The sequence below is a fragment of the Halichoerus grypus genome, chromosome 8 (assembly GCF_964656455.1).
Source record: "Halichoerus grypus chromosome 8, mHalGry1.hap1.1, whole genome shotgun sequence".
NCBI classification, from domain to species: Eukaryota; Metazoa; Chordata; class Mammalia; order Carnivora; family Phocidae; genus Halichoerus; species Halichoerus grypus.
The window spans coordinates 132352906-132424994 of record NC_135719.1 but is presented as its reverse complement, the minus strand read 5'-3'; positions in this window follow the sequence as shown (position 1 = coordinate 132424994).

The following is a 72089-nucleotide window of genomic DNA, read 5'->3' as shown; positions in this document are numbered from 1 at the left end:
TGAGACTAGGCCAATTGAGCTCAAGGAACTCAAGGAGGCAAGTGAGCAGGCATGAGTGAAGGAAGGGATGAATAACAGGCCATGTGACCCTAAAGGTAATAACTGTCCCAATAGTGACAGAGAGATAAACACAATGCCGACGCCATTAAACATATGACTTGACTAACTTCCTTTGTTTTGATTCCGTTACCTAACATTTTTTTCTTGTTATTAAAATGTTTTAATATTTTCTACTATTTTGAAAAGTATCCAATAGGAAAGAAAAGGAGTTTCCTTCCCCACTGACTTTGCTACTAATCCCCAATCCCAGGAAAACTCTATCGTTAACTCTTTCTTCACATGGTTGCCACCAGTATATTACTAAATGATATCCTTAAGCCATTACTGAATAATTTAACAACTTTAGAATATTAACCCTTGACTTATTGCTACATTAGATGACATTTAGTGTACTTTTTTCTGTTCCCACTTCATTTCCCCTCAAATAGACACCTTTCATTTACACCTTTTATAATCATATTTTTAAATAAAAGTTTAAAAATACATCTTTATTTCTTCCTTCAATAATTAAAGACAGTATTTCTTGATTCTCCATTTGAAAAACGGGGGCTATGAGCAGCTCTTATCCTTGTCTCCAAGCTTTCCTCTACTCTCTGACACCATCTTCAAAATTGTGTCATCTGTACTTTTTCTTTTATATTTTCAAAGCTGGTAACATTTACAGGCCCTTCTGTGACTATAATTAATTTTGAAATCAATAAACCTAGCTTACTATATATACCTGATCTTGTCCAAAAGGCCGAGAAGCAATCATAACTTAACTATGTAAATATTCATCATTTTCTTTCATCTATGGATTTCTTCCATGGCTCCACTTCTCAGATCCTAATTGTCTTGCTTTATTCTTAAATAGCATATCTTTAGCTCCTTACTTTTTATTCCTTCCACTTTCATTCCTGCCAGTGTCTCTTAGCCCTATCCTAAACAGATACTTGAGGCCTTCCCTTATTTCTTATCCTACGTTGGATCCACTGTTTTCCTAACCCAATCTTTCTCTGTCCCAACTAAACCTTCTTTTGCCTAAAGTGTATAATTAACTTCTTTTAAAGATTTATATGAGAAGTAAATACACTGAGTACTTATGATTCTGAAGATGTCTTTACTGTGTCACACTGGGGTTTACAATTTTGCTTGATGCCATATTCCAAATGGAAAATACATTTTCCTTAAACTTTAGATGTTTAAAACAATGGTGAGCGCCGTGAATTGTTAAGACTGATGAATCACAGACCTGTACCTCTGAAACAAATAATACATTATATGTTAAAAAAAAAAGAAGATAGCAGGAGGGGAAGAATGAAGGGGGGGAAGTCGGAGGGGGAGACGAACCATGAGAGACTATGGACTCCGAGAAACAAACTGAGGGTTCTGGAGGGGAGGGGGGTGGGGGGATGTGTTAGCCTGGTGATGGGTATTAAAGAGGGCACGTATTGAATGGAGCACTGGGTGTTATACGCAAACAATGAATCATGGAACACTACATCAAAAACTAATGACGTAATGTATGGTGATTAACATAACATAATAAAATAGATAAATAAATAAATAAAATAAAACAATGGAGCAACTCTCAATTGCTAAGTCTGATGTTAGGTTGACTCCTGTGCCTTTAGACATATTTCTTTCCTCAAAAGCTTATCTCATCTTTTCATTTGATTAGCTGAGTTCTGAAATAGTTCAGTGATATGTTTAAGTATGGAATCTTTTCATTCATTTTTGTTGGAAATTCAAAAATCTGTTTCTACCCGAAGATAAAGTTCCTTTGCTCTTTTTTTTTTTAAAGTTTTATTTACTTATTTGACAGAGAGAGAGCACAAGTAGGCAAAGTGGCAGGCAGAGGGAGATGGAGAAGCAGGCTCCCTGCTGAGCAGAGAGCCTGATGTGGGGTTCAATCCCAGAACCCTGGGATCATGACCTGAGCCAAAGGCAGACACTTAACCAACTGAGCCACCGAGGCACCCCAAAGGTCCTTCTGCTCTTAAGAATTCATTCCATGATAACTTTCCTTGTATTCTTTGTTATGATTTTTTGATGTTCTTTTAAAGATTTACTTATCCATTTTAGAGAGAGAGGGAGAGAGTGCACGTGAGTGGGAGAGGAGCAGAGGGAAAGAAACTCAGGCCGACTCTGGGCTGAGCATGGAGCCTGACGTGAGGCTCAATCTCACAACCCTGAGCCAAAAACAAGACTCAGGTGCTCAACCGACTGAGCCACCCAGATGCCCCTTGATGTTCTTTTAAAAAATGTTATAGTTGGGGGGCGCCTGGGTGGCTCAGTCGTTAAGCGTCTGCCTTCGGCTCAGGTCATGATCCCAGGGTCCTGGGATCGAGCCCCACATCGGGCTCCCTGCTCAGCGGGAAGCCTGCTTCTCCCTCTCCCACTCCCCCCGCTTGTGTTCCTGTTCTCGCTATCTCTCTCTGTCAAATAAATAAATAAAATCTTTAAAAAAAGAAAAAATGTTATAGTTGGTTATTAGACCCTAGATTTATCTTTTATATCTTACTTTCAGCTCATATTTTATGTCTCTTTTGTTTTTCTTTCTGAATTTTTTTTCATAACTTTTCCTTTAAACCTGTTAATTAAAAAAAAATTGTCAACTAAATTTTTTTTTTAACTAAAAAGATGTCATAAGGTTGAGAACACTTGCCCTGGAATCAGATTGCGAGGTCTAAATCCTGCTCTGCTACTTACTAGCGATGTGACAAGTTATTGAACCTCTCTGTATCTTGTTTTCCTAATTGGTAAAATAAAGATAATAAGAGTTTCCACTTCGAAAGAGTTATAACAAGAACTGAAAAGTGAATTTATTAAAAGTTCTTGAGACAGTGATATGAACCTCTCCTCAAAAAATATCATCAGTTATTATTATTATTGTTTAGTTGTTAACCAAATATTTATTAGGGCTTATTATATAAATCAGACATATTCTAAATATTTTGAATACATTAAGGAACAAAACATCAAAAGTCCCTGAATTTGAGAAATTCACATTCAATTTTGGAAAGCTAGACAAACAAAAAACATAATAAATAAGTAAATTATGTATGTTGGAAGGACACACTGCTATTAAAGAAACTAGAATGGAATAGGGGCATGAGGAATTGTAGGTGTGTAGAGTGTGTAGGGACAGGGGCACAATTTTACATGATGCGGTCAGGGCAGGCCTTACATTCAAAGTACTGTTTGAGTACTGACTTCAAGAAGGGTATAAGATGAAAAGTCAGAAGGCATGTTAGGACAAGGGGAACAGATTTGTTTTGTTCCAAGCAAATGTTGTCTTAATGTTCCCCCTTATCTAGCATGTATCTCAAATATTTCATTTTGTAATGATATGTTACTATTAATGATGGCATTAAAATGCACTGGAATGGGTTTGGTGGATCTCCACTTTGTGCTTCCAGCATTTCCCTTGGCCTCATCTAGGAAAGTATGAGACTCATGAGAAGTGAATAGAGTTCTTAATTTGGCATGAGGTTAAATTTTAACAATGGGGATAATAATTACCCATCTCTCCCTTTCCAATCCTTTCCAGATTCAAAGTGACTAACAGTGACCTTTTAAGGCCAGCATGCAGATGGTTTGCTGATGAAAGACCTCTTGGACAAGGACCTAGGAATTGCTCCCCCCTTCGGCTGGAAGGCATGAGGGAAGAAGGGCTTCATAATGCCCCTCCTGCCCCACTTGCTCTTTTATTTGAGACACACATGGCTAAGCAACTGACCTGACATCAGGACTACACACCAAGAGTATCTACCCTTATATGTTATATTTTACTGGTCAACCGATCAAAATAAAGATGGTATTTATTCGTTACTTTGTTAACTTTTTGTTTGTTATGGAAGTAATTCTGTAATAGAAAATAAGGGGTTTTTTTTAGTAAAACTATTCTAAAGACTACAATTACACAGTCTGTAATAACTATATAAACAGTAACAAAACAGTACTACTATAATAAAAATAGCATTTCTGTAAAACAATAATTAATAATATATTTCAAAATGTATATAATTGTAATTTTTTTAAGAGCATCTTTTATTCTGGTGTGCAGATTTAAACAGTAAATTCCATGGTCTCCTCACCTATAGGTGAATTGGTTGATTTTTATATTAGAACAAGGGTCAGTGAACTAAGGATAGCCTAATTTTTTGTGCAGTCTATGAGCTAAGAATTATTTTTACTTTTTTAAATGGTTGGAAACAAGAACAAAAGAATTCTATTTTGTACCATATGGAAAGCACATAGAATTTAAATTTCAGTGTTCATAAATAAAGTTTTATTGAAATACAGCCCTACTCATTGATTTATGTAATATTCATTTCCTACTACAAAAGCAGAGTTGAGTAGTTGCAACAGAGATCATGTAGCCTGCAAAGTCCAAAATATTTACTATCTATCTGAGCCTTTATAGAAAAGTTTGCCAGCCCCTGCACTGGAGTTACCTGGCTTCCTGTAAGAATGATCTTTCGCTATAAATTAATAAATAACCATATCATCCCTACAATATTGGTTCATTTAATTCTTCCCTATAACATAAACATGGGTGCTAAAATATAAAATTACTGAGACTGCAAATATGAGGGCCAGAACCTGGTTCTTTGTAGATTCCCAAATTTAATGAGTTCCATACAGTAAGGCTTCTTGGGATATTGTATGTTAGACATTTTCTGCATCATCTAATGATACCTTTTATAGTATTTTTTCATTTGCCATTTTTCAATTCCATTATTTACAGAAATATTCCAAGGCTCATTATCTATTTGAAAATTCACAGCTCTGAATTTACTTCGGATGATAAGGCTGTTCTATTACCAAGCTAGTGAACAGGTGTATATATACTACTGCAAGCTTGCTTAAGTACCATTATTCACGCACTATTTAAAATAAGAGTAGATCAACAATGTCTGCTAGTCATTTCGTAGAGAAATATTTTTATTTTCAAGAGTAGAGGTTAAAAAAAAAAGAACAAACTTCTTTGTGTGATGGTCTTCAACATTTGCACCAGTGTGGGTTCAATACCATAATATTCCATCTGTTTGATTGCGATCCCAGCTAATTTATGCTTAGCTAATTAAAATTAAGTGTGAAGTTGTGTTGTTATTGCGTAGCTATGGTACCATTCAAACAATTGATTTAGATAATTAAGAAAAGCAAGTTTAGTTTAGGAACTAGTGCCGAGGCCCAATGCACAGAGAAAAGCTGGAACAAGACTCACTTCAGGCATTCATTCTAACACAGGTTTAGCTGGGTTATATCGCATGGTTAATAATAACTGCAGGGGATGGGGACCTGAGGCTAGAATTTTCTAGTATATTCAGCCATAATGTGCAAGAAAAAAGAGATTAAGTTGACTTCAGTATTTCAGGCTGTTAGGGTTACATTGAATAATCTTCCCACTATAAATCTGAACATAGGACTTACATATGTAGCAGCTTTTTTTCAGTAATTGTAAGCTGCTCTTTATTTAGTATATATTATATATGAAAGTAGTTATAGACATGGGCTCTGACCCACCTTACTTGGATTTGTTTCTAACCCTACCTCTTAATAGCTGTGTAGACTAGAGGCAAATTACTTCATCTCTCAGTAATTTCATTTCTTGTACACATTAATAGTCTGTGAGGATTAAATAAGACAGTACAGGTAAAAAAACCAGAAAATTTGTAGCATGATAATTATCATTGCTTTACTTTTAATCTACACAACAACCCTTCAGGGTAAGAATATCATCCATTTGGGGGAGGCACCTCATGGTGAGAAAAGTGGGGGGAGCTATGGTAATGTGATTTGTAAGAGACACATTAAAGATTCAAAGACAAGATTGTCTGATGATAAAACTCCCTTTCGTTCTTCCTATTTCAGCTCATTGACTCTTTTATAGATTCATCCATTTATGTAAGTAATGTCTGCAGCCCACACATCAAAGATTTACAGTACCTAACCAGTCTTCCAACAACCCTCAACATTTGATTCATTTAAATTCTGATTTTAAAAGTTTACCTGATAAATTATAAATGTTATCAGGGAGTTTTGGAGTTTAAACCCATTTTTTTTTTAATTTGAAAAGGAATGAGGTATGGAATTGTACATAGACGGAGTTATTTTTGGTGAGAGTAGCTTTTAACACTCCTCAAATTACATGTACTGCAAGCCAAAAAAATAAAATCATCCATATATCTCTCTGTTAGAGAATGGAACAAAAAGAACATTAGGATAAGTTTTTAAGAACATCTTAACTGAGGACTTACTTGGAATTCAAGAAGCAAGTAAAAAGCATTTGAATGCATTTTAAGAGATAATTGCTACCAAATAATTTATGGGTGCAGAGCAATACCCAAGGAGAAAATACCACTAGTTATAACCTAGTTAATTAAAACCAAACAGTCTACACGCCTGGTATCGTGTTTAAGATTAATTGGATCATAGCAGAAAGTGCACATTATGAAGATCAAATACTAGGGGGAAAGTCATAAAGTTTGAAAACATATCAGGGTATCTTTATCTCTGCAGATGCCTTTTATTTATTGTCAGTGTAAACAGATGTTAATGACATTGTAAGATCTAGAGAGACCTAGGGAGAGAGAAAGAGAGAGAACTTCCCTGAAGATAAAGGAGAAAAACAAGTAACAGAAAATCTTGTAACTTACATTCACAAAGAGCGTACTTTCTGAAACTAAAATTTGTTTATTTTCTTTGTATTAAGACTAAAACACTCATTCCAAACTTGAAGGACAAAGGCATGGGATGGCGTAGGGGGGAGGGGAAGATGAACAGGGAGGAGAAGTGGTTTGGATTATTGCATCTATTTATTAGCTAACAGTGTTACATTTAGTTCTCTAAGGAGTACAATTTTCTTTGAATCATGCTATTTAGAATAAAACAACATTGCCTTAATGAGGTTTTGCTGTAAAATAATGATTTAAAGAATGAATGAAAAAGTACTACTTAACTCTTGTTTAGGACTCTTGAATATTTTCTCCTTTATTTTTCCACTTGGAGCTCCCATTACTTTATTCACACTGAATTACTGAGAAGTGTGTCTTATTCCAGATAATAAGCTCTGTCAGAGTAGGAACCATACACACATCTTAGGATGTCCTTAATATTCAATATATATTTGAGGAATACAAAACTCTAAGGAGGTGTAAGAATGTCAACAATCCACTTAGAGTAGGGTTGTTCAACCATGGTGCTATGGGCATTTTCAGCTGGGCAACTTTTTGACCTGAGGGCTGTCCTGTGTTTCATAGGATGTTTGGCAGTATCCCAAAGCTCTACCTACTTGATGCCAATATCACCCTCTTCCAGTCACAAAATAAAAAATGTCTCTAGATATCGCTAAATGTCCTGGGGGGTGGCGAGGAGCAGTGAGGCAGGGGGCAGGTAAAATCATCCCCAGTTGAGAGCTTCTGACTTAAAGAATTAACATTTTAGTATATATATATATTTAACATATATATAATATTATATATATGTGTATATATATATATCATATATGCACACACACACATATATTTACACTAGAATGAGCTGTATGTTCCACTATTCCTGTTGCTGCCATGTATTTCCTCCATCTCTCTCTGTCTCCCTCCCTCTCTCTATATATATAGACAGATATAGATAGATACAAGATCTCTCATTCTCTCTTTCTTGTACACACACACAAAGACACACACACACAATCCTACCAGAGTAGAATATGAATTCAATATGCCTGGCAGTTTGAGCTAGATAACTCTTTTTCCCCATCCAGGAAGCATCCATTGATATACAAAAATTATATAGATAAGTGGACCCTCTGGAAAGAACTCATACTTTATATACACACTTAGTATTAGTACAAGCCGGTGTGGATGCAGTTGGGTGAAGAAGAAATCACAAGTAGGTAGGGGAGAGGAAGCAATCCACAAATTAAAAAGTAAACAGTAGCACCCGATGCTCTGAGGAAACTACTTGAACCCACCCATGACCCAGAGACCCTGAAGACTTTCACATATCTCTAGAGAAAGGGAAGAGTACAGGCACTAAAAGGCCTTTAATTCTTGGGAACCCAAGATGTTTCTTGGGTGGAATTCCATCCAAAGACCATAATACGGAGAAGGGAAAGTTATTTACTAACAGAAGACAGTTAAGACCTTGTTGTTGTTTTTTTTTTTTTATTATGTTATGTTAATCACCGTACATTACATCATTAGTTTTTGATGTAGTGTTCCATGATTCATTGTTTGCATATAACACCCAGTGCTCCATGCAGTACGTGCCCTCCTTAATATCCATCACCAGGCTAACCCATCCCCCCACCCCCTCCCCTCTAGAACCCTCAGTTTGTTTCTCAGAGTCCATAGTCTCTCATGGTTCGTCTCCCCCTCCGATTCCCCCCTTCCCTTTTCCCTTCCTGCTATCTTCTTCTTTTTTTAAACATATAATGTATTATTTGTTTCTGAGGTACAGAGAGATCAGGAAGCACCACTGGTGGCTGTGGGTATACTGACTGGCTCACAAGGGGCAAAAAGGAAGGAAAAGGCCTGATGGTGCAGTGAAGTGACAGTGGTGAACGAAAAGTGGCAAAAGTCATCAAGGGTTGGTCTGGGATCAAGGAAAAGGGAGAGGAGGCTGTGAGTGTGAAGGCAGCAGGCACAGTACGAAGTTGAGATTGTACAGACAGTCCACAGGGGCTGAAATGGATCTGAAATCTCACAAAAGATTTCAGTATTGGGATCTGCAACCTGAAGGACAGCAATGATGTGGGTGCAGGTAAAGGCCCCAGGTGCTAGACAGCACAACTTTGATAGCCGCCCCAAAGTTCTTCCAGGGGTACTACAAGGAGAAAGAGAATTTGAATAGAAGGTGGAAGGAGATTAATTCCCTACAATTATACAACTGAGGTTGCCAAAGAGCAGAATTTGCTCCCATTCCACTTAGAATTTATCCCAATGATGCAAAGTTTGTTAAATATTAGGTAATATGACAATGTACTTAATAGTAGTAATACATTAAAAAAGAAAATTATGTCATTTCAGTAACTATAGAGACTTGTTCTATGATTTAACACTCATTTATGATTAAAACAACAAAACTCTTATATATCATTTTTTGAAGGCAAATGACTTACACCAATAAAAGGTATACAACGAAACTCTATAGCAAATATCCTACTTAGAGATGGAATATTAGAAGTGTTGCCTTAAGAGTAATCCACAAAACAAGGATTCACTCTTCAAACCTTAGTGTTACTCGAAATCTTACTGAAGTTCAAAATATGTGACAAGAAAAGAAAGACCAATAAGAACAATAAATGGAACTAGAGGGTATTATGCTAAGCAAAATAAGTCAATCAGAGAAAGACAATTATCATATGATCTCATTGATATGAGGAATTTGAGAAACAAGGCAGAGGATCACAGGGGAAGATAGGAAAAAATGAAACAAGACAAAACCAGAGAGGAGACAAACCATAAGAGACTCAATCTTTGGAAACAAACTGAGGGTTGCTGGAGTGGTGGGGGGTGGGAGGGATGGGGCGGCTGGGTGATGGACATTGGGGAGGGTATGTACTAGGGTGAGTGCTATGAATTTTGTAAGACTGATGAATCACAGACCTGTACCCCTGAAACAATACATTAGACCTGTATCCCTGAAACAAACAATACATTATATGTTAATAATAAAAAATAAATTTAAAAAAAGGTACCATCAGGTTAAAAAAAAATAAAGATAAGAAGTGGAAAGGAAAAAAAAAACCATTAATTTTTTGGTATTTTCTTGTTTGTTTGTTTTTTTAGATTAATAAAGGATGGGAACTGAAACTTTTCACAGGTATGAAGAGTTTAGGTTCTTTTAATGTAGTTCAGCCAAGTAAGAGTTTACTGAGCTTTTCTCTATGTAAGTATGCCAAGTTCTAAACTAGATGCTGAATGGATAAAGTAAAAAATATAAACAAGTACTGTCCTCTAAGATTCCATATGGTGTGAGGGTTAAGAGTTTCAGGGATTAAGATCTAGAGTCAGAAGGAGTTCCCAATCTCAGTTTTGTCCCCTTAATAACTGTGATCCTGGACCAAGTTAAATAACTTCCTTAAGTCTCAGTTTCCTTAGGTTAAAATGGGGATGAGGATGATTCATGAACATATCATTGTCAACTTGATCATTTAAATTACTAACATTAATTCAAATCTTCAACCCTTGCTGTATTTTCATAATTTTCTTTTGTAATTATTATTTCCATCACAAATTTTAGAGCCAGTGAAAAATTTCATTTTCATCTCATTAGGTAAATATAAGTTAAAATGGCAATGAAATACCACTACACATCTGTTAGAACAGCCAAAATCCAGAAACACTGAAAACACCAAATAATGGTAAGGATTTGAGTAACCAGAACGCTCATTCATTGCTGGGGTGGGGGATGCAAAATAGTACAGCCAATTCGGAAGACAGTTTGATGGCTTCTTATAGAACTAAACATACTCTTACCATACACTCCAGCCATCATGCTCCTTGGTATTTATCCAAAGGAGCTGAAAACTTATGTCCACACAAAACCTCCATATGCATATTTATAACAGGTTTATTCATAACTCTCAAAACCTGGAAACAACCAAGATATGCTTCAGTCAATGAAATTCTGGTAAATCAAGAAAATGAAATATTAGTCAATGTTAAAAATAAGTGAGCTATCAAGCCATGGAAAGACATGGAAGAAATTTAAGTACGTATTACCAAGTGAAAGAAGCCAATCTGACAAGGATTCCAATTATATGATTCCAACTACATGACATTCTGGAAAAAGAGAAATTGAGGAGATAAAAAAAAAAAATCAGTGGTTGTCTGTGGTTGTGGAAGAAGGTAAGGGATGAATAGGTGGATCACAGATGAATAGGTGGGTCACAGAAGATATTCAAGTCAGTGAAATTACTCTGTATGATAACCTAACAATGGATATATGGCATTATACATTTGTGCAAAACCACAGAATGTACCATACCAAGAGTGAATCCTAATGCGAACTATGGCATTTGGGTGATAATGATGTGTTGATGTGGGTTCATCAGTTATAACAAATGTACCACTCTGGTGGTGTATACTGAGAAAGGGGGAGGCTGTGTTTGTGGGGGGGCAGGAAGTATATGGGAAATTTCCATACCTTCCTATCAATTTTGCTATGAATCTAAAACTACTCTAGAAAAAATAAAGTCTTAAAAAAAATCTGTGGGAGACAGCAAACCATAAGCAACCCTGAAGAGCCTGAAATGGCCATGTCAGCAGGCAATAGGGTGTCCAGGACCCAGATACAGGCCATTTTCACTAAAATACTAATTGCAATAGAACGCTCAGTGTGAATCTAGTTGCTTCTTATTCAGTGGCACTAATAAATCAAATTATCCAATGACAGCTGTGAAAAACTATATTTTTCTTTTATAAAAAAGTTCACAGAAAAATGTGAACAGTTGGCAAATTAAAAAAAAAAAATAGTTGCAAATCAAATTGTAGCAGATTTTGTGATTTTGACCTTTCCTTCCCTACTCCCCTGCCACCTTAAACTGGTAAAACATGAATAACATAGAAAATCCTGACAAGACCACATTAAGGAAAGTGATTTCCTTCCCTTCTAGTACCCTCAAAAAAACACTTATTTTGATAGCACAATCAATGAAATACCAGTTTTTCCAGCTAGTCAATTTCCCTTATACATGTTTCATTCCAAAACCAAATGTTTGGTATGATTTTGCTCTAGAAGGTTATTGTCACCATCTTTTATTTCTAAGCACCATTGCTATGAAAAGAAAATAGATCATAAATTACTACCTCTGAGTCTATGAGTTAATGTACTTCTGTGTTATAAAGGGTGTGGTCAAGTGTTTGTCATTGTTACATTCTATAGGGAACTTAAGTGAATCACTTATGAGAAAGACAAACACAATTTGGCTATTTGGCATTAAATTTAATTTTATAGAATTAAACAGTTATTCATTTAAAAACTTTTTATTTTTTAGAGAGAGAGAGGGCATGTGCTCACAAGTCGGGGGGGCAGGGGTGGAGGGGCAGAGAGAGAGGGAGAGAGAGAATCTTAAGCGGGCTCCATGCCCACTGCGGGGCCCAGAGGGTAGAAGACTCATGAATGGAATTAGTGCCTTATGAAAGAGGTTACGGAGAGATCAGTAGCCCCTTCCATCATGCAAGGACACAGTGAGCAGGTGCTGGCTATGAACCAGAAAGAGGGCCATCACCCAATCATGCTGGCACACTGTTCTTGGGCTTCTAGCCTCCAGCATTGTGAAAAATAAATTCCTGTTGTATTTAAGCCATCCAATCTGATGCATTTTGTTATAGCTTCCTGAGCAGACTAAGACAGGTATCGGCAGATGAAGCCAGCTCACTTCTTCTAATACTCCAAGTCTCAAAATGAACACATTTTCCCCAGAAACACTGAACTCTTAAGTTCCCCATATATTGTCCTCCCAGATCACCTTTAATCATAATAGAACTATTATAGCTTCTTTAATTGTCCTAGATAGGGTGTAAGTCCCATGAGGGCAGGGGCTATGCTGTCTTGCTCACCAATGATTCCCAGTATGTCCACAGTGCCACAGTGTCTGATAGGAGTTCAACAATATTTCTCAAATGCATCAATGGAAAACAGAATGAACAGATCTTATAGTAATGAGATCAGAAAGAGTTATACATAGAAGTTTACTGAAGGTGATGGAGGAGTGCCTAAGGATTTGATTAAAATATATGCTCAGATTTGCTTTCTGAACAGATCATTATTAAGGGGCTCCATAATGGGAAGGAGGTGATAGTGAGAAGGTTAAGCAAGAGTTAGGGAATTAGTTCACACACTAGAAAAACTCAAGCAGTGTAAGGTAATGACAGGTCAACATTGATACATAAATGCAAAACAATGGGTCTTTGTGTAGAGATTCTGAGCTCCAAGTGGGAGTAAAGGTGTCTGCTAGTGTATTCTCAGGGCCTACAGAAGTGCCTGAAACATAGAGGACACTTGCTAAAAATATTGTCAGGTGAACGAACGAAAACAATAGCTGACATGTATCAAGGTTTTACTCTGTTCTATTTCTTATCTGTTTTTATCGTTATCATTTTCTATTTCTACCCACAATCCCAAGGAAACTTAAGCAAAAAAGGAATAATTTCTTGCACTAATTTCCCCCACAAGATAAGATTGGAGCTAGGATTTAAAACCAGAGATGTCAGACTCCCAAACCTGATCTCTATCCTACTGATTCAAGTACAGATGCCCGCCATATTTTTATTTTCGTATCTTTATTTTTTTATTTTATTTTTTTAAAAGATTTTATTTATTTATTTGAGAGAGAATGAGATAGAGAGAGAGCATGAGAGGGTGGAGGGTCAGAGGGAGAAGCAGATTCCCTGCCGAGCAGGGAGCCCGATGCGGGACTCGATCCTGGGACTCCAGGATCATGACCCGAGCCGAAGGCAGTCGCTTAACCAACTGAGCCACCCAGGCGCCCCGATTTTTGTATCTTTATTTAAACTTTATCATTACTTATGCCTGGGTAGACTCGAGCATTACTCAGTGTATTAGGGTTCTCCACCAGAGAAACAGAACCAAGAGGATACCCAGAGAGATATGAAAGAGGGGATTTATTACAGAAATTGGATTACACAGTTATGGAGGCTGTGAAGTCCTAAGATCAGCTTTCTGCACGCTGGAGAAACAAGAAAGCCAGCAGTGTGGTTCCAGTCCGAGTGTGAAGGCCAGGGAACCAGGGGAGCTAATGATGCAAGTCCAATCTGAAGCAGCAAGAACCAGGAGCACCAATGTTCAAGGGCAGAAGATGCATGTCCCAGCTCAAGCCCAGAGAGCAAATGTGTTCTTCCTCTGCCTTTTTGTTCTACTCAGGACTGGATCATGTCTACCTGCACTGGTAAGGTGCATCTTTGGGCCCAGTCAAATTTTACAACACATAAAATTAACATCACAGCCCCTTATATTTTTGCAGGCACCTTCTAATTTACCGTACATCTGCATTGCCTACTCTGCTGTATAACACATCATCACAAAATGTGTGGCTTAAAACAATAACATTTATTTTATTCATTAATCTGCAATTTGGGCAGGCTTTGGCAAGGAAAGCTCCTCTCAGCTCCACTGGCATCAGCTGTAATGCTGAGATCATCAGAAGCCTTGCTCACTCACATGTCTGGGGGGCAGCGAGTCCCTAGCTGGGACAGTCATCTGGAACAACTACATATGGTCTCTCTGGGTGGCCTGGGCTCCCTCACGGCATGGGGGCTGGCTTCCCAGGGTAAACATCTGGAGACACAGAAAGAACTGAGAGGGAAAGAGGGACAGAAACTCTATCACCTTCTATGACCAGCCTCAGAGGTCACAGTGTCTCTCTTGCCACATTCTATATTCCGTTCATTAGAACGAGTCATTAAAACCAGCCAATGCTTAAGGCAGGTATTAGACTCCATCATTTGATTGAGAAGTTGCCAAGTTTTAGAAAGGCATGCAGGATATTACTGTGGATACTTCTGAAAAATACAAGCCGCCCTACCAATGGAAGTACCATTGGGAAGTTCCTTTAGAAAGTAGAAAGTATCCTTTATATTTTTGGAAAAGAGCAATTCTTTGTAAGTAATGAGAATATCGGTAATGTATGTTTATTACTCACTTACTCAGAGCTAGGACTCACTTAATCGTTATCCCAAACCTGTAAAGTAGATCTAATCATCATCTCCATTTCTCAGTTGCAGAAATGAAGGCACAGAGAAGTGCAGTAACTTGCCAAGCATTACACAGCTTGTCCAACAATGGAATCGGCAGTCAAGCCCAGACGATCCACTTCCGCTCTTAGATACTACAGTTCACTGACTTTCTAAGAAGAGTCATGGAGAAAAATAGGTTTTTCTGACTCTACAGACTGTCTCGCCAGTTTGATCTTCTTTCCTCACACATTCTTGCCCTCACACATTCTAGATTTTAAAGCTCGTTTGAGTCTACTGACAATGTGTTCACTTAAAATATCGACAAAGAAAAACCCCATTAAGCAGCCGAATTTCATTTATTTTGGCAGATACGACCATTCCTCAGGAAGCATTAGCAGCAAAAATACTTGCAGTTCATCAACACTCAAATTAAGAACAAATAAAAGATGTGCAGGAAGAGTACAAGACACAGTTGAAATATTTTCCTAAAACAAAATTATTCTATTACCATTGATTTCAATTATTTTCTTTGTAACTTGACCACAACCTATATGAAATACGCTAAGGGTATAGTCAGAGGATATTTGATTGAGATAAAATTGAAATGGCCCCAGAATTTCTTCTTGAAGACTGCTCATGAAGGCATCAAATATTTAGTCAAATCTTCAGAGTTAATTTTGTGTGGCCTCAGTGCAACATTTGCCAAACGCAAACACTTCAAAAAAATTCTAGCCCTATGGGACTGTCTCTTATCAAAGCATTAAAGAGACACATTATTAAGACTATTAAAATCCGGATAATTGGCATCATTGAAAAGTAATGCTAACTTCCTAGTTTTTCAGCACTGTGATCACCATCATCATTATTATCATCATAAAATTCATTTAATGACTGGCTTTTTGCATCTGACACTTATATAAAATACAGATGAACAGTCCTTGACTTCTAAATTCTAATCCGCAAATTACACAACAGATATTGTTACCTGTAGAAATTTTGAAAAGGTTCATGACATTTATGTGCAGGTTTTTGAAAACTGGTTTTTTTTCCCGACTTTTGTGTACAGGAACTGACAAGAAAAAAACACATTTTTATCATATTGTTAGTACACAGTCTGATTACTTTATTTGCAGTACATAATATGTCCAGTGAGAAGAATTCATCATCTGTGATTTGCTATTTTAATACTGATGTTAAATATATTGTTTTAATTTGACACAAAATTGTTATGTTAAATGGGTTAACATAGTTTAACATATGTTGGTTGTATTTCAAAATGATTTAGCCCCCTTTAAAATGTCAGACTGTTGAGTCATTTTTGGAATATTCCAGTAATTCACTCAGACAACCTGGGTTGTAGGTGAGTTGGATAATCAGAAACAGCTGGATCAGCTATTCTGCCATCAGAAGATATAATCATAAAAGAGAGAGGTTTATAGATGCAAGTTCATAAAATTTTAGAATAATAAAGTACCACAAAGACTATATAACTAAACTGATATATTTTATAAATGAGGAAAATGTACTCAAGAAAATGACTTTTCCAAAGTCACACAGCTAGTTAGTGTGTATTCAGTCTAGAATCCAAGTCCGTGTTTTCCCATCCAAAGCATCTTCCACTCTGCCTTGCCATCTGGATGAATATATATATATATATATATATATATATATATATATATATATTCCATATATATATATGGAAAAACCAAAACACATGATCCTTCTAGCATTACTTTACTTGCTCTGAGGAGAAACAAACAACAAAACATATATACTGTTTCTATGAGATATTAACTCTATGCAAAAAAAAAAAAAAAAAATCAAAAAAGAATCTGACAAATTAACTCCGAAACTGTAATTAGTCCAAGAAACAGAGTCAGGCCTTTAAAAAACCCTGGTTTTGTTTGTTTTTTTTGTTTTGTTTTGTTTTTTACAGTATAGGCTTTTATGCTTAAAAGTTGCAGTGTGCTGAATGGTGGCCACCCAAAGACAACAAGTCTTAATGCCAGGAATTTTTAAACATTGCCTTATTTAGAACAATAATCTTTGCAGGTGTAATTGAATAAAAATTTTTCAGATGAAGGGATTACTCTGGAATATCTGGGTGGACCCTAAAGACCATTACAAATATCATAAGAGAGAGATTGAGGGAAATCAGACACAGAGGAGAAAGTAATCTGAAGATGGAGACAGAGATTAGAGGCTTGTGGCCACAAGCCCAGTGTATTAGTCAGAATTCTGCAGAGAAACAAAACCAAAAGATGTGTATATACAGAGAAGGAGATTTATTTTAAGGAATTGGCTCATGTGACTGCAGAGAGCTGGTGAATCCAAAATCTTATAGGGGAGGCTGGCAGGCTGGAGACTCAGAAAAGAGTTGCAATTTGAGTCCAAAGTGAGTCAGGCTGGAGGACCAGGAAGAACCTTTATTGCAGATAAAGTCTGAAGTCAGAATTTCCTCTTCCTTGGAAGACATTCTATTTAGGCCTTCAGTTTAATTGGATGAGGCCCATTCACATTATGGAGCGCAATCTGCTTTAAAAGTCCATCGATTTAAATGTAAATCTCATCCCAAAACACCCTCACTGAAACATCCAGAATAACATTTGATCAAATCTGGGCACCATGGCTCAGCCAAGCTGACATACAAAATTAAGTCATTACACTCAGGAGCCACTAGAAGCTAAAAGAAGCAAGGGACAGATTCTCTCCTAGAGCACCTGGTAGGAGCATGACCCTGCTCTATTTTGGATTTGACCTCCAGAAAGTAAAGTTCTTTTGTTTTTTTTTTTTTTTTTTTTTTTTTTTTTTTAGTTCTTTTGTTTTTAAGCCACCAAATTTGTGGCAATTTGTGATGGCAGCCTCAGGAAACAAATGTAGATGTGTGCTTGATTTTTTATTTGTGTGTGTGTTTTCTTTTTCCTAAACCAGGCATAATTTATTTTTATTTTATTTTTTAGGATTTTATTTATTTGAGAGAGAGAGAGACAGGGAGAGAGCATGAGTCAGAGGGAGGAGCAGTGGGAGAGGAAGAAGCAGACTCCCAGCTGAGCAGGGAGCCGGACTCAGGGCTTGATACCAGGGCCCTGGGATCATGACCTGAGCCAAAGGCAGACGCTTAACGGACTGAGAGACCAGGTGCCTGAAACAGGCATATTTTAAAAATCAAAACCCCCTATATAAATCTCTTAAGTATGTGATGTAAAATACCCCGGGGTACTTAGTATTCCAGTCCCCCCAAATTTCTGCCCCATTACATTAACCACTGCTATTTTACAAGGACTTTTAATCGTAGTAAGTAGGAGTCAAAGTGCCTTTGTGTAAAAATGAGTGAAAATACACTTCCTAAAGAAAATGTTCTTAACTATCAAAACTTATGTAAAGCAAAGCATATGAGAAAGTTTACTTTAGCTTAAAATTAACTGTCTAACATCCCAAATACAAATATGACTTTTTAGACTGAAATAACAAAAGTGAATTCTTCAGTTTGACCCATGTGGGTCAGAGTCTCATCTCCTATTTGTTTGCTTTGGTCAAGTATTTTCCCCTTTCTGACCCACAGTTTTCTCAATACCTATTTTTTTTTTTAAGTACTTTATTTATTCATTTGAGACACAGAGATAGAGAGAGAGAGCATGAGCAGGGGGAGAGTCAAAGGGAGAGGGAGAAGCAGGCTCGCCACTGAGCCAGGAGCCTGATGTGGGGCTTGATCCCAGGACCCTGGGATCATGACCTGAGCCAAAGGCAGACACTTAACCATCTGAGCCACCCAGGCACCCCTCAATACCTATTTTAAAGTTATTACAAGGATTAAACGTGGAAAATAGCACCATTGCATAAACTGAAGTTGATTCCAATTAAAATCCATAGGTGGAAAGTTATATATCACACACACACACACACACACACACACACACACACACACACACAAACATTCATATATTGATTTACGGCTTAGAATAGTGCCTCAAGTAAGTGCTATTTGTACATTTGTCAAATATATAAGCAACTTCTTTTAAAATTTAACACTTAAAGAAAAAATACAATAAAATGCATTGGGAATAAATTCTACAAGATGCAAAGTAACAATTTCAACAGTTTTAAAACTTTATTTATAATAGTAACCACAGAACAACTAAATATATTGAGAGATAGATATCCTTAAGAATTTGAAAATATAATATGATAATGGTGTTCCCTCCTGCCAGAATAATCTATAATCCAATTCTAGTCTAAATTCCTATGGGAATTCCTCTGGAACCTATAAAGCTAATTCTAAAATTTAGATTGAACAGCAAAATTTCAAGAATAGCAAAGGTAATCCTAGAGAAGAACAATCTGGGAGAACTTTCCTTCCAGATAACAAAGTATGTTATAAATCTATAGTATGTAGAGAAATCAGAACCATCATGCATTGCTGGTGGGTATGTAAAATGGTATAGTCACTTTGGGAACACGGTTTGGTAGTTCTTCAAAAAGTTAAACAGAATTACCATATGACTCATGAATTCAATTCCTACGTACATATCCAAAAGAAGCACACAGACAAAAACCTGTAAAGGAATGCTCATCACAACATTATTCATAACAGGCAAAAAGCAAAACAACCCAAATGCTTACCAATTGATGAATGATAAATAAAAGGCAGCATATCTGAATAATTATTATTCAAAAATAAAACAAACGAGGTACTGCTGCACGCTAAAACATGGGTCAACTTTGAATACATTATCCTAAGTGAAAGAAGCCTATCATAAAAGACCACATATTTCATGATTCCATTTATATGAAATGCACGGAAGAGGGAAATTTATAGAGAAACAAAGTATATTAGTGATTTCTTAACCAAGGAGGAAGAGATGGTCATGGGCAGGAAGAGCTGGGGAGTGAGTGCTAAAGCGTGGGGCATTTCTTTTAGGATAGATAAATATGTTCTGAATTAGATCATGGCGATGACTGCACAATCCTGTGAATAAACTAAAAATCACTGGACTTTATACTTTAAATGAATTGTATAGTAGGCAAATTATATCTCAACAACTAATCAATAGTATCTGCACAGAGATAAACTAAAAACAAAAAACACAATCAAGGGCTTAGAAACAAAAACACTCATATAACCGAACATGATATATTATAGCACTGAATTTTTAAATCAGTGGCAAGAGTTAGAGAATTACCAGAAAATGATTTGGGCATAATATGTTATTCATATGGAAAACATATGAAATTGGATTTTTACCTTATACTCAACAAAATGACTCATTCCAGAAGGAATTCAATAGTAAATGTTATAGACAAAACTGAAAGCATTTTGTGTGTGGAAACTGTTACACACACTTTAAAAGAGAATTTGGGATTGTCTAGCACATTTGAAGATATGCATAACCTATGTCCCAGCAATTCCACCTCCAGATGTATTCCCTAGAGAAACTCTTATACATGAATACCAGGAATACACATTGACAAAAGTGTGTACGCCACTATTATTTGTAATAATGTGAAACAGAGAAAATCCACAGCTTGGCACTGGAGCACTGCATGGTGACATGGGCGAGTAGCTCAAATGTAATATGGAAATAAAAGAGACGGTCTTAGAATAACACATCAAGTGTAATTCTGACCTATAAAGGCTGAAAATATACAAACTAAATAATATAATATTTAAGATATGCAGAAATATGCAATGGCAGTAAAGTCATGAAATTAAGCTCAGGTGTACTTGACACCTTGAAGTTTCTTGTAAAGCTATACTGTAAGTATGTGCATTTTTGCTTTATTATTTTTAAAATTATTTTTAAAAGAATGGTAGTTTATAATCTGTTTCAATATATAATTATTATGAAAACAGTTTCTGGTATAGATTTCAGTTGGATGGTGAGGAGGTGAGGTAATTTTTTTAGAAGTTATTTTTGGAGGGGCGCCAGGGTGGTTCAGTCAGTTAAGTGTCTGCCTTCTGCTCAGGTCATGATCTCAGGGTCCTGGGATCGAGCGTTTCGGGCACTCTGCTCAATGGTCCCTCTACCTCTGTCCCTCTTCCCTGCTCGGGATCTCTCTCTCAATTAAATAAATAAAATCTTAAAAAAGAAAAGAAGTTATTTTTGGAAACTCAGGAATTCCAATTAACCTATTTAGTCATCTTTGTAATTAGTAAAGCTATTATATGAAATAGTAAATGGATATGAGATATGATCTAAATATAATATAAAGGTTGTATTAAAATTTCAATATTTACTAGTAAAGAGTAATTTAAAATACAAAATTTTGATAGTTTACAAACTGAGGGAGAATCCTTTCATTCCTTAAAACAGATCACAGAGCTATCCTTTTTCTGTTCTTAAGCCACAGGGTTTTATTTGTTTTGTTTCTAAATAGCAACTAATTGAAGGTGGAGAGGTGAAAACCTTTCTTTTGTTGCTCTCCTGAAGAATCAAAATGGACAATAGCCTTTGGGCTGGGTGTATTAAAGATATGACCTTCTTGGGGCGCCTGGGTGGCTCAGTCGGTTAGGCGGCTGCCTTCAGCTCAGGTCATGATCCTGGAGTCCTCGGATGGAGTCCTGCATCGGGCTCCCTGCTCAGTGGGGAGTCTGCTTCTCCCTCTGACCCTCCCCTCTCTCATGCTCTCTGTCTCACTCTCTCTCTCAAATAAATAAATAAAATCTTTTAAAAAAAAAATTAAAAAAAAAAGATATGACCTTCTTAATTTATAAATTCTTATAGGTAACATTTACCATATTTTCAGGATAAACATTTCAATAAAAAAAAATCCCATCAGAAAAAAAGTGATTCTAACATAAATTAACTGAAGTCCATCTCTTTAATAGTCACTCTTTATAATTCTCAGTGGAATGTTTCCTTAAAATCAGCTTTACTAGAAAGTGTGATGAGAAAGTAAATTTTAGTTTTGATTGCTTTAGGATATGGAGGCAGTTCAACATTTCATTCAGGAATTTAATTACACCATTTGTAAGGAGTTTATGGTGGACTGGCCCAGAGCCAGGCTCCCGTGCCCTGACAATGCACTTAGGTGAGGATGAGATTCTCCCCTCCATATGGCACCTCAAGGAAAGGAGACTACGCATCTGATCTATTTGTTAGAACTATCTCAAGTTTATTATTAGGCTTTATGTCTTCTTAAATCTTCCATTTCCTATTGTACTGTCAGATTAAAATCCTCATGTGAGTCCATTTTTATAGGTGTACCAGTGAGGGTCTACAGAGTGAGGCTCTGACGGTTTGGCAGTCAACACAGATTCATATAGGAATACCAGATCTGAGGGGAGCTACGAAAAACACGGAGAATATAAGCCAGAGAGACAGAGGGGAGAATGGCTTTATTTTTGCTCTCTCATGGAAAGCTCTTTCTTTTTCATAATTACCCAAAACTGAACTCATCCATCCATCCATCCATCTGTCCATTCATTCACTGAGTCAAATAAATACGTTTTGAAAATTACTGTTATGTCTGGGAACTGTATTAGGTACTACTGTAAAATTCCTAAAGGGTTTCCCAAGAAATTTCTCTGTGACATTACCTGGCACTAAAGGTATAAAGGCTATATAAGGGATTGAAGAAGATTAAACAAGTTTGTTTACTATAGAACTTGGCACAAGCGGTGGGAAGGACATATCACCTGGGCAAAGGAGTTGCAGAATGTGAAACAAGTTTGTTTACTGTAGAATTTCTCACGATCATTAAAATAAATATGCATTATAAATCTCCAAAAGAAGTATATTTATTCAGGCTTTTCTAAGGTTATTTGATTGAATAATCATTTTCCGTCTTTTTTTTATTACAAACAATATTTTGGAATAAATTTTTCAAGGGAATATAATTTGGAATTATTGATCTAATAAAAGGTTCTGACTGAAGATCTGGTTTACTTCCAATTTTTGTGTTAGTAGAGACAAGACCAGAATTGGGATTTGGATAGATCTAAGGGCTATTGTTACTATGGATATGTTATATAACTAAGTCATTAAAATATACATATGTATAATATACCATAGAAAGTTATTTCGAGGATGACATTTAAGAACATATTAAAATAATTAAGCTCAGCGCCCTCTTATAGTAGTTTAATAAATTGTAGCTCCTAGGACAATGACAACGAAGAAGATGAGGACAAAGAAAAAGAAGAAATACTCTGACAACAAAACACAGTGTCCCCTATGCCAGGAATGAATCCTGGGACCCTATTTGTTCTTCATGAAGCAGCACTTTTAGCCCCAGAGATATTAGCCATCATCATTCCCAGAATCTTCTTTCCCTGCTTACCTCCTTTCAGCCTCTTTCTTGGGTAGCACCTTTTTTTTTTCCCCTTCTGTTATCTTTATCTCTAGTACCTGGAAACTTTTTAAAAATAGACATACTGGAAAAGTCAGAGAGAGATTCTGCCTCTTACATGTTATGAGTACCATTCACTGCTCTATCCTTTCTCCAGGCATAGATCTCTTATAACCCACTCCACCAAGTATTCAAAGGAATCAGAGCTAGGAATTTGGAGGGATGGTAACTGAATCACTTATGGATTATATTTTCAATACGGTAGAGCAAGTAATACTAGTAATCTGTCTTGAAAACTTAACAGCCTCCCACTTTGCATGCACAAAAAGAAATCACCATCGAATGGGTACAGGTTTATTTTAAGCAGACACATGGGAATATGCTTACAAAAGACAGGAAGCTGCTTTTTTAATTCACCGAGTTTCATTGGTATTTAATATTAATATCTTTAGCTTTTGTATTCAATGGTTCTTCCATGTATACTCATTCACAAAACAATTGTTTATTGGATACTATTATATACCAGACCCTAAAAATAGGGAATAAATTTTTGAAATAATTTTGAATATTTTAAACTTAAATCATATTTTTAATCTACAGAGTGTTTTGATTTCTTTAGGAGCTTAAATGACTTTCATGATGTCAGCTGGCAAACTGAATTATTTCTGTAACACTCACGTATCATAGCAATTCAAGTGAAAGTTGGGTGTGATTGTAAAATCTCACATCAAGAAATTCATGTTTTCAAAATTCTTTAGCATGAAACTGTTTTAAAGGCAACTGGTTACAAACTCTATAACTAATCCCCAAATTTGGAAAACAACACTTGTCTAAATATATTCTTTATGTTCCTGCCAAAGAGAAAGAGATAGAAGGGGTGGGGGAAACAAATAATATGATTTTATCTATAATCAAGTTGAATTTAAGGTAAGAGAGCTTGATGGGGAAGAAGTGTTCTCATAATTTAGGAAAAAACCATTGAAGTCATATGATCTCATTAGTCACCTTCTGCCAAAATTTCAATTAAAATCTCAAGCCATTTCCAAAATAGTCTCTTTGTGCCAAGGCTTAAAAATGACTATAATGGTCAAACTTCTAACTTTCTGCTAAATTCCCTAGAAGTAGTCAAGAACCCAGGAGTTAAAAGGCTGTACAAGTGAACCTATTAAAAATAATAAACTAGGATCTATTTAATCACATGGTGTGCTAGTAACCGACACTGAAAAACAAAACCGAAGAGGATAATATCTGAATAAGTGTTAGATTAAGAAAGGGGAGCTATGCTAATGAAAAATTAGCTCATTAGTAATGAGTAATGACAAAACTTGAAAGCATTTATACATGACCCAAGAACAACAAATGTGGAAGTTTGGCTTTCTAAACTGGTAAGAATCTGGCAAAACTTTATTTAGACTGGGCCAAAACTTGTTTCTTTCCAGGCTTTGAAGCTGAATCAACACAGACAGAATGAAGTGTAGATTTTTTTTGGACAATTATCTGTAATTTGGTTTATTACATATTCTTTTCCAAAGTCCACTATATAATCTGTGCTTAATTTTTTTTTTAACTCCCTCTGTATGATTAGTATCTGGAACTAAAGATGGTGTTAATGGTACTACAGGGACCATGGGAGTATTCAAAAGTCAATCATATTGGTGTGAAAACAAACAAAACAAAAAACCCAAAGAAATTTTATGCTGGGAAATGAAACTGACACTTAGGTGTACTGATTTCATTTCTCAAAAAGTAATGGTATCTGTTTTAAAGTTAAATGGTGAAATTATTTTTTTGGAACAAAAACTGGGACATATGATAGGTTGGACAATTTCTTTCATGTGAGATCATTATAAGAAGAGGTTTACAATCTTATAAAATTAAACTATTGCTAATTTACACAATTAGCAAATCACCTTTACTAAAAGCTCTTGTTCTCCCAACCTGAATATAAACTTACGTGTAGGGACAATGCTACATTCAACTTGGTATCACCAGTCCTAACAGGTAAATCTCACACCTTTAATCTTTTGAATTGTTGAATACAATCTTGCAGGAAATTAGAAATTTCCTGGAACCCCCCCCTTAGTGGTTAGTCAGTTTAAAATTAGGTGGTCAACTCTGACTTTACAAAAATATCTTCTTTGTTGCTAAAGTGTTTCTTCAGAGGAGCTTTCCTCCTGAGTTGTGTGAAGAATTGCAGCAATTACCCATTTCACACAGTTCGTGTCTAAATGTACCAAGATAATGGACTAAGTAAGGCACAGCTAAACTGGGCCATACACAATGTTGCAATGGTTGTTACAGATTGGCCCAGGGCATTGCTTGGTTTACACAACTACAGCAATCCATACTGCCTTAAGACATAGAGAAGCCATGGAATTTACGTCTGCCAGTCTGTAAGGATTATAGGACCATCCACCATCCCCAGAGCTCTCTCTGATCTTCTGACGGACTGCACAGACCAGTGAGTGACTCTTGAACTTGACAATTATGTGAACCTCTTAAGAAAAAACTATCCTTAAAGATAGCTTCAATAATGACTTCAATTATCTGTACTTTGATATTCCTCACTTTGATATAAAACTAAGACTTTTTTTTAATAAAAATTTTGCTTTTTCATTCTGCATTCTGTTCCTCCTTTGGTTTTTAGTGCCTCGAAAACAATTCAAACTGAATGACTCTTTTCTAGGCAAAAGACATTCTACTACCAAATTTTCTGGTCAGATGGGGTTTAAGGACACTTGACCTTCCTGTCATTTTACAATGGTGTTCCCAGGGAAGGAGAGATCTCTACTGTTAACATGTGCTTAAAACATGTGACATGAACTTTAGGACTTTTTTACATTATTGCAATGAACCAGTACAGAACAATCTGTCTAATCCCAATCTCGAGCCATCCGTTCAGTTTCTCACTTTCTCCCCCTCTATCTCCTATATTCTCACTCATGATTCATGATCCTACATAATCCTTATATACTTGTTGCTATGAGGCACTTACTTCTGGGCGAGAAGGATGTGTAGGACAAGGCTTCACCTTATTTCTGAAGACACTGTTCTCCCAGCATCTTTCAGAACATACTCCTGAGTATATTATTTCCTATCAAGAAAAATAAAATAGCTTTAAATGTAATCAACAGATGTTCTGTGTTAAGATATCTGTGTTTTAAACAACCACAAAAAAAATTAGTACAACCATCTATACCTGTCATATATATAAAGGTGAATACAGTCAACAAAGAACACAGAAAACAGTGAAAGACAAACTGTACTAAGGCTCCTGTAGGTATGAAATCAGCACATAAATAAAATCAGGGCATTCAAAGGTTTCTGGTAATGGATTTTAATGCCTGTCCTGAGGCTTTTCATTAAGGTTAGTTATCACTATCATTTACTTATTCACTACCTCACTTACTTAGCATAAATTTTTGTATGAATTTGGGAAATGTAGAGGAGTTAAGCTACTGAAAAGACCAACTTCTAATGAAAGAATGCATACAAGCTCCTGGGTCTCAGTTCATGCACATATTTTGATTGTTAACAATGAACTGAGATAATACATTGGTTTACAGGATTAATGCTGACCTTTTACCAAAGGGTTCCTATCACAACAAATCCTATCACTCATTCACAGCAGTGTTGTAGTTAGGAGGGCCAACAGCGGCTACAGCTGGAAAATTAACAAGCTTTAAATATCAATACTTGTGAAATCCATGAAGCATTGCTAAAATCAGATTAGGTATCAAGTTCACAGCAAATCATGGAGGGCTAGATAATACTTCCCTCCCCAGTCCCTGCCAAAGGAACACATCCTAATCCCCAGAAACGGTGAATATATTGCCTTGGCAGTAATTAAGGATCTTGACCTGGGCAGATTATCTTGATGGACCCAATGTGTAGGCTCAATGTAACTGCAAGGTCTCTTTAAGAGAGAGGCAGGGGGATCAGAGTAGTTGTAGGGGATGTAATGAAAGGAAAGGAAGCAAGAGGTTGGAGCCATGTGGGGAAGGGGGTAAAGCTAAGAAATGTGGGCAGCTAGAAAGGATAAGGAGTGGATTCTCCCCTGGAGTCTCCAGACGAACTAGAACTGCCAACGCCCTTAAGACTGATTTTAGACTTCTGGCCTCCAGAGCTATAAAAGAGTAAATTTGTATTGTTTCATGCCGCTATACTGTGGTAAGTTGTTGAAGCAGCAATAGTATTAACAGTAAACTAATACATAAGTATAGATCTTTTTTGGGGGGTAGGACAGAGAACCCAAAAGAACCCTGGATAACATTACTGATATTCTTTCTCTTTTTGAGAAAATGTGTGAAAAAAAGAGGATGATATATATTACGTATTTCCACAAAGTCTGACATTTACACTGTGCTGGAAAAAAAATGTAATGCCATTTGTCATTCTTCCAAAATCTTCTCCCCATTTCTATTTAATTCTAAAGAATCAATCTAATCTATTTGTAGGCCAGAAAGCCTAAGAATTTTGTTATAGTTATGTATTCTGTTTAAGATAAAAGGTCATCATAAAATGAGTGCCATTTAATATTTAGGATACAGATGCAAAAATCCGTAAGATAATTTTGGGCTTTGATTATCAAGTTCAGAAAGAAAGACTTTGGAAACAATTTGATTTTCGCCTGGAAGGCAGAAAATGTGGGTTCTAGCTTCAATCAGCAAAATTTATCTTCCAGTATCTTGATTTTTTTTAAATAAAGTAACAAGAGTAGACTGCAACCAAGGCATCTCTCATCTCTAAAGTATTTTATGGCATAAAGGGAAAATGAACATTTTTGTTTTTGCTTTTTAATTCCAGAAAGAGTCATAAAATAGGGCTCAAAAGACAAGGCAAGTAGGCTTTCTGAGAATCCCAGAAGACTCTGTACCAAAGAACTGATCCCCAAGATAAGCCTTCACTAGGGCTGCTTGGACAGTTACTATGTCTCAATAGTCGTACAATGTTTGCTAAGAAAAAGAAAATGCCATTACAAAGCTATGAGAGCTGGGGTGGTGGATAGCCCAAGGAGGCAGAGGATGATGTTTATTATTATTAAATTAAGCATTTAATAAAGCAAGTATAGATCAAGCCCAGCTCATCAATATAACATATACAAATGTTTTTCAAAAAGCAAAGTTAATTATTATGTCAAATATGACCTACTTAAGTAGGTTTATCTTATTCTTCCTGTTGAGTTATGTTAGTCTTTTTAGGCTGAGGTGCTAAGATTTCCCTTTTTAGATAAAGTACCTTGTTCTACCTTGTAGCTATCTTGTAGTAAATTTTCAAAACTTCAAACGTTTCTGGTATCTTTTTAAAAAGTAAAAAAGAACAAAAACTTTTTAAATTTTTTAAAAAAAATTTTAAGATTTTAAAAATACAACACATTTTCACTCAAAATGCCAGAAAAAAACCCACCCTACAATAAATTTGAAATCCATGGATTATGTCTTTTTGAGACAATGGGAATGTTTTAACTAAATTTTATATTGTCTTTGTGAGTAGGTAGAAGGACAAGACCAAGTCTACTGATCAAAACTGACCTCCCTCTCACTGCAGGGAAAACTTGAGATTTTCCATAATATTGCATAATGAAATAAAAGGCAATGAGGACCTTTACATTGGCAGGATATGTATCTCATTTTATAATATAGGAAATAGTTAAAAATAAAAGCCTTTTGAGTCAGCCTAGGTTTGTGTCTCAATAGGACTTCTTCTTACCTGTAACCATGGATAAATTTACTGAATCTCTCTAGGGATTAATAAAGCCAACCTTCCAGATAGGCTGTTGTGGGGCTTAAATATGGTAATTCATATGAGGCACTTCTCATCACATTCAGTCTCATCAAATCCTCGAATGATAGCTATTGTCATTTTACCAACATTATCATATGTCAACCTTTCCTAACTCACATTAATTGTTTAGTGATAAACAGAACAGGCAAAGATATAAAAACAACAGAAAAGGGGGGGCCTGGATGGCTCAGTGGGTTAAGTGTCCAATTCTTGGTTTCGGCTCACATTGTGATCCTGGGTCATGGAACGGAGCCCCGCGTGGGGCTCCCTACTTAGTGGGATTTTCTGCCTCTTCCTCTCCCTTTTACCCCTCCCCCCTGCTCACTCTAAATAAATAAATAAATAAATAAATAAATAAATAAATAAAATCTTTTTAAAAAAAGCATTTGGGTTTAGGGCCAAAGACAAATACCTGACATGAAAGGATTAGTAACAGAAATAATCTTTTTACTTTGGATTTTACAATGTCAAATTTATAAGTAGGTTTTTTTAATTCAAACATCCAAACATTTACCATTTAGGAATACAAATTGAAACAATGTTAGTAAATTTCAGATATATTATTGACAAATAGCTTGCATCTGCAGATTATTGAATGTCAAAATAAGACACCGAGTTCATTTATTATCAAGATGTTTAATGGCATAACTGCCTTTCTCTGATGTCTATTCCACTAAAGCTAAATCGTTCAATCCCCTTCTAGTCTCAGCCTGTGGATGAACTTCCCTCTGCTCAATTCTATAACAAGTCAAACAAAGACAGTATATGGACAGCTGAGAATCAAGTCAATTTCGCTGACTCTCTGCTCTGATTCTATGAACTGGCCTCTTCAATTATTCCTTATTTATCTCTTCAAATAATTTCTGTTTATAAGAAATTTCTTCTGTAGACTAAGGCTTTAATAATGAAGCAGTTCTTGACTTGGTTTCCTGCTCACACCTGTCTTGTTTTACTAATCCTCCTGGGCGCTAGAATAATGTTCTGGAATCAATATTAATCCCATTCAGTCCTTCAATACATCCCCATGAACACTCTTGGTGATTTTCCTTTGTCAAATTTTGAAAATTTGCAGAAATTCCCCCTCATGATGCTCATTGTACCTTCCCATCTGAATTCTTCTCTCATGCCTACTGAAAATCATATCCCTGATTACATGTTGTTCTCTCAGACCTTTCTCATTCTGAAGCCCCTGCTCTCTGAGGTCTGTTCATTCTCAACACCAGCTGAGACCTATTCCTATTCTGATGATTTACTCAGATATAGTTGAAACAAACACTACACTCCATCCCACCACTGAATAAGCAGCATGTTGGCTCAGGAAAAGTGGTGCAAGGGCAAGAAATCCCAGAGTGTCCGACTGACCACAAGCTGCCTTAGGTCCATCCGCGACTCTGCAGCGTGCTATGACCCTGAAATTATTCAGAAAGGCAGGTTGTGCAGTCAGGAGAGAGTAGTACACCTACAGCATTAGCTTTAGTCTAGGACTACCCTGGGTTTATGTAAAGTCACTGCTACTCACCTGCTGTGATCTCTGTGCTCTTGTCAGTGATCTGAGCGTCACTGCTCGGAGTGACAAATTCCTCTATAAAAATGAAGATAGAAACCTATCTCACTGGGAGTGAGGATTAAAAATGAAAAACATGGGTCGCCTGGGTGGCTCAGTCGTTAAAGCGTCTGCCTTCAGCTCAGGTCATGATCCCAGGGTCCTGGGATGGAGTCCTGCATTGGGCTCCCTGCTCAGCGGGAAGCCTGCTTCTCCCTCTCCCACTCCCCCTGCTTGTGATCCCTCTCGCGCTCTCTCTCTGTCAAAAATAAATAAATAAAATATTTAAAAAAAAAATGAAAAACTTGATGTTAAGGACCTGCCATAATGTAAGTACACAAAATATCAGTTATAATGATAGCAAAAATAATTATTACTACAGGCACAATCCTCGTATTGCTATCAGCTTAAAATCCCTTTCTCACCAGATAGTCTTCCTCCTTCCACATTTCCCCCTCAGGACATAGACTGCCAATAAATGAATTTTTAATCTCTAAGGTTATTGCCTTTGAACTTTACTTCAACCAAATCCCCTCTACACACAAACGTTAAGGGGCACTATTTTCCCAGGACCCTTATTTTCTGGTAAGGTCCTCCCATTCCTCAACTTCTTCTAGCAATTTCTCCAAGCAGGGCAAATGACCAGTTGCTATAGAAGCTTTAAGCTTCGAATTGTTCCTTGGGGAAATGAAGTTTGGTGCTTGAAACAAAGAAAATAGGCCATATGGGGTAAATGCCAAACGTGAGTATGTGCTAGATATAAAAATTTTAAAGCAAACAGTGTTGCTAAAGTGGTAATAATGGTCCATAGAAGAAATATGTATAAACATACATTATTTAGTCTGACATTTAGTCCTTTGCAAATTGATTCGATGTTTCAGAGCCTAAAAATATTGTGTAATTTATTTAATATTTATATAGCAATTTACATTTGTTAAAATCTTCTAGGACATTTATTACTTTGTGATTCATACTTGCCCAGCGTACAACCTCCTTCTTACATATTAAGGGAGAACTTTGAAATTGATCACTTTTTCAGCCTCAATATGCTGTCATGTAGTAAGTTACGGTCATATTAAATACTCAATAGTTCTGTAACTTGTTAAACTCCAATATAAGCTAGCAGCAGCCTGAAGACCAGCATTCACAGGAATGACATCTATCTTTATGCTTTATTTGGCCAATGCCCCTTCCAATGATAGCATCTGATTCTGTTAACTAGGACTTCCAATCTGGATGCATAAGGGTTTAAGAAAATTTAATTGCTTAAATATTCAACAGATTCAACTTTTCAGGTAAACCTGCCATGTTCAAAGCAGAATAAATGATTTTGAATTATCAAACATGTGTCCAAGCTTTAAGAGGATGTCTTGAGTTGAATAGTTTCATTTAAGGCTATTTAACCATCATATTTAACACTTGGCCCAGAGAAGTATAGTGAGTATTTATAGGGTAACTGTATATAAAGTTAACCTGCCTGTATCTCTTTTTCTATCTATAGCACAATGAAGATACTGGATGAATCTTGGGGTTTTGAAGAAAGAAGATAGCTACATACTATCCAAGAACATTATGGATCTGACATTTGCTTGCAGTGTGTCACTAGAACTAAGCTATGTATCACAACCCTCAATACTGCTTCAGCCTTGGATAAGAAATTATAAAGCAAGGCAAGACACAGGGTTAGATAACTATAGTACAGTTTGGTTGCTTACCCTAACTCAAAGTTTTAAGTTAAAGAACACTTTCAGAGGGGTGCCTGGGTGGCTCAGTTGTTAAACGTCTGCCTTCGGCTCAGGTCATGATCAGCGTAAAATCCCTTTCTCACCAGACAGTCCTGGGATCGAGCCCCACATCGGGCTCTCTGCTCAGCAGGAAGCCTGCTTCTCCCTCTCCCACTCCCCCTGCTTGTGTTCCCTCTCTCGCTGTCTCTCTCTGTGTCAAAATAAATAAATAAAATCTTAAAAAAAAAAAAAAACACCTTTAGAAACTGCCAATTTTTAAAAATCTATTGATTAATATAAGCACATATTTATTGTTTCTCAATAGGAATAACTTGTATTTATGAGACTTTGTTTTTTGTATGATGTTAACTTCATTAAAAATAAAATACTAAAGAGTTTCATATATGCTTCATCTTTGGGTAATTTATAAAATTTTCTCTCTTCCCCAGAAAGTACAGGAGAAAGCAAAGTAGCTTTGGCATTAATCGACAAAACTTGCCTTGTAATATTGACTCTGCCACTTTCTAGTTGCAATGATGCTGAGCTTCAATTTTGTCTTCTATAAAATGGGGTTAATATTACACACCTCACAGAGTTATTGTGAGAATTCATTTATCAAGCAACTGACATGCCAAGTGATTATGTAACTTGCCTAAGTTCTCCCAACTAGGAAAGACGCTGCATATATTTAAACTTCTGCCTTTGACATTAAGATAAGTGCCTTTCAAACTACATCTTCCTGGTGCTTGAAAAAGTACACAATAAACTGTTATGTACTCAACCTTATTTCTGTACAGAATCTTGTGCACGGTTTCATATATTTCTAAGTCATGCATTTAAATTTTCTGTCATGGTGTGTAAAAGCTCTATTTGGAATACTCAGAGATGGAAGGAACCCTTTCAGGCTACAAGAATGTTCCACGGACCGGTTCTAAGGGAGAGCTAGCTCTTTCTATCACTTAGTGGTTTTAAGTAAGCCCAAAAATTATTTGATACTCCTCCCTTCTACAGTGGAGCCTGATTCCCCTCACCTTGAACAAGAATTATGCTTAATAACTTGCTTCTAATGAACAGAAAATGGTGGAGGTAATTGTGTGAGACTTCTGAAACTAGAACATAAGAGACACTGCCTTTCCCTGTTCTCTCTCTTAGATCACTCACTCTGGGGGCACTCAGCTGCCATGCCATGAGCGTCCTCAAGCAGGCTTAAAGAGAGGTCCACCTGGCAAAGAACTGAGCCCCCCTGCCAAGAGCCCTGTGAGAGGGCCGTTTTAGGACTGAATAATCCAGTCTCCATCAAGCTTTCAGATGATGGCAGGCCAAGCTAACAACTTGACTGCAATATGACAACAGAACCTGAACCAGAATCACCCAACAAATCTACCCCAGAATTTCTGACCTACAGAAAATGTGAGACAATAAATATTTATTTTAAGCAACTGTCAGGGTAATCTGTTTTCTGGCAATAGATAACTCTAAAAGACAAACACAGAAAGATATCACCTAAGCTCTCTGCCTCTTTAGGAAGGAATCATCCTAAAATCCTTTTCAGATACATATTACAAAGCAAAACAATTTACATGAATGCAGTAGGGGTTTTCAAACAGAATTCAAGGATATAATTTATCCAAGAAAAGAAGTGGGGGAAATGTACCATGTGATACTCCTTTGAGTATCAGATGGTAGTTCTGGGGGAAGCACTTTATCACTTTTCAGAGATAAAACGGAAGAACAAGGGCAATGGTAAATTTTAATTTACATATTCATCTGCTCTCCCAAGGGAATTATGTCCCCCAGGCAACAGTAGAACTAAAGTAAGATTCATAATCATGACTTGAAAATTGATGCTGATCATAAAAGCACAAGAAGGAAACTTCCATGAGAACTCAAAAATGGTGAAATGCGTAAGCCAACTCCCCAAGGGTTTGGGGGTGAAATTCAGCTTTGTAGATTATGCCTATAGTCCCTACAAGCAAACACAGTCAGAATCTCCCTACAGAGGGGAAATGGCCATGCACTGAGGGAAGCATCCAGCCACCATCCTCTGTAGACAACCTCAAGTCACCCGGGGCAGCTCTGCTCCTTTCCTAAACTGGAATCTTATCTTTTAGACTGACATTTCCAGCCCCATTTTGGAAGAAACAGAATAGTTCCCTCTATAATTTGCTTAACCATTTTAACATTTTACCTTAGTCTATATTTTCAAGGGGAAGAAATTATGCAATAAAATAGCTGTTTAATAATAGTTATTAGTATTATTAATGATACAAAGAATTTTTATGATAATGATAGAACTTTAACACCTTTTGTTCTCAGCACATTGTACCTTTCTTAGGTCTATTCTCCTGTCAGTGGAAACACGCCCACTTAGTCCTATCACATATTTTGGGCACTCGGTAGGCACTGATAGGACCTACTGAAGGAAGAAATATATATACCTCCTCATAGATGAAATGCTAATTGGTATACTGTACTTCTTTGGTGAAAGGCATTGTTTTTTTTGATCTACAGTATAATGAGATCTATCTGGAACATCAAAGCATTCCATAAAAACTGAGTAAGTGATTTGAACATCAACATAAGAATAATATTATTGTGCCTTCTGAGGCAAGGGGGTAGGGGGACATGAAGCAGCATGACACTTTTTGAATAAGGAGATGATCTTTCTAAATAAAAGGTCAGTACTTTGAGGATAACATATTTATAAGTGGGTAATTTCAATTATTGATTTCTGATGGATTATAAAGATCTGGCCTCTTCTCTTATCAAGAGTTTTGTTTTGTTTTTTTTTTAATCTAAGTTCCCATTAGCCTACTCACTGCTCTCACACTGATATTAATGGAATAATATAATTGCAATAATTCCTATTATTTCTTTTCTTCTGAAAAAAAAAAAGAAAGAAAGAAAAGAAAGAGAGAGAGACACCCAGAATGTCTCTAATGATTCCTGCTTTCATGATGGTATCAGTTACAGCAGTACAGGAGAACTGGAGTAATTTCTTCGGTGTGGACAGACAACTAGAATTAAAGGTCCAAGATCAGCGTACAGACTTAAGAGAAAAATATCAAGACTGTTTTTTGTATAGTAGATAGATCTACCTACAGCCACAGAAGAAGTTCCTTTATATACCAAATAACCAATTTAGTCAACAGAAGATTAAATTGTAAACAAAGTACACTATACTAATAAAGAAAATATGTATTTTCTGGATCTTGCTTCTTGCATTTCTTCACTGGGACCTGGTATAATGAGCAGTAGCTACTGGGGGGATGAAGGCCGCTAGATAAGAAAACTCAACAAAACTAAACAAGCTCATTTTAATGGATTTCCCCTGAGAATGTTTAACAGTAAATTCTTATCTCTTCTAGTCATAGCTCCATCCTCTGTAACTCTTCATCTCCAAATGACGCAGTGAACTGTAAATAGCAATTACAGCTGAAAAAGTTCACGTGATACATACTTACGTAATGCAAATGCACATGTACACTGTGTCAGTCACGTGATACATACTTACGTAATGCAAATGCAAATACACAGTGTGAAGTATATCTTTTTCTGAGGGAGCCCAATAGAAGTTCCAAATTCTTATCTTTCTAAATGAGTGACAACATTTCACATTGTGGATGGAGTACAGAAGAGGGATTGAGTGGCAATGCTCCATCACATTGGCCAAGTCTGAATTATAACCAATAGGTCTTCAACAGGTGTTCACGGTACCAGAAGAGGATTTAGGCAGGTTTCAATGTTGTTTCACACCATATAGTAAAACGATAAAAGTTTTTCTTTATTTTTGCCTGGAGGTAGTAGATGATTCTTAAAAACACATGCTGGTGTCTCTGGTCTTTTTTTTTTTTTTTTTTTTAAATAAGCATGGAATATGAACACTATTAGGAGCAATTAACAAGATGAAGTTTTTGTTTTCCTTTGGGTTTTTTTTTCTTTCTTTTTTTAAATTAACAAGGAAAATTTCATGAGCGAAATATCTTTGAGTTCTTGGGAGTAACCAGGCTGATTTGTTACTTTAGCATTTTCTCTTTCTTTCACACATCAGTTCTAGTTTATCACCGAGTCCACCTGAATTTATCTGCAAAGTATAATCCTGATCCATCCACTTTCCTTTATCTCTCCACACCCTAATTCAAGTCACCATTCTCTCTCACACAAATACTGTGATAGCTTCAATTTGGGCTCCCTGTTTTTTTCTTACCTGAAAATACCCACTGCACACACGACAGCCAGAGTGAGCTTTATAAAATGCAAATTATGATCATGTACCTTCCCTGCTTAAATACTGTTAATGACTTTTACATGACTGACAATGTCCTCCATGTTCTATGTTTGTTAAAGTATAGTTTACCCAATTTCACTCCCAGTGGCTTTTCTGCTCCTTGAACAAGAGAAATCGGTCTCTGTCATAAGATCTGGTTCTTGCTCTTCTCTCTCTCTCTCTCTGGGACTTTGTCTCCTTCCCATTATTCACATCTCACTCAGAAAGGCCCTCTATGGCTTCCCCAACTAAATTTCCTATTCTTACCCTCTTTGAAACACACTTTATTCCACCAGTCTGTTTAATTGCCTTCACAGGCTTTTTGGTTATCTGGAACAATGATAAGCACATTTTAATTCATAGTTTATGGTCTATCTCCAACACTAGAATGTAAACGTCGCAAGAGCAAGAAACTCATCTAAATTACTAGTGTTATACCTGCAGCTCCATGCACAGTGGTCCACACATTATTATGTGCTCAGTTAATGACAGATGTTGGCTGGTACTTCCAGTAGTTAATTTTGTCATATTCCTTTTGGGAAAAAAAAAAAAAAACACACACACACACACACACACAAAGAACCCCAAAGGTGGTATTTATACTAATAATCCTAAGGAGAAAAATGTAATAGGAGAAAAATATTTTTTCTGTATATTTGCTAGTGCCTTCATGAACCAGTAAAACAAATTATGCTCCGTTAAACATCTAAAAATGAGGGCGCCTGGGTGGCTCAGCCGTTAAGCGTCTGCCTTCGGCTCAGGTCATGATCCCAGGGTCCTGGGATCGAGTCCCACATCGGGCTCCCTGCTCCGCGGGAAACCTGCTTCTCCCTCTCCCACTCCCCCTGCTTGTGCTCCCTCTCTCGCTGTGTCTCTCTCTGTCAAATAAATAAATAAAATCTTAAAAAAGAAAAAAACATCTAAAAATGAGGGAATGTCTTTCTTTTACAATTAGTTTTTAATTGCTGCAGATTATTGTATCATATATACAATAACATGCAATAATATGTGATAAAATAGGATGTGGCAACAAACGTTAGATGATTTCCTTTTCTATTTCCAAAATTCTTTTTAATACAGTTGGTATACCATCCTTCTAAGATGTCTACTATAGAAGAAAAAAAAAGTACTGAGAAGAAGGGGAAGCTACCATGAGCTGGTTTAGAAGATCAACTTACAGCAAGTCAGCTGTCCACAGAATACGGCTCTTGGCTTGGTCCCATGCCCTTGCTCCCATGCTTTGGATCTCCACCACACTAAGACTCAACAGGAGCTACTGTTTTTTTTTTTGTTTTTTTTTTTTAAAGATCTTATTTATTTATTCATGAGAGACAGAGAGAGAGAGAGGCAGAGGGAGAAGCAGGCTCCCAAGGAGCAGAGAGCCCGATGCGGGACTCGATCCCAGAACCCTGGGATCATGACCTGAGCCGAAGGCAGACGCTTAACCATCTGAGCCACCCAGGCGCCCAGGAGCTACTGGTTTTGAAACCGGCCAATTGCTTGGCTTCCCCTTAACCTTGCTTATCTAAAGAGAAACCACATCCTATAAAGCATATATTTTTGCTAAATTCTTCACTTAGGGAACTTGTTGGATAAACTGCATTAACAACTTTGGAGTTTTGTTTTGAAGTAGTTCATTTTGTTTAAAGATGTTTAATTTGATCCTATAACCCAGTTTAACATCAGAGTTTCTACATTTCTCTAATTTTGGAAAGACTGACAAAATTCAAGTCCGGTCTTTAGAGTTAACAAATTCACTGACTCTGTGTGTTCTGGAACTTTTGTTTTCTCTATGAATTTATACTTGAGAGAAAGTTCAATATAATTATAGCATTCAGAGGTAGTTCACAAGGGTTTAGTCCACTGCTCACATCTCAGGGGATCTTTGAAGAAGTAAATTAGTCCCAGCTGCAAACCCTTCAGAAACATTGTTCTTATACATGTACTCTGATTTATAATTGAATATTTTAAAAATAAAGAATGTTTTATTAACCTACTAACTTTGATATTTTCTAATTGCCAATATGAAGGAGAGAAAACGCAGGTTTTGTCAGATCTTCAAATGAACCTAAGGAGAAATTTCAGTGCTATGAGAAATAATGTCTTCAATTACTAGGTAGTTAGATTAATAATGATTTAACACCATATTAATGATTTAAGCATGTTTTTTTCGTATGAAGGTCACATGACATTTTATATTATATTTGATATTGTTTTATCCTAAGGTGCTTAGGTTTATTATTTTAATTTTCTGTTTTTGATTTATTAAAAAACTCAATATAAATTTTTTTAAACCTTTTTTCACTTAATCTGAACTTTTTTTGGATAGGGGTAGTAGCAATTCAATAATCATTGGATATAATGATAAATATGCACTGAATTCAAGTAAAATAAATATATTGATTACTTTTCAAATAACCATGTCCTGTGTGAGCTGATGGATATTCACCAAGGGTGAGGTGTGCTGTGGGGAATCACGAGCTCTGGTTTTGTACCTCTTACTCTTCCATAACTTGATGCAATCATTTGGATGACTGGCATTGAATAATACAATTATGACTATCGTAGATGGCGAAATCATAAAACAACACTATATTTGCTGGGGAAAGTGAAGAGATGAATATAATAAATTTAATTTGGTAAAAATAAATGTAATATAAAATGTGAGAGCTAGCATTCATTTAGTACTGTTATGTGTGAGACACTGTACTGGGAGTTTGACGTCATTCAATTCACACCACAACCCTATGGAGTGGTATTATTATCCATGTTTTATAGACTTGGAAGTCAAAGTTACGAAAGATCTAGCACCTCTCTCAAAGTCGCAAATCTAGACTTTAATGCATTTAAGACTTCAGACTTTCCCTTTCCCATCTTATTTTTTGTACAATAGCGCCCTCCTACGAGTGTGCCCTTTGGCCTAAGTGAGTGGCCAGAATATTAAGATGGAGATAATGATTAGGTAATAGCACACATGAAAATGATTGAGGACTTCAGAGAATCATAAATAAAATGTGAGTCAATAATGAGAACTGTATCATCAAAAATTAAAGTTATCTCAAATAACAAGTACCTAGCACTGAAGTCTAATCAAGGTCACTGCTGGCACAGTAAGACCTTTTGTGAGAATGCAAATAAACAAATAAACAACAACAACAAAAAGTGCAGCTCCAGGAAAGTAGAATTGGAAAAGATATCCCTCACAGGACAGAGCAATTAGAATACAGCGCCCCTTGCAGCAGACCAATTGGAAAAAGATACCATTCCTCTGTGTTGACATCCAAGACATGAGGCTTGGGTACAAGATCATGTGCTCCATTACAATCCTCTATATGGAATGCTAAATTGTTTTCACAATATTTGTACCAACTGAATTTGGAATCTTGTGTGAACAGACATCTAATTTAATTTTTTCTTTAGGTTGGATCTTTTTTGCAGATAACATTCATTAACTAGTTCATCCTTTCCTCAAAGATCCAAAATGTAGAGATCAGGTGATATAATTTATGATTCAAACTGACAGTTAGGGAGTACTAATTACTAACTAAGTGAGACATCAAGACAACTGGTGTAAACTGAGCTGCCCCAAGAAAACTGGGAAAAATGGTAACCCTACTTCTGGGTTATATACTATGTATACCACTACTCTAGTTTATTTGTCTATGCTTGCAGCCCTGCCACATTGTCTGAGTTAGTAAGGCTGTTGGATAAATCTTGATATCTTATTGGGTAAATTTTTGTTCCTCATTCTTCCTCTTCAAGATGTCCTGGCTAGGGACACCTGGGTGGCTCAGGCAGTTAAATGGCTGCCTTTGACTCAGGTCATGATGTCAGGGTCCTGGGATTGAGCCCCATGTCTGGCTCCCTGCTCGGTGGGGAGCCTGTTTCTCCCTCTCCCTCTGCTTCTTCCCCCCGTTTGTGCTCTCTCTCTCAAATAAATGAGTAAAATCTTAAAAAAAAAAAAAAGTATCCTGGCTAATTCAAGTGCTAATGTCAATTAATTATCTGATTTCAAGTAATTTGTTTTTCATACTATAGTTTATTTTTTAATGTTTGTTCATTTTTATACTGCATTATTTTACTAGAGCTGCCATAAGAAAATGCCACAAACTGTATGGATTAAAACCAGAAAATTCCTGTTCTTATAGTTCTGAAGGCTGGAAGTCCAAGATCAAGATGTGGGCAGATATGGTTCCTTCTGAAGCCTCTGTTCCTGGCTCGCAGATGGTTACTTTCTTGCTGTGTCCTCACGAGGTATGTTTTCTGTGGCTATGCATTCCTGAGGTCTCTTTGTGTGCCCAAATTTCTTCTTCTAATAAGGATACATTTAGATTAAATCAGAATCCACTGTAAGAACCTCATTTTAACCTAATTACCTCTTTATAGGCCCCATCTCCAAACAGAGTCACATTCGGAGGTACTACGGGTTAGGGCTTCAAACTATGAATTTTAGAAGAGCACAATTTAGCTCATAACAATTTGATATTCATTGTGTATTTAATATTATTTTTGAAATCTTCTTTAAGCATATTAAATTCATTTAGAATTCTGTATTTGGCTATTCAAATGTCTGTAGTTTATGCAGGTCTGGTTCTCTTATTTGTTTCTGCTTACCCTGGCTTCATGTGGCTTGTTTCTTTGCATGTTTTCTGATTTTTTTCTTTGTAAGCTCCTATTTCATAGAAATTTACAGGGATTTTTAAATACCCCGTGGGCTACAAAGAGGGTCTGTGATTTTTCTGCTAAATATCTTCTGGTACTAACACATAAGATCACCTTAAAGAAGACATTTTGCTTGGATGTTTTTTAGCCTTAAAAGTGGTATGAATATAGGTTCCAAAGCCCCAAGATGGCAGGCATGTTGGTAGTGATTCTCAGCTGATACAATTTTCAGAGCATGTTTTTTTCCCTACAGTACCCACTGCAAATAAGAAGTTTTTGGAGTTCTTTGTCTCTTATTTTCAGTTAACTCATTAAAAACAAGACTATTCTGCCAGAGATTGGTAGATAATATGAGAAAGCCTCGTCTGTGTTCCATGGACAGTTTATCTGTCTTTGTTCTTCATGACCTCTAATATTTATTTATTTTGCTTCCCATGAGGTCAAACATGCATTTGTAAAGTTTTCTGCTGTTGTTTTCTTTTTTGTAATTTCATTTATATCTTTGGTTTTCTATATCAGAAGTGTTTTTTGCTGGATAACTAGCATACTAAATTACCAAAAAGAGAAGTCAAAGTTTACTTTTCATTGTTTCATCCTTTCCTAATTATTTCATAAACGTTACACATGTGCTGTAACTATACTTCGTATCTTTCACTTCCTATCTTTCCAAAACTGGTGGATAATAGAATATTTGAGCTTTATAAATGAAAGCATTGAAGAATTATGACATCATAGCCCATCTGCCTTATTTATCCTCATCTAATAGAGCCACTTCTCATCTAAGCAATTTTTTCATGCTATTTCAAACAATAACATCTATTTAGTGAGCACTCACTGCAGGTGAGATATCCTACTCACTGTTATCTGTATATTATTTCACTTAATCCTGAAGGAACTGCAGGGTCATTGTTACTACCTCTATTTACAGATATGAAGTTGAGGCTTATTGGGATCTAGTAACTTGCCCGAGATCACACAGTTAGCAGATATCTCACATTCTCTTCTAAAATCTGTCATCTTTAGTAACTGCCTAAATAATAATAAATCCTTAAAAATTTGTGTTTACATTTATAAAATTCTGCTGAACTTTGTTTTCTGTCACTGAAAGAGCAGTGGTGGTGGTGATGTATGCTTATAATTATATAAATAAACAATATAATACTTATACTTATGAAGCACTATTCCTTATAAAATCTCATACTGTATTGAAGTTTATGAATCCAATTTATTGGTAACACAATAACTACAAGTGAAAGATAATTTAAACATATTTCAATTCAGCTGGTTCAAGTCATCTACATATGAAATTCACTTATCTCTTACCTCGACCCTTTTTATTGTTAAATGGAGCAGTTCTCATTTTAATAAACCTCATTTTAATAAATCAGTTGAGATATTACAATTACTGTTCTAGTTCAAGCTTAAAAATGCATGCAAAGAAGGGATGGCAAATTATTCTTTATCCACAATAGCCCCAACAAGTTTGAATGAAGAATGTTCAGTGACAGAAGCCACCACAACCCACAACCACTGAAGCCTGTTATCTACCAGGTATATTCATAACAGAACTGTAAGTTGGAAAACAGCCAGGGGGTCCTTGGTATCTGTTGGTTTTTCTCTACTTACTCATTTGTATTGAATAATCAGTACACTTTAACTTCTTTTAAAAAAAATTCTGTGAAAGAGATTCATTTTAAGTTGTGTTTACACAGGTTCAAATTGGAATACAGTTTTTGTTTTTTTTAAGATGTATGTCATTAAAATGCCGTTTTCCATTTTATTTTATTTTTTTACAATTTAAAATATATTTTCTAGCTAAGCAGCTAGGTGTATCTTTGAGTATCAAGGACTAAATATGACCACAGTTATAAAAAATTAATAATTTGTTGATTGAACTTTCTGATAGCAGCACAGAACATGTGCTCTTTTGACATGTCATTTACAGCATAAATTAAGATAAGCCAGTATTCACTTGAATGCCTACGGAGATTACAGTTGCATTGGAGAAAGTAAAAGCACCCAAAACAACAAAAACAAACAAACAAACAAAAACTGATAAACTGGAACTGGTTCAATGTGCATTCAAGTTCCATTTGCTTCAACCTAAAGCCAGAAGCCAGTAACTGTTAACATCTACGTCAACTGGTTTCATTCTTAGGTAGCTAGGTACCATGGAATTTATTATGATACCTTTAATTGATCCAGAAAGTCAACTGAAATAAAAAATCACTGCACAAAATTTCTCCTGTCCCATTTTTACATAGCATAGATAATATTTTTTCTTTGCCTATGGGAGCAACTCACTTATTTTAAGCACAGCCCTAATTTGTAAGGAGATTAGTAACAGTAATTCTGCTTTGCCCATTGGGCCATAGCTGTCTTCTTTGACCATGACAAGCAACATGTTATTTACCATAGAAACTGTAAAATGGAATTGCTCTCTTATCATTTTTATAATAGTTGTATTTAAATTAGTTATGTTTAGCCTTTGTCTCATCTAAAGTAGAAATGGAAGGTATAGGGTCATGCATGCTTTATCCATTTTCATGTGCCCAGCAACAAACATGCTGTGTTTTACATGACAAAACTCTTTTTTTGTTAAAAAAAGAGTACACTGGGGCAATAATTTAAGTGAGTTAATACAAAACCAATCTAAAACACTACCGAGCAATTAAAATGCAGACCCTAAAAATCAGGAAAGTGTGTCAGTCTATGAGGGTGCAGGTATTAAAAATCTCCCATAACAGCTCCCATTGAAGTACGTCACGTATAACAGTCATGGACAAAATGATGAATGTAGAGTTAACAGCCAGTAGAAAATGTCTAAAAGGGATTTAAAATCCACTTCTAGGCAATCCCTTTCATACAAAGCAGAACATTTTATATCAGAAATTCACAAAAGTTTCCCCTTTGGCACCAGTCAGTGTGGTTCTATAATATCAAAGACTTCCAAGTGTAGCTAGGAAAAAGAAATTAGTGTAATCAGCCAGGGAATGCTGCCTGGTTGTGCAAAGTAAACTGCATTATACAAGGAAAGAAACAGCCCCTTGATGAGCTTCCACAAATAAAAGGCACATCAGCTTGCTCAGAAATGAATTCTTCATTAAATGAAAATGAAAATGTCTTACATCTGAATACATTTATAATTGCATATTACATTTAGAATAAATATTTTATTTTTAAAAACCTGGAAACATTTAAAATTAAATACAGGCATATAGTTTATGAGCTACTAATGATAAAAGGCAACAGATGTTCTAAAAGACACATACTCTTGTATAGCACTCTATGGTTTCAGCCTAGAGTAACCCCCTAAGGTCCTTGGTAACACCTAAATGCTAGGATATCTGTATTTTATATAACTTAGCAGAAGGTGGTTAGCTGTTTCCATTATTAGCTCTGTGCAAACTCTGTAGTTCTACAAGATAGTCGTATATTTTAGAAATTCAGTCTTTCTTAAATGAGCATCTGAGAATTATGCCTACTTTACCCCCATAATATATTTAATTAGATTAAAGGATAGACTTTATTTTGTTTTGACTCATCTAGGAAAAATAAAACACACGTGAAAAAAAAAAAAAGAAAAATATTCAGATTTACTCAGAAAAATCGCTGTGGCCCCAGTATGGTTTCTGGCATGTCAAAACTATCTTCGTGAGCTAATTTACTTAAAGCTTAAAATCTTTATGACTACAATAAGCTTGTAACTGGTTAGAAAAAAAGATGAGTGGGTGATTACACATGGCCTCACGTGCACATATAAGCTTTGAAATATGCTCATCTTTGTTTTGAATTTTATTATATGAAGTCAAGGGACAAGTTGCACAATAACTTTTTCAGGGATTTTACATGATAAGAGCTGTGACCCTATGGTCTGGTAGCAAACGAAACGAATGTGAAATCCAGAGTTTCAAATAGTGTCATTTATAAAGAATCAATAGTGCTAACTTTTACAGAATGGATGAAATCTGCAGATATTCTTCTTAGGAAATTACAGTAAAAGAAACTTTGATTATTATTGGATATTTAAGTACGATTACACAAGAAATCTTTGTGTTTGTTTCTGCTTCCTAGAACTTTAAAACACAGGAGATTTCATTTAATTTGCCTTATTCCTCATTCTTGTTGGTAATAATGTCTAGAAACCCTCTTGTTAATCTCTCTAATGTCAATTTCACAGACACTGCTAACCAAATATTATTGTATTTCTCCAGGTAAATTCTTTTTATGAGAGACTTCACATCCACTAGATATTAATTTTCAGTAATTCTTCCCAGGTAATATTGAAGGCTCCTATACCAGTATCATGATGAGCATATTCTATAGCAGTTCATTTATGCCAAAGGCATAAAAGTTCCTGAAAGCTAGCTGGATACGGAAACTATTTTCTTCAGATACTTGGATTTACCACTTTTTAGTTGACATTTAGAAAGTACTCCTCAGTGCTCTGGAAAAATAATACAATTAAAAAAAAAAAATCTTAAAAACCTGCAAGTTCTATCAGCCCACCTTACCTCATTAAAGTTTTTCTTTACAAAATGACCATCCTATCTTGGGGCAATACATTTTCTAGCAACATTTCTTGCTAAAGTGTACAATATTTTAATAGTCATTTTAAACACACAGTAGCCAGACTGTTGTTTGTATAGCAGTAGCAGTACTATTAATACAAGTCACATAAAAACTAAAGGTACTAGAAATGGTTGTGCCCATCTTTCTTTTAAGTTGCCTGACTCTCAAGTATAAGATTAGACTCATTAAGACTTGGCTTCAAAAGATGAGCTGTGTAAAGGAACTTAGTTAGAGAAAATATTTAAGAGAGATAAGCATTATGCATTCATTCAATCAATCAGTCATTCAGTCATTATTCTTCTAAGAGTATGAGATACAGTCTTTTTCCTTCTTGCACTTTATATTTTAGGAAAGCAGAGGATAAAAAAAACAAAAACAAATACATAAATCAGATAATGTCAAGTAGTGATAAGTAGTATGCTTAAATAGGAGTGACTATTCTGGACCAGGTGGATAAGTGAAGAAGTCGCTATTTGAGCAGAGACATGCCTGAGGTAAGGCGGTGAGGCTTGTATTTTTCTAGCGAAAGAGATTTTCAAGGAGAGTTGGAAACATACTTTGCATGTGTGAGGAACAGAAAAGAGGCTAAGTGGTTGAAATATAGTGGGCAAAAGGGAAAAAAAATGAGGGATGGAGTTTGAGTGGAGACTGGATCATACAGAGAAGAATGGTTCACTGACAGGAACTCGAATTTAAGACATGTAGAAACAAAACTTTTATATTAAAACAGTCACACTAACTACATTGTAGGAAAGAACAGACTATGGGAAGAAACAAAATGGCAAAAGTGAGGCAAATTAGGAGACAATTGAATAATCAAGGCAAGAGATGGTTGGCAGGTTGGTTGGGGTAGCAGCAGTGAAAGTGATAAAAATATATTTGGAGTATATTTCAGTGCAGTGTCATTTTCTAAAATTGAAAATATTTGGGAAAAAAACAGGTATGAGTCCAAATATCACAAGTTAGCCTAAAGCCATATTAAGACTAAGATGCTCTCTAGATCTAAATAGGAATGTCAAGCAGGTAGATAGATGAATATATAAGTCCCAGCAGGAGTTTAAAATTGAGAAGTCTTTGATGCTTTTAAAGCTACACGTCCCAGGGAAAGTGAGTATAAAAAGACAAAAGGATGTCCAAGTTCTAAGCCCTGAAGCACTACAACATTTAAATGACTGCAAAAGGAAGGAGGATTCCTGCAAAGAAGACATGCAGAGCGGTCATTGAGATAAGAAGAAAGTTACAAAACTGTGGTGACCTAAAATCCAAATTAAAAAAAAAAAAAAGTATTTAAAGAAAGATAGCTGATCAACTGCTACAGAAGCATCAAGCAAGATGATTGGGAATTGGTCACTGGGTCACTGGGCTTGGCAACAGGTGGGCACCACAAATATTAATAAACGAGACTCTCCGGAGTTTACTGGTTAGAAAATCAGACCGGTGCAGACATAAAAAAAACGGAAGGCTGAAACATTTGTAGACTACTCAAGGTATAACCGACAAACAATTGCAAATAGCATGGTCTCATTAAAAATGCTGGCCTTACTATTGGACCGAATAGTTTGTATTTTTAAGTTTTCATCATTTAACCAGAAAATTAATCATGAAAGTAAATATGTTGTAATGTCTTTTGACCAAGAAAACTAAACTTATATGAAATTGTAATTGATTTGAGGAATGTCAAATTCAATTTATCAGTCATACAAAAAGAAAACACAAAGATGAAAGTTTAAGAATGTTTTGAAAACTGTATTATACATCATGAGTGACTGGATCCTGTAAAGGATGAACTATATGAAAAGTCACATTCCTATTTCAATAATGTCTTTACTGTCTTCAAAAATGCTGTCTGTAAAGAGTTCAACAGAATGTTTCTTAGGGTTAGAATATAAAGACTTAATTTTTGTATTTAAAATTACTTAGGATTGTAACTGGCTTCTTTCATGGCCAAATCCAAGAGAAGTTTTAAAATATTCTTCTCGAAATTCATCTACTCTTTCTTCAAACTAGATCTTCTCCTTGAGGTGTCTTTCCTACCATAATTTTCATGAGAAATGTATTTTTGCCAGTTTTATTGCAGTATGATTGATAAATAAAATTATAATATGTTTAAAGTATATGACATAAGGACTTGATATATGTACATACTGAAAAGATTCCCACAATTGAATTAACAAATCCATCACTTCACATATTTATTATTTTTTTTTTTTTTTTTTTGGTGAGAATGCTTGAGTTCTAGCCTCTTAGCAAATTTCAATTACATGACACAGTATTATCAACGACAGTCACCATGTTATACATTAGATCTTCAAACTTTATTCATCTTTTAACCAAGAGTTTATCATCGTTAACCAGCCCACCCCACTCTCCCAGCCCCTTGTAACCACCAATCTACTCTGGTTTCTATGAGTTTGATTTTTTTTTTTTAATTCCACATATAAATGATACCATGCTGTAATTCTATAATTGTCTTTCCCTTTCTGACTTATTTCACTTAGCATAATGCCCTTCAGGTTCATCCATGTTGTTGAAATGGCAGATTTTCTTCTTTTATTAAGGATAAATAATATATAACATACATATAAAAATACATAAGTCTCTTCATTTAAAAAATATGTGTATTTTTCACCAGATTTTTCCTTACTCAGTTTCAGTTTATCATGGTAGGTAATGTAATTGTGTGTAATTATTAAGACTGAAATAAGGGAGAGGGACAAGAGACTTTATGTAATGTGATTATATTAAGTTCAATATTCTAATGTTCTTTTTTTTATTTTTGAGACAGAGAGTGCACATGTGTGCGAGCAAGCAAGCCTGGGGGGGGGGGTAGGGTGCAGAGTGGGGAGAGGGAGAAAGAGAGAATCTTATACAAGCTCCACACCCAGCATGGAGCCTGACGTGGGGCTCCCTCTCACAATCCTGAGATCATGACCTGAGCTGAAATCAAGAGTCGGCCACTTAACTAACTGAGCCACCCATGCGCCCCGCTAATGTTCGTCTCTAACTGGGTTGTGTAACATTATATAATGAAGTATATTCACGTGAATACAGAAGAGGCATATATATATATATAATAGTTTCTTTATCCATTGATCCATTGATGAACACTTCGGTTGTTTCCCTATCTTGGCTATTGTGAATAATGCTGCAATGAACATGAGTACTGATATCGCCTCAAGATTCTGATTTCATTTCGTTTGGATACATCCAGAAATAGATCACTGGATCATAGAGTAGTTTTATTTTTAATATCTGAGGAACTTCAAAACTGTTTTGATAGTCACTGTACCAGTTTACATTCCTACTGATGGTGGGGAAAAAAAAGTCTATTCAGGTTCTTTCTCCATTTTTTAAATTAGGGTATTTGTTTGCTTTTTTTGTTTTTGTTTTTCTATTGAGTTGTGTGAGTTCCTTGTGTCTTTTGAATACTAACCCCGTATTGGATATGAGGTTTACAAACATTTTCTCACATTCCATAGGTTGCCTTTTCATTCTATTGATGGTTTCCTTTGCTGTGCAGAAGTTTTTAGTTGGATGTTGTCTCTATTCTTGCTTTGGTTGCCTTTGTTTTTGGTGTCAAATTCAAAAACTCACTGCCAAGACCAATGCCCAGGGGCTTGCCCCCTATGTTTTTGTAGGAGTTTTATGGTTTGTCTTACATTCAAGTCTTTAATCCATTTTGAGTTAATTTTTGTGTGATGTAACACAAGGGTCTACTGTCATTCTTTTGTATATGGTTATCCATGTTTCCCTGTACCATTTATTGAATAGATTATCCTTTCTCCATTGTATATTCTTGGTGCCTTTGTCAAAAATTAACAATGTATGTGTAAGTTTATTTCTGGACTCTCTATTCTATTCTTTGTCTGTTTTTATGTCCATACCATACTGTTTTGATTACTATAGCTTTGTAATATAGTTTGAAATCAGGAAATGTTACACTTTGCTCTTGTTTCTCAAGATTGCTTTCATATTCAGGGTTTTGTGTGGTTCTATATGAATTTTAAGATTTTTTTTTTCTATTTCTGTGAAAAATGCCATTAGAATTTTGATAGGGATTGCACTGAATCTGTGGATTGTTTGGGGTAGTATGGACATTGTAACAATATGATATCTTCCGGGAAATGAAATTAAGAAAGCAATCCCACCCCAAAACTGCTAGAACTCATACAGGAATTCAGTAAAGTGGCAAGATATAAAATCGATGCACAGAAATCAGTGGCATTCCTATACACCAACAACAAGACAGAAGAAAGAGAAATTAAGGAGTCGATCCCATTTATAATTGCACCCAAAACCATAAGATACCTAGGAATAAATCTAACCAAAGAGGAAAAAAATCTGTACTCAGAAAACTATAAAATACTCATGAAAGAAATTGAGGAAGACACAAAGAAATGGAAAAACGTTCCATGCTCATAGATTGGAAGAACAAATATTGTGAAGATGTCAATGCTACCTAGAGAAATCTACACATTTAATGCAATCCCTATCAAAATACCATCCACTTTTTTCAAAGAAATGGAACAGATAATCCTAAAATTTGTATGGAACCAGAAAAGACCCCGAATATCCAGAGGAATGTTGAAAAAGAAAAGCAAAGCTGGTGGCATCACAATTCCGGACTTCAAGATCTATTACAAAGCTGTCATCATCAAGACAGTATGGTACTGGCACAAAAACAGATACATAGATCAATGGAACAGAATACAGAGCCCAGAAATGGACCCTCAACTCTATAGTCAACTAATCTTCCACAAAGCAGGAAAGAATATCCAATGGAAAAAAGTCTCTTCAACAAATGGTGTTTGGGAAAATTGGACAGCCACATGCAAAAGAATGAAACTGGACCATTTCCTTACACCAAACACAAAAATAGACTCAAAATGGATGAAAGACCTAAATGTGAGACAGCAGTCCATCAAAACCCTAAAGGAGAACACAGGCAGCAACCTCTTTGACCTCAGCTGCAGCAACTTCTTCCTAGAAACATTGCCAAAGGCAAGGGAAGCAAGGGCTAAAATGAACTATTAGGACTTCATCAAGATAAAAAGCTTCTGCACAGCAAAAGAAACAGTCAACAAAACCAAAAGACAACCGACAGAATGGGAGAAGATATTTGCAAATGACATATCAGATAAAGGGCTAGTATCCAAAATCTATAAAGAACTTATCAAACTCAACACCCAAAGAACAAAGAATCCAATCAAGAAATGGGCAGAAGACATGAACAGACATTTTTCCAAAGAAGACATCCAAATGGCCAACAGACACATGAAAAAGTGCTCAACATTGGTCGGCATCAGGGAAATCCAAATCAAAACCTCAATGAGATACCACCTCACACCAGTCAGAATGGCTAAAATTAACAAGTCAGGGAACGACAGATGTTGGCGAGGATGTGGAGAAAGGGGAACCCTCCTACACTGTTTGTGGGAATGCAAGCTGGTGCAGCCACTCTGGAAAACAGTATGGAGGTTCCTCAAAAAGTTGAAAATAGAGCTACCCAATGACCCAGCGTCCCTCCTCTTTCATTTCTGATTTTATTTAAGTCCTCTCTTTTTTTCTTAGTCTAGCTAAAGGTTTGTGAATTTTATCTTTTCAAAAAGCCAGCTCTTAGTTTCATTGATCTTTTCTACTGTCTTTCTAGTCTCTATTTCACTTATTTCTGCTCTAATCTTTGTTATTTTCTTCCTTTTACTAACTTGGGGCTTAGTCTGTTCTTTTTTCTGATTGCTTTAGGTATAGTATAAAATTGTTTATTTGAATTCCTTCTTTTTTCTTAATATATGTATTTATCACTATAACCTTCCCTCTTACAACTGCTTTTATTGTTTCTCAGAAGTTTTGATATGTTGTGTTTTCATTTTCACTTATCTCAAGATATTTTCTTGATTTTTCTTTTGTTTTCTTCTTTGACCCACTAGCTATTTAGGAGAATGTTGTTTAATCTGTATGTATTTGTGAATTTTCCAGTTTTCTTACTGAAATTGATTTCTAGTTTCATACCATTGTGCTCATAAAAGATGTTTGATAAGATTTCAATCTTCTTAAGACTTGTTTTGTGGCCTAATTTCTGCTCTATCCTGGAGAACATTCCATGTGCATGTGAGAAGAATTTGTATTCCGCTGTTGTTGGATGAAATGTACTATACATGTCTGTTAGGTCCATCAGGTCTAATGACTAGTTTATGTTCAACGTTTCCATACTGATTTTCTGTCTGGATAATCTATTGTTGAAAATGAGGCATGAAAGCCCCTTACTATTATTGTATTGCTGTCTATTCTTCCTTTCAGATCTGTTAGTATTTCCTTTATATATTTAGGTATTTGGTATTGGGTGTATGAGGAACTTGATTTGCCTTCAAAATTCTACCTCACATTTTATGACTGAATAGTATTTCAGTGTGTGTGTGTGTGTGTGTGTGTCTGTGTGTGTGTGTGTGTGTGTGTGTGTGTGTGTGTGTGTGTGTGTGTGTATCTCACATTTTCTTTACCCATTCATCTACCAAAGGATACTCTTAGGTGTTCTCATTACTTGGCTCTTGTCAAAAAATGCTTTGAACATGAATATTCATATTATCTTTTTTGAGTTAGTGTTTTCATTTTTGTTGGGTAAATACACAGAAGTAGAATTACTGGATCATATGGTAGTCCTATTTTTAATTTTTTGAGAAACCTCCTGCTGTTTTCCACAGTGGCTGCACCAATTTATATTCCCACGAATAGTACACAAGGGTTCTCTTTTCTCTACATTCTCATCAACACTTTTTCTTTCTTATCCTTGTGCTATTAACCATTCTAACAGGTGTGAAGTGATACCTCACTGCTGGTTTTGATTTGCATTTCCCTAATGATTAGTAATGTTGAAAACATTTTCATGTATCTACACATACATTCCTTTTTTTTTTTTTTTAAAGATTTTATTTATTTATTTGACAGAGAGAGATATAGTGAGAGAGGGAACACAAGCAGGGGGAGTGGGAGAGGGAGAAGCAGGCTTCCCGCGGAGCAGGGAGCAGGGAGCCCGATGCGGGGCTCGATCCCAGGACCCTGGGATCATGACCTGAGCCGAAGGCAGACGCTTAACGACTGAGCCACCCAGGCGCCCCAACACATACATTCCTTTTAAGACTGAGCCCAAGGAAGTGAAATCTAGACAAACATGCCTTGTGGCTGCTTTCTTAACCTGTATCACGTTTCCTTCCCATAGCCCACTGGCACTGAAGGGCAGGCTTTACATAATTTCTTCTATCTGCAAAGAAATTTCCATACATTGTAATCATTCATCTTCTCTTCGTAGGCTTTCATTTTGTTCTCTTTGTAGGGATAATGTGGTAGGATGGTAGGATACTAGTAGAAACACAAGCTCACCAATAAAAGGAAACACAATAAATAGTTAACCTATAACAAGATTATGACTAGAGAATGAACTGAAGTATGTGAGTATGACTATCTCCTATCTTGAATGTAGGGCTTCATTCATTTATTTACATCTGCTAGTTCTGATGTGTGGACTTAGTTGGTTTTTATTGTTGTTGTTTTTGTCACCAATGGCTGGAATATTTTTCAGAAAAAAATAGAGTCAAACTAGAAGACTTTTAGGTTCCCTTTTTACCTATTAGTCTAAGCCTATAATGTGAATAATGTAAAGTCCTTTAGATTATTCTCATCTTCTTCCAAGGTCTATGGCCCCATCCATTATAAAGTATTTAATTTGAGATTGATTATGGTCACCTATGATAAGGTCATGATGTTTAAGTTTTACACTAAGAAATGACCAAGATAATTATTGAGTTTGATATACATAAACTAAAAAATATTGGTATTTTTGCCAATTTCATAAATTAGCCCACTTAGAGAAGAGAGGCAACAAAATTTTGAAAAGGAATATTGACAAATTAATGTTTGTCTTTTGTTATTAACTACATATTCTATGTATTATTTAAAAACTCTAAGTAGGGGGGAAAACATGGCGGAGGAGTAGGGGACCCTATTCCAACCGATCCCCGGAATTAAGCTGGATATCTACCAGATCACTCTGAACACCCACGAAATCAGCCTGAGCTGTAAGAAGATAGATCTGGATCTCTACAAACACAGTATTGCAGGTGGTTGGTTTCAAGGTACAAAGTGAGGAGCCATGATCCCGCGGGCATATATTGGAGGATAAACGGAAGGGGGAGGGAGCCTGGCCATCGGGATTCTACATCACCGGTGAGCTATAGCCTCCCACGCTGGGGACGGGGCACAGATTCGCAGACCAGTAGTGGCGGGGGAAGGATTTTAGGGCAGCCCCCGGATGGAAACCAGGGCGGCAGGGCCGCATGTGCGAACTGGGGGTGGCTGGCGGTTTTAGAAGCACAAAGGGCAGAGATGTGCCCCAAGCTGGAGGTGAGGACTGGGAGCACTGCTGAGGGGTGCACAACCCAGGATGCTGCAGTTTATAGCAGCACAGACAAAAACGGAGATAGTGTGGCCTGGAGTGCTCACTGAAGAACAGATTGCGATCTCTCTGCTCTGAGGCAGAGGGTTGGAAATGGTCTCTTCTGCTCTGACTCTTGGAAGAGATGTGGAAAGCCGCCAGAGAACAAAAGCCCCAAAAAACTGGTTTTCACTGAGCCCATCCCCTGCCACAGGGGGCAGGGCAACTCTGTCCAAACAGGGTTGCCTGACTAACAGCACGGCAGGCCCCTCCCCCAGAAGTCAGGCTGGGAAAACAAGAGGCCAGCAACCAACCCTAAGGTCCCTAGAAAACAGGTGCATCTTGCATGGGTTGTGGTCAATAATTTGGACTCTATACATTCCCTCAACCACCCCTCAACAGAATGACTGGGAGGAGGAACCCCCAAAATAGGAAAGACTCAGAGACTATGACTTATGCCACAGATTTACAAATGGATTCAGATATAACCAAGATGTCGCAGATGGAATTCAGGCTAACAATTGTGAAGACAATAGCTAGAATGGAGAAATCAACTAATGGCAACATAGAGTCTCTAAGAGCAGAAATGAAAGCTGAATTGACAGAACTTAAAAATGGTATCAATGAGATCCAATCTAATCTAGATAATCTAACAGCTAGGGTAAATGAGGCAAAGAACATATTAGTGACCTAGAAGACCAATTAATAGATAAAAAGGGAAAAGAGCAGGCCAGGGAAAAACAACTCAGAATCCATGAAAATAGAATCAGAGAAATAAGTGACACCATGAAACGTTCCAATGTCAGAATTATTGGAATCCTTGAGGGGGTAGAGAGAGAGAGAGGACTAGAAGATATATTTGAGCAAACTGTAGCTAAGACCTTCCCTAATCTGGGGAATGAAACAAACATTCATGTCCTAGAGGCAGAGAGGACCCCTCCCAAGATCAAGGAAAACAGGCCAACACCCCAGCATGTAATAGTAAAACTTGCAAATCTTAGAACCAAGGAAACCATCTTAAGGGCAGTTAGGGGGAAGGGATTCCTTATGTACAGAGGGAGGAACATTAGAATAACGTCAAACCTATCCACAGAGACCTGGCAAGCCAGAAAGGGCTGGCAAGACATAATCAGGGTACTAAAGGAGAAGAACATGCATCCAAGAATACTTTTTCCTGCAAGGCTGTCATTTAGAATGAATGGAGAGATGCAGAGCTTCCAAGACCGGCAGAAACTGAAAGAATATGTGACCACTCAGCCAGTCCTGCAAGAAATATTAAGGGGGGTTCTATAAAACGAGAAAGACCCCAAGAGTGATATAGAAAAGAAATTTACAGGGACAATCTATAAAAACAAGGTCTTCACAGGCAACATGATGACAATTAATTCATATCTTTCAATAATCACTCTCAATGTGAATGGCCTAAATGCTCCCATAAAACGGCACAGGGTTGCAGATTGGATAAAAAGACAGGACCCATCCATATGCTGTCTACAAGAGACTCATTTTGAACCTAAAGATACATCCAGACTGAAAGTAAAGGGATGGAGATCAATCTTCCATGACAACGAACCGCAAAAGAAAGCTGGGGTAGCAATTCTTCTATCAGACAAATTAGATTTTAAACTAAAGACTGTAGTTAGAGACACAGAGGACACTATATCATTCTTAAAGGGTCTATCCAACAAGAAGATCTAACAATTGTAAATATCTACGCCCCCAACATGGGAGCAGCCATCTATATAAGCCAACTATTTAACCAAAATAAAGAGTCATCTACATAAGCCAACTGTTAACCAAAATAAAGAGTCATATTGATAACAATACGTTACCTGTAGGAGACCTCAATACTCCACTCTCAGCAGTAGACAGATCATCTAAGCAGAAAATCAATAAAGAAACAAGAGCTTTGAATGACACACTGGACCAGATGGACCTCATAGATATATACAGAACATTCCACCCTAAAACAACAGAATACTCATTCTTCTCAAGCACACCTGGAACTTTCTCCAGGAAAGACCACATACTGGGTCACAAATCAGGTCTCAACCGATACCAAAAGACTGAGATTATTCCCTGCATATTCTCAGACCATAATGCTTTAAAACTGGAACTCAATCACAAGAAAAATTTGGAAGAAATTCAAACACTTGGAAGCTAAAGACCACTCTGCTCAGGAATGTTTGGGTCAACCAGGAAATCAAAGAAGAACTTAAACAATTCATGGAAACCAATGAGAATGAAAACACATCGGTCCAAAACCTATGGGATATGGCAAAGGCGGTCCTAAGGGGGAAATATATAGCCATCCAAGCCTCACTCAAAAAAATAGAAAAATCCCGAATTCACCCACTAACTCTACACCTTAAAGAACTAGAGAAAAAGGAACAAACGATGCCTAAGACACGTGTTAAAAGAGAAATAATTAAGATTAGAGCAGAGATCAATGAATTAGAAACCAGAAACACAGTAGATCAGGTCAACGAAACTAGAAGCTGGTACTTTGAAAGAACTAGTAAGATCGATAAAACACTGGCCAAACTTATCCAAAAGAAAAGAGAAAGGACCCAAATTAATAAAACTATGAATGAAAGGGGAGAGATCACAACTAACACCAAGGAAATAGAAACAATTATTAGAAATTATTATCAACAACTATATGCCAATAAGCTGAGCAACCTGGATGAAATGGATGCCTTCCTGGAAACTATAAATTCCCAAGACTGAAACAGGAAGAAACTGACAACCTGAATAGGCCAATAACCAGTAACGAGATTGAAGCAGTGATCAAAAACCTCCCAAAAAACAAGAGTCCAGGGCCTGATGGATTCCCTGGGGAATTCTACCAAACATTCAAAGGAGAAATAATACCTATTCTCCTGAAGCTGTTTCAAAAAATAGAAACAGAAGGAAAGCTTCCAGACTCATTCTATGAGGCCAGCATTACCTTAAACCCCAAACCAGGCAAAGGCCCCATCAAAAAGGAGAATTTCAGACCGATATCCCTGATGAATATGGATTCCAAAATCCTCAACAAAATCCTAGCTAATAGGATCTAACAATACATCAAAAGGATCATCCACCATGACCAAGTGGGATTTAGTCCCGGGATGCAAGGGTAGTTCAACATTCACAAATCAATCAATGTGATAGAACACATTAATAAGAGGAGAGAGAAGAACCATATGGTCCTCTCAATTGATGCAGAAAAAGCATTTGACAAAATACAGCATCCTTTCCTGATTAAAACTCTTCAGAGTATAGGGACAGAGGGAACATTCCTCAAGTTCATAAAATCCATCTATGAAAAACCCACAGCAAATATCATCCTCAATGGGGAAAAGCTGAGAGCCTTTCCCTTAAGATCAGGAATATATCAAGGATGCCCACCCTCGCCACTATTGTTCAACATAGTATTAGAAGTCCTAGCAACAGCAATCAGACAACAAAAAGAAATAAAAGGTATTCAAACTGGCAAAGAAGAAGTCAAAGTCTCTCTTTTCGCAGATGACGTGATACTTTATCTGGAAAACCCAAAAGACTCCATCTCCAAATTACTAGAACTCATATAGCAATTCAGTAATGTGGCAGGATACAAAATCAATGCACAGAAATCAGTTGCTTTCTTATACACTAACAATGTAACTGTAGAAAGAGAAATTAGAGAAACAATTCCATTCACAATAGCACCAAAAAACATAAGATACCTCGGAATAAACCTAACCACAGAGGTAAAGGATCTATACTCTAGGAACTACAGAACACTCATGAAAGAAATTGAAGAAGACACAAAAAGATGGAAAAACATTCTATGCTCATGGATCGGAAGAATAAACATTGTTAAAATGTCATGCTACCCAGAGCAATCTACACCTTCAATGCCATCCTGATCAAAATTCCAATGACATTTTTCAAAGTGCTGCAACAAACAATCCTAAAATTTGTATAGAATCAGAAAAGACCCCGGGGCGCCTGAGTGGCTCAGTCGTTAAGCGTCTGCCTTTGGCTCAGGTCATGATCCCAGGGTCCTGGGATCAAGTCCCACGTCGGGCTCCCTGCTCAGCGGGAAGCCTGCTTCTCCCTCTCCCACTCCCCCTGCTTGCGTTCCCTCTCTCACTGTCTCTCTCTCTCTGTTGAAAAATAAATAAAATCTTAAAAAAAAAAAAAAAAAGAAAGAAAAGACCCCGAATCACCAAGGAAATGGTGAAAAAGAAAAACAAAGCTGGGGGCATCACGTTGCCCGATTTCAAGCTATATTACAAAGCAGTGATCACCAAGACAGCATGGTACTGGCAGAAAAACAGACATATAGATCAATGGAACAGAATAGAGAGCCAGATATGGACCCTCAACTCCATGGTCAAATAATCTTCGACAAAGCAAGAAAAAATAAGCAATGGAAAAAAAGACAGTCTTTTCAATAAATGGTGCTGGGAAAATTGGACATCCACATGCAGAAGAATGAAACTCAACCATTCTCTAACACCATACACAAAGATAAACTCAAAATGGATGAACACCCTCAATGTGAGACAGGAATCCATCAAAATCCTAGAGGAGAACATTGGCAGTAACCTCTTTGACATAGGCCACAGCAACTTCTTTCAAGATACATCTCCAAAGGCTAGTGAAACAAAAGCAAAAATGAACTTCTGGGACTTCATCAAGATAAAAATCACAGCAAAGGAAACAGAAAAAAAACAAAGAGGCAACCCACAGAATGGGAGAAGATATTTGCAAATGACACTACAGATAAAGGGCTGGTATCCAAGATCTATAAAGAACTTCTCAAACTCAACACCCGAAAAACAAATAAGTCAAAAAATGGGCAGAAGACATGAAGAGACACTTCTCTGAAGAAGACATACAAATGGCTAACAGACACATGAAAAAATGTTCATCCTCATTAGCCACCAGGCAAATTCAAATCAAAACCACACTGAGATACCACCTTACACCAGTTAGAATGGCAAAAATTGACAAGGCAAGAAACAACAAATGTTGGAGAGGTTGTGGAGAAAGGGGAACCTTCTTACACTGTTGGTGGGAATGCAAGTTGGTACAGCCACTTTGGAAAACAGTGTGGAGGTGCCTCAGAAAATTAAAAATAGAGCTACCCTATGACCCAGCAATTGCACTACTGGGTATTTACCCCAAAGACACAGATGTAGTGAAAAGAAGGACCATATGCACCCCAACATTCATAGCAGCAATGTCTGCAATAGCCAAACTGTGGAAAGAGCCGAGATGCCCTTCAACAGATGAATGGATAAAGATGTGGTCCATATATACAATGCAATATTACTCAGCCATCAGAAAGGATGAATACCCAACTTTTACATCAACCTGGATGGGACTGGAGGAGATTATGCTAAGTGAAATAAGTCAAGCAGAGAAAGTCAATTATCATATGGTTTCACTTATTTGTGGAACATAAGGAATAGCATGGAGGACATTAGGAGAAGGAAGGGAAAAATGAACGGGGAGGGGGGGAATCGGAGGGAGAGAGGAACCATGAGAGACTATGGACTCTGAGAACAATCTGAGGGTTTTAGAGGGGAGGGGGTGGGGGGATGGATCAGCCCGGTGATGGGTATTAAGGAGAGCACATACTGCATGGAGCACTGAGTGTTATACGAAAACAATGAATCATGGCTCACTACATCAAAAACTAATGATGTACTGTATGGTGACTAACATAACATAATAAAATAAAATTTAGAAAAAAATAAAAAAATATAAAAATTCTGAGAACTGATGAACTACATATCATCCAGAAAAGGGAAATCTGTTTTTTTTTCCCTCTAAATTCAATATAATTACATTTTTACTGATCATTCAGCTAAAAGGCTAAATGTCAACTTTCCAAAAGTGAAAAATAGCTAATTCATTCTGCACTTGAAGTTTTGGATTACTCTAAGGTATGGAAAAAAAGCCTATTAATTATTAGAATTACTACCAAAGGTGAGAGATTTGGATCCTTTCCAGTTTTATGATTTTATGAGACCATACAATCATTTGATTGATTGTAGTTTCCTTAAAAATTCATAATACTCAGAGTGATTCACATTCATAGAGCATCTTCGGATTAGAGGGGCATTATTTTTCATATCATTATTACTATCCTTTTTTTTAGTACTGTGTTAGCCAATGTATTAAGCTTTTTCTATAGAATCCTATCAACTGCCCTACATTTCAAAATTTTTATACAAATTTTATAGATAAGTTGAATCTCAGAGAAATTATATTAAATTCTCCAGTTACTAAACAATTAGTTAAGACTTCAACCCACTGTATATACCTGACCCCAAAGTCCATGCTTTTCTAGCTACATCTTGCCACATTAATATAATAATCCATGAGAACATTTTCAAAAAGGGTAAGATAATATTTTAGAATTTCTATTTTAGACATGCTAATAAGTGTAGTAAGACTTTCTCTTAAGGATGAACTTGTTGAAAAGTTTGGGCAAACTGTATGATGCAGGGACATCATACCAAAGGGAATCAAGCTAGGGTAGAAGTCATAGGATCAGTAGACATCTATGAGCATTTACTCTTGCTCAAGAAGTCATCTCTGAGCACTACATTCCTCCTATGCCCTCATGAATGTTGATCTTTCTCATATGCCATTCTTGTGCTGTCCATTTTGTTTTTCAGCTATTACTTCATTTGACTGCAGTTCACTATGTTGGAATAATATGACAAAAATAACTAGCCAATTGCCACTTACTTCACCTGTTACTTAATTGACTTTGTGGCCCTGCCCCTTGACCTTAATCCCCAATTATCAGCTGGTCTCTTTCTGCTTTTTAAGTATTACAAACCAAACCCTGAGTGCACCAAAGAGGGACATATAATGAACAAAGAAAGCTGCTTTATCAAATGGGCCCTTGAGAACAGCAATAAGGGAAAATTTAACAAAACCTGTGTGGACAAACTCTGATACTAGAATGGAATTGATGTTTCAACTGCCTGTGGGGAAAGATGAAATATGTAGTAACTGATTGACCTGACCCTTTCTCAACATCTTGACAGTGTGTAAGTTACTGAAGCAAGATAGAAGCCCAGGTAAAAACAAGGGTAAAGACTGTTTTTGAGGTAAGACAAATGAGCACTATGAAGTCACCACCCCCACAAGAGAACAAACATTTGAAATAAAAATTAAATTAAGTTTGACTTAAAATCAGAAAGATACATTTCATCATGCCTAAATGATTGGCCAGACAATGTCACAGCTGCATTTACTTACATTTATCTTTCTCTACAGCTGAGATCCACTAGAAAACAGACGTGGAGCCAATTCCAGCATAGTATGGGGCCTAGATCAGAGTAAGGGTCCATTAAATATTTTAGAATGAATGAACAGCCAATCTTCTGTTTTATCTCTGAATTTACTATTGAATCATAGTTAACCTTCCTTTTAGACAAGAAATAATTTTCCAACCAAGTCTCACTCAGAATAATAAAGGATAAAGAAGAGTAGGCAAATTATCTTGGAGATAATTTATTAAGCACACAATTTATTTCAAATTTCATTAAATCTATAAAGGTCAAATGAATTTACCTTTTTTTTTTTTTTCAAAACCACATGCATGTCTCTCTTAATAGAATAGTTTTAAAACTTATTTAGTAGATGACCTTTTTTTTAAATGAGATCTTAAAAATTATTCCTAATTATATAAAAGTGATAAAAGTATCTCAGAAACTCCTCAGAGAATTTAATTCTTTGGAGGAAAATCCATTATTTACAAAAGGCGTAGAATAAATCTTTAAGAGTACAAGGGTCCAGGGAACATAGTTTAAAAACTATTTTCATACAAAAAGTTTATCTTTATTGATAGAAAACTAATGCTCTAGGAAAATATTTTTCTGCTATGGCTTCAGTTCTTCCTTTGGCCCACTTTTCCATGGGGACAGAAGTTGGACAATATTTTACGAATATCTTGGTTTGGAAAGCAGGAAACAGTTCTGGACTGTCTAAATCATCAATACCATAAATCTGTGTGTCTGTTTTTCCATAATTGTATTTGTTAGGGAAATTAATTAACCAATTATTCAGTAATAATAAACATATTCATAAATTTTTCATTATAAAAATTATCATATTTCCTAATAGTAAGTCTCCTATTAGATGGGTGTTAGAAGTTCCTCTCAAGATTTATTATTTTCCCAGGATATCAAGGAACATATAAATGAAATACTGCCCACTTCTTTTTATCACTAAGAGAAAACAATATAGCAACTCTGTACAAGACCCAATAAGAGAAAGCGCCTACTTTCTGAAACTATTGTGTAGCTCTGTCTAAATTAAATGCTCAACCTTCTCCCATTGAATCTCTTCAAAGCTACTTGCTATCCTGTTTCCTCAGGTTAAGTGTGATGAAAAACAGACCCAGGGGTTGTGAACTTTTCTGGGATGAAAGATGCCATGTGACTAAAATATTCTGTGATTAATGTACATTCATTTTGCTTTTGATAGCATTCGGTGTTGATTCAAGTTTTTGAGGTAATTAAAAACCTGACTTGCTGAGTTATTGCTATGTGTAGTCTGAACTGCTATGATCTCTGGAATATTTTGTGCCCACATGATTTAAGGAGTTGGCTTGAAATACATGACTTTAGCTCTTTTGCTGTCTCTTATTCCAAAGTTCAGCTAATAAAGAACACCCAGCTTGAGCTTAAGCATTAGACTTTTCTACTCAGTGACTCTTTAGAAATCCATAAGGTAGAACAAATGGAGACGGCCAGCTGCCCAGGAGAGGAGGTAGCTAAGAGTTATCATAAGGGTCCAAAGACTTACTTGAGCCTTTACTGTAGTGTATGTCAGAGCCCATCCTTGTGTGCATGGAAGTTCCCTCACATTTGTCTGTGAAACCTCCCCTGTCCTCATTCCCCATTCTTGGCTTCATTTCAGAATTCATGGGTCCTATATTTGCACTGTTTTAGCACATTTTAAAAATGAAAAAGTACATCTATTAGTAGGTGTTTCATTCTGCATTGTGCTGTGGTTAGTTCATATGTCTTTCTTGCCACTACTGTGTAAATCCTATGAAGAAGTTAGGAGCTATTGCTTATCATTTGGTTTATAGTTTTTCACATTGCCCAAACGACAACCTCTAGCCCCAGAAAACAGAGGATGGTATCTATTTGGCCCACAGTGAAAGTTATTAAATAAATATTGAATTGTCTGTGATCATAAGGAGGTCATAAAACTTGGAGACAAGGTCAAGCATTTAGTTTTCTCCCACATATTATTAGCTTTAAGTGCAAAAGGAGATAAGGCTTTTTTTCTAAAACACTATTTAAAAATATTAATAGCAGAAGTATTGATTTTGTCTATACACAGTCTAATTCCTCTTTATTAGTTCTGTTAAAATGTGATAATTAGGGACGCCTGGGTGGCTCAGTCGGTTAAGTGGCTGCCTTCGGCCTGGGTCATGATCCCAGGGTTCTGGGATCGAGTCCCACATTGGGCTCCTTGCTCAGCAGGAAGCCTACTTCTCCCTCTCTCTCCCTCTGCTTGTGCTCTCTCTGTCAAATAAATAAAATCTTTAAAAATATAAAAATAAAAATAAATAAAATGTCATAAATAAAAAAATTCTTACTACTCCAGTATATACCTAGAAGTGTAACTCTTTGTAATCTCCTTATTTATTAATTCAGGTTAATAGAACTGTATTTTTTACAGCTTTATTGATAGATTATTGGCATACAATAAACTGCACATATTTAAAACATTTAATTTAATAGGTTTTGACATATGTATGTACCCTTGCAACCACCATGACAACCAAGTTAATGAATGTGTTCATCATATGCAAAAAAAATCCCTCATATTCTTTTGTAATATCTCCCTCTCACACTCCTTATACCCCTTAAACCTAGGCAAATGATGTCCTGCGTCTCATCACTCTAAATTAATTTGCATTTTGAAAAACTGACATATTTCTGAAAACCTATGTTTCTAGTTTTGTCTTTAAGTTGTTTCAGGCAGGGAGCCAAATTGGTACCCTGTTATTCCTTCTTAGTCGGATGTATAAGTATAATTTAGTTTTTAAGATCAGAAATGTATTTTTGAGTAATAATTCAATAATACATACCAAAGTTTTATTCTTCATCAATGTGTTGTAATATTAGATGTTCGTTCCAATAAATAATACAATATAAATTTCTTTTTTTTTTCTTTTCTTTTTTTTATTGTTATGTTAATCCCCATTACAATATAAATTTCATAAAACCTTACTTTCCATCTAGCACTATATAGAGTATCATGGAAACAAACAGTGAACAACTGTAAAACATGATTACTACCCCCAATCACCTTGCAGTATCTATATGGATACATAAGAAATTATTAGCTACCGTAAAGACATCACAAATGAGTCATTAATTTATAAATCCTAATCTATGTGTGGGTCAATAGTACAACTTGATTTTATTTTCTGCTTCCAAACTATGTATCTGTGAAAGGTTAATGCCAGAATTATAGAAATTATAAATATTAAGAGCCATGATGATATAACTGTGAAGTCTATTGTTGACTTCCAAATGAAGACTAATAGCTTATGATTAGAACAGTACATCAATCAATCAATCAATCAAGTGTCTTTGTAAAACTCAAGTCTGGATTTTAATTAAATCTACATTTTTTTCCTGGGGCGCCTGGGTGGCTCAGTCGGTTAAGCACCTGACTCTTGATTTCGGCTCAGGTCATGATCTCAGGCTCCTGAGATCAAGTCCCACAAAGTGCTCTGCACTGGGCATGGAGCCTGCTTAAGATTCTCTCTCCCTCTCCCTTTACCCCTCCCATCCCCCACTTCCTGCTTGCATGCACTCTTTCTCTCTCTCTCCATCTGAAAAACAAAACAAAACAAAAACCACTTTTTTCCCTGAAATTTGATATACCTACTCTGGTATTCAACAGTAGATGTATGAGCGACACAACACTCCCTTTCTCCTTTATTGTAAACTTCAAGTAATTGCTCACTTATTAACCTCAATTTTCTTTAGAATTTACTGTTATCAGGATGTTGTGAAAAAAAATAATAAATATTGGGAATATAGTTTGTCCAGATGCCATGGACTTTAGAGTTTGTATCCTCTCTGGGGTCCCAAATTTCCTAAGGCTCAATGATCCCCGAACCTCTCCTCTTCCTCCTTTGATCTGGTCTGCCTGTACAAACCCCTTCCTTTCTCATCATGCTCATCCAAGAGTCACCTTCCACAGTCTTTAGTTCTCTTTCACAGAATACCAAAACAGAGTGATGTCAGGAGACTCAGTGTCCAAGATAATAATGAACTTTTTTAAGAAAAAAGTCAATGTTGGGGCCCCTGGGTGGCTCAGATGGTTGGGCGTCTGACTTCGGCTTAGGTCATGATCTCCAGGTCCTGGGATCAAGTCCCACACTGGGCTCCCTGCTCAGCGGGGAGCCTGCTTCACCCTCTCCCTCTCCCTCTGCCTCTGCCTCTCACCCTGCTTGTACTCTTCTGTCTCTCTCTCTCTCAAATAAATCAATCAATCTTAAAAAAAAAGTCAATGTTTTTTATTTTGCTTTTTACTTAGTTCAGGTCTTTCATATGCTTAATTTCACAGAACCAAAGCCTGCCAGGTTTTATTCTCTATATTCCCTCTGTCTCTTCCTCATATATATATATATATGTGTGTGTGTGTATATATATATACACATATATGTGTGTGTGTGTATCATCATTTTAATTTAAGCTAACAAAATGAATTATCTTTAAACTACTGTCTATATTATGCACATGCTGCACATCTCTACACTACCAAAGAGATCCTTTCCAAAGGGACCAACTGAAGCTTTATTTATTTTTTTTTTTTCTACACAGACTCTGGCAAATCTGAGTTCCAGGTTACCAGTAGAAATAAAAGAATTAAGATGCTGAATTATTACATGCCATGTGGATAAAAATGTGCTTCAGTCAGAGGGAGACTACCCAGGACATATGCCTGGTGTGAACCAGTATTATTTACAAGTGCAGAACAACCTGAAAATATCATTATGGAAGGAATGTACCCCACGCCTGCTATAAGGGAGACAGAGCCTTGATTTTCTTCTTCACCTTGAAGTCAATCAGCCCAACATCTGCTATTCCCCATCTACAGGAAGGGATTACAAATGTGATTAAAAAATGTTTTTTTTTTGGATGTCTGACAGAGCAGTTCCTACTGAGAAGGCTAGGCACAGTAGAAAGAAATGTAGTTTAAGACACATCATATTAGTGGGAAATAAATGTACAAAGAAGACTCTTGAATCATTTTCAGAATCATGAACAAACTTGAAATCTGAGTTACTGTGAACTGAAAACTTTGTAGTGATGACAATTTGGGCTAACAGCTAAGAAGGCCACATGGTAATCAGATTCTCATGATTTTTCTCACCACTACTGAGTTAGTAAATGCTAGTAATCTCCCAAGAGACACTTGGGACATTTCCAAAATAAAGAAGTTCAAGTAAGTATCTAAGATCGTGCATGCTTATTTACACACTAACCTTCAGAACCCTTTGTAGTTCATCCATTCTAAGTTATTACTACTAAATTTCGCTCATGCTGAGAAGCTCCCTAGCACTGAGTCTCACACTTTATTTTAAACCCCAGAGTATTAAATCAAATCCAGGGTTTAGTGTACTTCTGGCCCCTCCGTAAAAGAAGTTCTGCTATCCAAGCCCTAGCCAACTCCTGGGAAAGATATAAGTGAAAAAAATGCCAGAATTTCTGTTCACATCAATAAATAACAAACAAAGCTGTCAAAGGATCTTGGATTAAAGTCAGTATGTTTTAATATACAAAATAAAAACATAAAAAATAAGTCCACAGTATCACATTCTATCAACTGTAATATCCTAACACCCAGGTTAAACTTTTGCATTCAGGAGCTATACCCATTTCATGCTATCTTATATTTGAATCACATAATAGTAAAGAAATTAATCCAAATATTTCACAAGTACACCTAACCATTTAACCTGGACATCAACAAAATGTTAACTATTGCTAAAATATTTCAACTCTTTCCTCCCTAAGACATTTAGGTTTTGGTACTAGCAAACTAGCAAAATAACTAGTTTTAGGCGGAATCAGACCAGCACCACTTGTAAAGGAGAAGCATTTAGTCTTGTTCTTTAATTACTGTTTTTGTTTTTTTAATCTTTTTTATTCATCTTTTCTTTGAAATATGTGAACATGGTAAGAACAGCTGTTTTAACATCTTGTCTATTTATTCTATCACCCTATCATTTCTGGAACCAATTTTACCAACTGATTTTCCCCCTAGTTTTATTTGATGCTGGCCATTGTGAATTTTATGTCATTAGATGTTAAATTTTGTCTTTCTTTGGAAAAAAAATTTTTTTGGTAGTATGTTAAGTTACTTTTGGTCTTAGCTCGGGCTATTATAACAAAATACCATAAACTGGTGACTTATCAATAACAGAAATTTATTTCTTACAGTTCTGGAAGCTGGGAAGTCCAAGGGCAAGGTGCCAGGTGATTTGGTGTCTAGTGAGAGCTCTCTTCCTGGTTGTAGACAGCCATCTTCTTGCTGTGTCAATTTACTTTCTATTTTTTATTTTTTTAAGGTTTTCCATGGAGCATTTTTTTTTGTTTTCTTTTTTTAAGTTTTTAATTCTAGTTAACATACAGTGTTATATTAGTTTCAGGTGTATAATATAGTGATTCAACAATTCCATACATCACCTAATGCTCATCAGGACAAGTATGTTCCTTAATCCCCATCACCTGTCTAACCTATTTCCCCACCCCCTTCCTCTCAGGCTGTCCTCTATAATTAAGAGTCTGTTTCTTAATTTGCCTCTTTTTTCCCCTTTGCTTGTTTCTTAAATTCCATATATGAGTGAAATCATATGGTACTTATCTTTCTCTGACTTATTTCGCTTAGCATTATATTGTCTAGCTCCATCTATATCATTGCAAAAGGCAAGATTTCATTCTTTTGTATGGCTTAATATTATTCCATTGTATATATGTACCACATCTTTATCCATTCATCAATTGATGGACACTTGAGCTGCTTTCATATCTTGGCTATTGTAAATAATGCTACTATAAACATAGGGGTGGGTGCATGTACCCCTCTGAATTAGTGTTTTTGTATTCTTAAGGTAAACACCCACTAGTGAGATTGTTGGATGATAGGGTAGTTCTATTTCTAACTTTCTTAAGACTCGCCATACTGTTTTCCAGAGTGGCTGCACCAGTTTGCATTCCCACCAACCATGCATGAGTTTGCATTCCCACCAACCATGCATTCCCACCAACCTTTTTCTCCACATCCTGACCAATACCTGTTGTTTCTTGTGTTGTTGATTTTAGCCATTCTGACAGGTCTGAGGTGATATCTCACTGTAGTTTTGATCTGCACTTCCCTGATGGTAATCATTAGAGTTTTAAAAACATCATATATAAAGTATATTGTTCTCCTAGTGTTCTCTGGTCTATACCTCCCACTAATTTCTTATTGTGCCATATTTGTACACCATTTATATTGTGCTTCTATTTGTATGCCATTTATATTCCACTCTGTATGTGTGAGTTTTTCTTCCTGTTTGATTAAATACTGTGATAATTTCCATACTAGGTGTGAAGTAAAAATAATTTCCTATTGGACGAACATAGATATTTTTCTGCATAACTTTATCAAGTATTCCCTCCAGCTATATATCTTGAATTCTAAGGCTTAAACATTTTGTGTCATTTTTAGTGCAAGCTGTACTTCTAATGCTTTTACATAACTTAAAGTTACTTTCCTATTGATTGATGTGGTTTATATTTCCCAGAATGTGAAAGATTTACAAAATATTATAAAGGTGATCAGTGATTAAGAAGCTAAGCATTCCAATTTACAAAACCAAGAGATTGTACTATCTCCTCAACTGAAAGACAGTTGTCTTTCAACACAAATTATTTTGACCAAGTAAAATTTTTAACATTTCTGCTCAAAAATACTCACTTTTTTTTTTAAATTAAGTGGTTTAGATTAAAATAAAGTATAAGATAAAAGCATGACATCATTTTTTCCTTTTATAGTTGTTATTTTACACTGCTATTTATGTCAGGTATATAAATATACCTTTCTTTCCAAAGAAAGAATTTTTTCTTTGGAATCACAAAGGAAGAAATCACGTATTTGGTAAGTGAGATATATGGCCAAATAGTTGTGCATTAAAGTTTCTCTCTTGTCCCAGAACAGCCAAAATAAATTATTTATTGCTAATATATATTGTTAGCCAAAATAAATTCTTTATTCCTAATATAAATAGCAGAAAACAGGTATGATCATAAAACATAAAAAATAAAGGCTCAATTTGGTATTAATCCAAACAAGAACTATAGATGATATTAAATAAAAATCTTTAGAACTGACTACTAGAGAAAGGAATTACTATCATTGAAATCTATGACACCAAGTTTCCTATCTCTAAGCAATGACACAAAATTTATTGTGTGAGTTACATAAAATATGCTTGGACAAAATGGTTTTTTTTTAAAGATTTTATTTATTTATTTGACAGAGAGAGAGAGACACACAGCGAGAGAGGGAACACAAGCAGGGGGGAGTGGGAGAGGGAGAAGCAGGCTTCCTGCGGAGCAGAGAGCCCGATGTGTGGCTTGATCCCAGGACCCCGCGATCATGACCTGAGCCGAAGGCAGACGCTTAACGACGGAGCCACCCAGGTGCTGCTTCTTGGACAAAATATTAAAGAATAACTCACTATGAATAACCAAGTTTAAGGAAATACACTAAATCCAACTGAACCTGTTTCTTTCATCTGGAACCTTTATTTCCTGTAAGTCTAGTATGCAAATGACTCTAAAGCCATAACTACTGGAATTGATTATCCCCTGATGAATGTTCACGCAGTTAGTAACGATTATTGTTCATTTACAATTGTCATGAATAGATCACCTACTTCTAGGGGAAATCTCATGGATTTGGCTGCAGGCTGCACTGCTAATACACTGAATTATTCTTTTGACATAGTGACAACTTTCACTGTATGATTAACATAATAATTCCAAATAGACCCATCATGTTCTGTCCTTCATAAGATTTCACAAATAAGGTAAACATTTCTCACTGGGACCATTCATCAATTTTAATTTCACATTTATTTGTTAAGGAGTCATCTAAAAGTCAGTTGATTACTTACCATAAATGATTATTAAATGATTCATTTGTTAATATTGTTTCAAAAAGCAACACAGTTCCCTCTATGCCAAAAGAAATAGATTCTATGAAAATAAAAACTCAAATAAGAAATATCCTTTGTCCTTTACAAAATAAAATTTAATAAAAATAAAATAATTCAACAGCTACATAAATTGCTACTGATAATATCATTGGCTTAGTATATTTTATTAAAGTTATTGCTCTGTTAACAGAGATCCAACTGTTGCTTTTCAACATGTTCTATTCATTTTCACAATTTCAGCATTATTGATTGTATCTTAGATCAGTTTCTCTTTGCTTAAATAAATTATGTTGCCTTTTCTCTTACCATTGATTATAATAGGGTCTAATATTTTAGGTTTAAAATCAGTTTTATTCTCGTACATGTACTATATAAACTTCTCATTAAAATACACATGTTTTAATGCCCATTAATATTATTAACATTAAGTTGTTTTGTGGTTCTTGACAGAAACAATGGTTTATATTTGCTAGTGGGTAATTCTGATCCTTCACTTTGAGTACAGTCCAAATACATTACTATGTTAATCATGATTTCCTAAAATGCCTACAAATTCTAATATTATGAAGTAACTGGGGCTCTAGCTAAGTGCCTCAATATAATTATTCTTTGAAATATTCTTAATAAGGCTACATTGGCATCAGACATATGCACTGAGAAGCAACTTCTTTCTTGGTGTTTTAAAGGAAACCATCGCCACTTTCCATGATTATTCCTATAGACTTTTCAGCCTATACCCGGTCATTTGAGTGGGCATTGTTCAACTTTGGCAATAGGATCTCATTTTTTCTTCTTAAAAATAAGTCATCAAATTTATCCAGTAGCTAAGATTTCTTACTGAATCTGGGCTGTGATGTTATCCTTTATTTCATTAAAACATGTTTTCAGAATCCATTAGTAGAGGCTCAAAGGCAGATATTCAAAATCATAAGCACACATCTATAGTTCATATTTTCACACTGAGTACTCAACACTCAGATATACTTTATATGATATTCCCTAGGCAAGCCAAATAGCTTTATGGCAGCTACAGTGTGAATATTTCCTCTGATTACATAATCGTTTAATTTTGAATCTAAGAAAGTACATCTGAATTACCTAAGTATGAAGGTTACTTAAATTTATGAGCCTATTATATGCTAAAACCTCTGAGATCTGAAAAAAAATTATTTCAGAAACCAGAAACTTCAGTAATGGTGCACGTGAGAGGATGAAAGTTTCGGCGGCAACAGATAAACTCTGAGCATCCACCAGTAAGTGAACTCAGTTGAGATTATCTGCTAACCACAAATTTAAATATACCATTTTTAGTTAACTTGTTTTACTCATTTATGGACAGATCTTAGTCTTCTCAGGCTGTCATAACAAAACAGACTGGGTGGCTTAAAAAACAGAAATTCATTTTATCAAATTTCTAGAGGTTGGACATTTGAGATCAGCGCCAGAATGGTTGGGTCCTGGGGAGAGAGCTCTCTCCCTGGCTTACAGATGGCCACCTTCGCCCTGTGCTCACATGGTCCTTCCTTTGTGCATATTCATGGAGAGGAGACATGCTCTCTGGTTTCTCTTCTTATAAGGACACTATTATTTTTTGAGATCTCCCTCATCACCCTCATCACCTCATGTAACCCTAGTTACCTCCTAGAGACTCGATCTCCAAATACCATATTGTGGAAGTTAGGGCTTCAACATATGAATTTCAGGGGACACAAACATTGTCCACAATGCTACATTAATGTGCTTGGAAAATGAATCATCGGGCAAAAATAGAGCTATATATATAATTGCTAGACAATTATAAAGTTTACACTAAAACATTATTTTTATTTAGGC